This window comes from Bos grunniens, chromosome 21 (assembly GCF_055505025.1).
Source record: "Bos grunniens cultivar Pamir isolate PY7600 chromosome 21, Bosgru_T2T1.0, whole genome shotgun sequence".
Lineage (NCBI taxonomy): Eukaryota > Metazoa > Chordata > Mammalia > Artiodactyla > Bovidae > Bos > Bos grunniens.
In genome coordinates, this window is record NC_141185.1 from 36,271,586 (window position 1) to 36,340,950 (window position 69,365).

At 54.5% G+C, this 69,365-nt stretch overlaps 2 protein-coding genes across 10 annotated transcripts; both read right to left on the minus strand.

Annotated features, from left to right (window-relative positions):
• Nucleotides 1-20,032: 20,032 nt before the first annotated feature.
• Nucleotides 20,033-43,911, minus strand: SEMA7A (semaphorin 7A (JohnMiltonHagen blood group)). Of its 2 annotated transcripts, XM_086365303.1 has the most exons (14): nt 43,686-43,911; nt 30,062-30,213; nt 29,184-29,225; nt 28,755-28,847; nt 28,455-28,539; nt 28,182-28,292; nt 27,437-27,576; nt 26,632-26,816; nt 25,639-25,747; nt 25,356-25,554; nt 22,653-22,780; nt 22,308-22,462; nt 22,056-22,117; nt 20,033-21,728 (listed from the first exon to the last, which is right to left on the minus strand). In XM_086365303.1, the coding sequence occupies exons 1-14, from the start codon at nt 43,855-43,857 to the stop codon at nt 21,367-21,369; spliced, it is 1,995 nt and encodes a 664-aa protein (XP_086221429.1). In that variant the 5' UTR covers nt 43,858-43,911; the 3' UTR covers nt 20,033-21,366. The 2 variants fall into 2 exon arrangements, with proteins under 2 accessions (XP_086221429.1, XP_086221430.1); XM_086365304.1 differs by lacking the exon at nt 22,056-22,117 and having other exon boundaries at nt 21,069-21,728.
• An 11,401-nt stretch (nt 43,912-55,312) lies between these two features.
• On the minus strand, nt 55,313-68,909 carry UBL7 (ubiquitin like 7). 8 transcript variants are annotated; one of them, XR_015150456.1, is made up of 13 exons: nt 68,563-68,706; nt 67,012-67,224; nt 65,317-65,436; nt 61,856-61,938; nt 61,002-61,086; nt 60,444-60,501; nt 59,588-59,721; nt 59,282-59,331; nt 58,878-59,045; nt 58,044-58,166; nt 57,647-57,808; nt 56,250-56,442; nt 55,313-55,562 (listed from the first exon to the last, which is right to left on the minus strand). XR_015150456.1 is itself a non-coding variant. In XM_086365305.1 (11 exons), exons 1-11 carry the CDS (start codon nt 68,600-68,602, stop codon nt 55,425-55,427), a joined length of 1,212 nt encoding a protein of 403 aa, XP_086221431.1. In that variant the 5' UTR covers nt 68,603-68,909; the 3' UTR covers nt 55,313-55,424. The 8 variants fall into 8 exon arrangements, 4 of the variants coding, with proteins under 4 accessions (XP_086221431.1, XP_086221435.1, XP_086221432.1 ...); XR_015150455.1 differs by having other exon boundaries at nt 57,618-57,808; XR_015150454.1 differs by having other exon boundaries at nt 56,250-57,808.
• Between the last annotated feature and the right edge of the window lie 456 nt (nt 68,910-69,365).

Consider the following 69,365-nt stretch of genomic DNA (forward strand, 5'->3'; position numbering starts at 1 on the left):
GCTCAAGATCACCTCCCCGTGAATGTCCGATCCAGAGTGTTCCTGGTCACATACTTGGGAGCAGGATCAGCACAGGCCCCTCCTGGCCACAGCTCAGGGCGTGCATCAGCCTTCCCATAAAATCCTAGGGCCCAGGGCTGGCCTCTCCCCATGGACAAGGTCTCTGAGTTGCTTCTCAATCCCAATGGCAGGGTCTGTCCACCTCACCCTAGGGCAGGAGGGAGAACTACGGTAACGGGAACTGAGAATGGGTCCTGCCCAGCCCAAAGGCAGGTGGCACTGATGGGGAAGGGTGGCAGCCTTGTGGCAGATGCCATGCCCCCGTGAGGGAGGCACCCAGGAGCAGGACAGGCGGCAGGACAGGTGCGAGATCCCTGAGGCCGGACCTGTCACACGGCATCAGGGAAGGAGCTGCCAGGCCCGATGAAGATTAGGAGCCTCAGGGAAGCAGTGGCTTTTCAGCTGAGTGAGCAAGAAACATTGGCTAAAGTAGAGTCAGTGTCCCACTTTCCCAGCACAAGCTAGGGAGGGCTGCCCACTGCCTGCAGGGCCTAGCACCGGGAGTGCAGAGAACCAGAGTAGGCAGGGGAAGGTCAGGGTCCTGGAGAGGTGGGGGCAGCCAGTGGCAGACCCTCTTCCCCCTCTCCCCGCTGCATTTTCCCCACCACTGCAAGAAGAAATTGGGGTGTGTGGGGTAGGAAGGGAGGGGCTGGTGCTGGACAGGAGCCCTGGTGTCTGGGGCACAGGGAGGGCCAGCTCCCCGCATCTCCTCACTCCACTAGGGCTCTGTGTGTGTGTGTTAGTCACTCAATCGTGTCCAACTCTTAGCGACCCCAGGGACTGTAGCCTGCCAGGCTCCTCTGTCCATGGAATTCTCCAGGCAAGAACACTGGAGTGGGTTGCCATTCCTTTCTCCAAGGGATCTTCCTGACCCAGGGATTGAATCTGGGTCTCCTGCATTGCAGACAGATTCTTTAACAACTGAACCACTGGGACTGTAGGATGCTTCACGTCCTGGGATGTAAGCAGGGTGGAGGCATTCTCTCTGGAGCCAGGTCCTGGGAGTACCCCAGGGGCAGCATCAAACTTAGGCCTGGGCAAGAAGGGCCCCTGCCTTGGAGCCTGCATTCCAGAAGAATACACTCTGGCCCTCCTCTGGCCTCACTCCCCAAGAGAAGCGAAGAAAGTCCATGAGCCAAGGGGACTCAACCGATGGCAGGGTCTTGCTCCTCCTCCCAGTGCAGGACCCCGAGTTCCCTGCCCCACAGTCTGCGTGGACATTTCCTCAAGGACAGCTGTTGCCAGGTGTGTGGATGGACCATGGACCAATGGCCCGGGGACGTGACCTGTGAGGCCCAGGTAGGGTGTGGGGCTGGGGCTGGCTCTCCCAGGGCCGCCACATTCCAGCACTGGACTCCACAAGTCCAAGAATTCTGAATGCACCTGGCCTTCCAGGTGATGAGGAAGATGTGTTCACCAGTGTAGGAGGCTGGAGGATATTCCGTTTAGCAGTGTGTCTACTTCATGATGGCTTCTCTGCTGGCTCACTGGTAAAGAATCTGCCTGCAATGCAGAAGTCACAGGAGATGCGTGTTCGATCCCTGGGTTGAGAAGATTCCCTGGAAGAGGTCATGACAACCCACTCCAGTACTCTTGCCTGGAAAATTCCATGGACAGAGGAGCCTGGCGGGCTACATCCATGGGGTCACAGAGCATCAGACCTGACTTAGTGACTCAACAATGAACAACAAAGCTTGATTATAACTTAAATATCTAGACATCTGTTCTCTAGACCTCCATCTGTACTTCTGCCCTGAGCTTCACATATGTCAGGGGTGAGCCTGTCAGGGCGCTTCAGGCAACACATCCTCATTCTCACTCTGAAGCTTGTGGCCTCCTTTCTAAGGGAGGCCCCGAAAGGGAAATGAATTCTAAAACCCAGGGTGAACCCTCAGCTCCCACGAGCAGGGCCAAGTCCTAAAGCTCCACTCCCCATTTCCTGGCACTTAGCAGCCAACAGTGGGGGGTCATCCCAGGAAATTGGGGCCCTGGGGGAAAGGCAACAGGATTTTCTGAGCACCTCCTATGAACCAGGCTCTGGAACTATCTCCCCTAATCCTCACCAACCCTTTGGGGACAGTGTCGTCGTGAGCACCCCTCTATAGCAGGTGAGGAAACGAAGGTCCAGACCAGTCACAGTTCTGGCCCAGGGTCACATGGGTGGCCTCAAGACTTCATCCCTGAGCCCAGAGCCTGCACTCTCTACTCAAGCAGGCCAAGAGAAGTGGGGAGCATTTCTGACTGGGGCATTTGTGGGGCGCTAGGGCTAAGCAGAGAGCAGCTTGCTGTGAGTCACAACTGGGAGTCTGGTCCAGCCTCCATGTGTGGATCCCAAGCTCTGGCCATCAGGGGTCAATGCTGAGTCCCCAGTGGGGTGCCGTGGGAACTGAGGAGTGTCCACAAAGCTGGCCGTGTGCCAAGTACCCCCTCGGAGCCTTTCTCAGGCCCCGAGCACCTTTCACCAGGGTAGAAGGAACTCTCTCATGTCCGTGAGAGCCACAGGAACCCAAGGCATCCGGGAAAACAGCACCCTAGATAGGAGGGGGAGATTAAGAATGTCCGCTGTCACAAGAGAGCGTGTGGCCAGCCACATGCAGACAACGCAGGACAGATAACCCCCTGGCCAGGCCTCTCCACATCACATCAGTGACCTCACCTCTCCCTATGATGCCTGCTTAGCTTAGTCACTGTGTCTCCCCCTCAGCCTCCCCACCTGTTGAGTGGGGAGGACAGTGTCCTCTCTGTGGGGTCTTCACGAATCATCTCCGAGTCTGGCACCTATTCACACAAGGGTGGGAAGTGTGTATGTGTGTGTGTATGGGGAGCCCCGGGTAGGGACTCATTTAAAGGTGGGTTAATACCAACAGAATGCCAAATTCTTCCCTGGTGGCTCAGGTGGTAAAACGTCTGCCTGCAATGCAGGAGACACGGGTTCGATCCCTGGGTGGGGAAGATCTCCTGGAGAAGGAAATGGCAACCCACTCCAGTACTCTTGCTTGGAAAATCCCATGGACAGAGGAGCTTTGTAGGCTACAGTCCATGGGGTCGCAAAGAGTCGGACACGACTGAGTGACTTCACGTCACTTCACTAATACCAACAGTGTTAGTTAATACCAACAGGGTTAGTTCCTATTCCCTGAAGTTAAAGGTAGTTTCAATTTTCAGAAAAGAAGAAGTAGGTGGATTCCTAAGAAACCTTGGGCCAGAGGGGAAATATCCACCCCCGAGCCAATGGGTAGCTCTGAAGATTAAAAGTAGGTGAGGTCCAGGTATGCCCAGAAAGAGAAGAGATGACAAAGCAGCTCTTCCCCTCCCCTCAACCCTCGTCAGCCCCCACCACACCCCCAGACAGCCATTGCCTCCCTGCACTTTTGGCCTGGGCCCTAGAGAGGGCCCCAGTGGCTCAGTTGGTAAAGAATCCGCCTGCAATACAGGAGACCTGAGTTCAATCCCTGCGTCAGGAAGATCTGCTGGAGAAGGAAATGGCAACCCATTCCAGGCAGTATTCGTGCATGGAAAATTCCATGGACAGAGGAGCCTGGTATGGACAGAGGAGCCTGGCGGGCTATAGTCCATGGGGTCGCAAGGGTTGGACATGACTGAGTGGCTAAACCACCACTGGAGAGGGCAGTGAGCCCCTGGAGGCTGCCCCAGGCCGGGGGATACCAGGTAGACCCAGGGCCAGTGGGCATTTCTGGTTGGGTCACACTCAGCAGAGACTCCTGGGCACCACAGGGTCTCGATGCTCTCTCCTGGTCGGCTGGTCTCTGCAGTCAGGCCTCAGCCTCTCTCCCCGGCAGTGCCTCTGGCCCTGCTTCCCAGATGTCACAAGCTCCCCTGCCTCCAGCTCTTGGTTAAGGCTGCCCTCCCACCCCATCCACCCCGCTTCCATCACTGGTTCTGTAGGCTTGCTCCCATTGGAAGCTCTTCTGTTGGGGGAGCCCTCCGAGGTTCACCAGCTTTAGGTGTGAGGTCAGGACAGGCTGGGAGCAGGGCTTGAACCTGCATGTTCAGGAAATCTTCTCAAAAGGCACCCCCACGCCTGCTTCCATGAGGTTTCCTTTATGTTCTTGCTGCTGCTGCTGCTAAGTCGCTTCAGTCGTGTCCGACTCTGTGCGACCCCATAGATGGCAGCCCCTGAGATTCTCTAGGCAAGAACACTGGAGTGGGTTGCCATTTCCTTCTCCAATGCATGAAAGTGAAAAGTGAAAGTGAAGTTGCTCAGTTGTGCCCAACTCTTAGCGACCCCATGGACTGCAGCCCACCAGGCTCCTCCGTCCATGGGATTTTCCAGGCAAGAGTACTGGAGTGGGGTGCCATTGCCTTCTCCACTTTATGTTCTTACCATGGTGGAAACAGCCATCACGTTTTCTGTAAAGGATGTCAACACTTCCCTCTGCTCCTGCCTTTGTTCCTCGCTAGGCTCTGTCCATGTTCCCCTCCCATAACCCCCTCAGATCATGTTCCTCTCCTCCCTCCTCGGGATGGGAACCAGAAGGAAGCAGGAGTGTGGCACGTCAGACCTGTCCCAGACAGGCTCCGGGAACTTGTCGGCCTCCGCCCTGTCTTGCCTGCATCTCAGCCTCCCCCACCTCCTGCTGCTGCCTCTTGGCATCAAACCCACTGCTCGAGTCTTTCCCATCCTACCGGAACCCTCTCTCAATAGCTCCCTCACCCCAACCTCCAGTCTCTGCCTGGCAGCTCTTGAAAGCAAACCACCATCACCAACCACCTCCCACCTCTTAACCTGAGACCTCACTCCCACTCAACACTCCACCAAGGTCACTGGCAACGTCCCGGTTGTTATTTTGTGCCCCATCTCTGCCCACATCTCTCTGTGCTCCTCAGCATTGTTCCATGCTTCTGATCACTCCTCTCTCTCTTGAAACATGGGCCGTCTTGACTCCTGAGACACACACCCAGACCTCCTCCTGCCTCTTTGATCGCTGCCCCTACCGGCCCCTTCTTGGTACTCCCCCCGCTCCTCCCAATGCCACCTTTAAATGGGTCCCCACCCAGGGCTCTGTCCTGGGCCTTTTCCTCTCTCTGCCCCCCTGCCCACCTTGAGGAGACAGGCCTCTTTCACCCTCAGCTTTCCCTCCTGCATCCTTAACACACTGCCCCTCCAGCCCCTCTCAGGAGCTCCAGACCAGATAATGTAAGTGCTGGCGGGACCCTGCCTCCCAGATGCCCCTCAGGCACTCACAGCTGGTCTTCTTCCCCAGACCTTCCCTTTCCTCTTTCACCAGATGCTGAAACCAACAACCACCTTTTACTTTCTCCCTCCTGATCTCCTCCTAACTCAAGACATCAAATGCCAGGTATGCTGTTGACATCCAGACACCCAGAGGCACATCCCACCATCCCCCGTCCATATCTCTGCCCAGTTGCCCACTCCACGCCCCGCTGGAGTCTAACAAACCTTCCAGGTGTTCCCACTCCTGCTCCTCTGCCAGAACGCCCCTCCCCCACGTCTCTGCAAGGCTCACTCCCTCACCCTCTTTCTGTCTTCATTCAAATGTCACCTTCCTGATAAGGCTCACCCTGACCACCCCATTTAAACCTTCAGAAGTCTTCTTGACCAGGACTACCAATCACTCTTAGCATTATTTAATTTTTTCCACAGTTCTACCAGACTCTGTAATTAACATAGCTGTTATATGTACTGTGTATTGTCTGTTTCCACCTAAAGCTAAAAAGAAAGCACTTTAAGAGATCTTTATCTGTATTGGTGGAGGCAAGCCCAGTTCTTGGAACAGTGCCTGGCACCCACAGGGCACTTGATCTTGCTAAGGTGAGTGAATGAATGAATGGGTCTTGGACTCTTCCCCCTCCACAGTAGCCACACCCCACTCACCATCAGATCTTGTTTCCACCCCCTTGAAAGCTTTCAAATCTACACCTGAGTCCCCATCCTCAAAGCTACTACTTTCCCCCCAGGCCCTCTCTGCCCCTTGTCTGGGTTGTTATAACAGCCTCCTGACTCTTCAGGGTACCCCGTTCCAGGCCCCCGTTCTGAGAGTCAGGATAGCAGAGCAATTCAGGTGTGGGTTCAGGAGCCAGACTGCCTGGGTTATTTCTCTGGTTCTGCTGCTGTGCATTTGGGCTAGTTCCCTAAACTCTATGAGTTCCATCCCCTCATTTGTAAAATAAGGATGACGACAGCACTTCCTTCATGGGGCTTGGAGTTGTTGAGAGGTTGAAAGGAGACGATGTGTATAAAGCCCATTATCAGTGGGAATTACTGCTTTACAGTTGCCAGATCTTATTACCAGAAAAAGTCGATCAGCACCTGTTGAAAACTGTCCCTTGGCTCCTGGTGGTTTTCTGTTTCTTCTTTGAGCCTAGGGGCCCTCCCACGCTGGTCTCCATCTCACTCGCCAGAAACTGCCCCTTCATTCCAGGCACACTGAACTCTCATCACGAGCATGAACACATCGTACTGCTTTGGGCCCTTTGGCCTGGGCATGATTTTTCTCTGCACTCCAGTGACTTGTAATTTGCTTTCTGACTTGACAAAAATCCCAGAACTTTTTTGCACATTCATACATTGAAAGCATCCACATTCTTTTTCACGCCTGCGTAGTATTCTGTCATGGGGACATACCGTCGTCTGAGCAAGTCTCACGTTGACGGGTAGAGAGGGTGTTTCCGATCTTTAGCTCTCACAACCGTTGTGGATGATCTTGTGCATACGCTGTGTGTCTACAGGTGTCTCTGGGGGACAAAGTTCCAGAGGTGGGATGGCAGGGTTAAAGGTCACTAGCTAGGCTACCTTTATGTCACTGCTGCGTTCTCACTATCTCACCACCTGGTGTTCACAGCCTGGACATGGACCCAGGACTGGGTGATTCCAAATTCATGCCCTCCCCTCTGTTGCAACCTGCCTGCCCTCAGAAGTAGGACCTGAGCTCATGAAGGGATCGGAGGAGCCAGCCCAGAGGAGCCAGCCTTGGGCCACTCCACAGCTCAGGTGGCTCATGTGGGCAAGCAGTCTCCCACTGGCCCTCAGAGAGGCAGAGCTGAGTCAGCTGCCATCTGCCACTCCAGCTTCGTGCAGGGCCCTCCATGCACAGCTGTGCAAGGAGTCCAGGAGGGTCCCAGCTCTTCCCTGACACTGCTGGCTTCAGGGAAGTTTCCAGTTCCTCGCCTGAGCCCTTGGGGTCCTTTCTGAGCTGTTCTGCTCACCCTCTGCCCTCCAGAGTCCACACACCCGCTCCACTCCCGACAGTCATGTGGAAACGCTTGCAGTTCCCCCAATAGGTCATTCTGCTCGCTACCTCTGTGCCTTTGACCACACAGTTTCCCTGTGCTCCTTCTTTTTTTAGCTGACTCCACTTGTCCACAAAGGCAGGATTCAAGAACCACTTTGACCAGCCTAAGGTAGTACCTCACTAGTTTCCATTCTTTTTTATTAATTTTTACTGGAGTACAGCTGCCTTACGATGTTGCTTTAGTTCCTACCGCACAGCAAAATGAATCAGCTCTACACCTCATTGGTTTTAAATCCTCCACCTGGGTTCACTGCTGTCAGGGCTCTGGCCCCACTGGAGGGCTCACCCCCAAGGCACGATGCCATCCTGCTCTCTGTCCTCACAGGGCCTCAGGCCTGGCTGTGGCAGCCCCAAGGACTAATGCTTCGGCAGCTAAGCTGGCCCAGAGGGAGTTTCAGCCACACTGAGTCCCTGGCGACGCCAAAATCCCCATCCCACATTGCCACAGTAGCAGGGCAGCTCTGAGGAAAAGCCAATCCCTCAGAAGCCCTTTGCTCAAGAGCTGAAAATCGTCCCCGAAGCCCCACGAAAGCTCCGTGATAAGGAAGTGAGGCCTTGAGCAGGCAGGGCGGCAGGAGGCACTTCGAGGATAGTATCTTCTGGACTTCCCCCCACCACTCACATTTCTTCACAGCAGCCACTGGGACAGGCCTGGGGGCTGCCGGGGGACAAGGTCAAGAGATAGTGTCAGCCAGAGTGAGCTGAGCCCCCAGAGAGGAGAAATGAGGTAGGGGAGGGGAACGAGAGGGCAGGTGGGGGGCTTGAGAGACATGTGGTCCCTCCCATCCTTCAGAGCCCCGGCAGGTTGAGGAGCATGAGGGAAAGTCAAGGCAGGTCTGAGGTCTCTCTGCCAGTGCCCAGAGCCCCTGAAGGATGTACCCCAGCCCCGGAGAAACCCGAGAGAACCAAAGACATGGGAACAGATACCTCTCCCACAGAGCCACAAAGTTCCCTGACCAAGCCAAGGCCCCACATGGGGACTGTCTTTAATAAATCTGGGGCGTGAATTTCCCTCATGCTCCTCGACCTGCCGGTTCTGAGGGATGGGAGGGACCACGTGTCTCTCAAGCCCCCCACCTGCCCTCTCGTTCCCCTCCCCTCTCGCTCCCCTCCCCTCCACTCTGAGCTCAGGTCACCATGTGTGCTGTTCTTAGTTGTTCAGTCGTATCTGACTCTTTGCCATCCCAAGGACTGTAGCCCACTAGGCTCCTCTGTCTATGGGGATTCTCCAGGCAAGAATACTAGAGTCGGTTGCCATGCCCTCCTCCAGGTCAGGTCACCATGGGGAGATGCAAAATGTTGTTCCGGGCTCAGGCTGGGCCTGGGACTGCCAGCCCACCCCCTGGGCACCCCAGTCAGGCTGGTCCCAGCTGTCTGCTCCCCATCAGCACCACCGCCACTGGCTTTCCAGTGCCCTGAGTGTGCTGGTGGGGGAACCAGGGCCTCTCCTACTGTCTGAGAGGACAGGGACTGCATTCCACCCTATCCCCGCTCACCCTCAACACCTGGTCCGGCCAGGGACTTACCATGGGGACCGGTGAGTCACTGAGTTTGGAGTAAGGCAGTGAGCGCATTTTGACTTAACCCTGTAAAGTATGAGTTCATTGAGCAAACATCCCCCCAGCATTGTTTTGGGGACAGTCACTAGTTCCTGGAGGCTCCAAATGTGAAAGCGGGAGAGGCCATCAACATGGTCACATTCTCGGTCAGCCAGGCCCCGCCCTAGCTGACCGGCACCCACTGGGGTTGGGCCCAGCCAGGCCTCCTCCCTCAGGCCGTGGGATCTGGCGGGGATAGGAAGGCAGGCTGACGTTCCCTACCCCCACCCCCAAGAAGAAGATGGGCTTGACTAAGAGTTACCCCAATATCATCCAACCCCCCGCCAACCCCAGGGTCTCAGGGGGCAAGTGAAACAACCGAAACTGGGGAGAGGAGAAACTGGTCAGAGCGGGCCCCAGGGACCTCCCCTCTTCACCCCTCACTCACACAAATCTGGTCAGCGTCTTCTCCCCCTAGCCTGGGAAAAATCTTCGAAGCTTGGCTTCCTGCTCCCTGGGCCCCCCTTTCAGGCTTCTGCCAGCTCCTCTTCCCTCCCCCCAGCCTCATGCTATGCCAAGCCTCATCCCAGAAGAGCGAAGAACACGTCAGACTGCGGGTTTGGCAATCTGGGCTCTGGTCTTCCCTCTGCTACTGTCTTCTAGGTGAATCATTTCCCCCAGGCCTCAGTTTCCTCATCTGGCTCGGGCTGCTGACATGGGGCGGCTAAAGATGAGAGCTCAACACAAAGGGACAGGCTCTAGCGGGTGACGCTCGGGCAAGGAGGGGAATCTTCAGATAAGCAGCACCAAGGCACTTGGCACCCGACCATCACGCCTCCCAGGGGCAGGAGGGCTGGGAAGGGGGCCAGGGCAGGGACTGGGGGCCACGGCATAAACGTCACATCTGAAGCCTGCCCTGCTCGTCCCTCGCAGGTCGGGCCCCTGTTACTCCTTCACTCACCACCAGCTGCCACTGTTCCATGTCTGTGTCCCCCTGGCTCTGCCAGAACAGCCCTGGCAGAGGGCCCAGTCCCCCTGCACCCCTTAGCCCAAGCACAGGTCTCGCACCAGCTAGGTGCTCAACAATATATGTGCCGAAAGAATAAAGGCAAAGAAAATAACAAGTGTTGGTGAGGAGGTGGAGAAATTGGAACCACACATAGCTGGTGGGAATGTAAAATGGTATAACTTCTGTGGAAAACAGTTTGGGCAGCTTCTCAGAAGTTAAATATAGAATCACCATATGACTCCACAGTTCCACTCCCAGGTAGGTAGATCCCCAAAAGAATCAAAAACATATGTTCATACAAAAACGTGCACACCAGTATTCATACAGCATTATTCATAACAGCCAAAAAGTGGAGACAACCCAAGCGTCCATGAGCTAATGAGTGGATAAATAAAAGATGGCGTATCCACACCATGGACTCGTATTCGACAATAAAGAAATGTGAAGAGCTGATACACACTACAACATGGATTAATCTTGAAAACATTCCGCCAAGTGAGAGAAAACCAGCCACACAGCCCACACGCACGGCTCCGTTTGTGTGAAATGCTCAGAATGGGTAAATCCGTAAAGACAGAGAGGCGATTAGTGGGGGCAGGAGGAAGGGGAAGTGACTGCTCATAGATATGGAACTTCTTTTGGGGTGACAGCATGTTCTGTAATTAGATAATGATGGTGGTCACAGCGATGTAGATATAGTGGTAAAGAATCCGCCTACCAATGCAGGAGACTCTGGTTCCATCCCTGGGCCAGGAAGATCCCCGGGAGAAGGAAATGGTGACCCACTTCAGTATTCTTGCCTGGAGAATCCCACGGACAGAGGAAGCTGGCGTGTTACAGTACAAAGGGTCACAAAGAGTTGGACATGACAGAAGCAACTTAGCACACACTAGATTGTGTACTTCAAAAGGGTTATTTTATCTCAATAAACAAATAAAGGCAAACAACCTCCCTAGGGACAAGTTGAAAGGCCAAACCCATCTGGTTGGCTTGTTTGCTCATCTCTTTGTGTCTCTCTGAAAACACCATTCCACAGGAGCCATTCTTTGTCCCAGGGCAGACCACACCCTCACACCCTAGCCCTGCCCCCAGACTCAGCCTGCAAGGAGTAGTCAGGAGGAGAAGAGACCCAGAGGGCCTTGTCGGAGGATGAAGCCCTCTCCTTGCATCCCAGCTTCAGGGCAGGTGCCCTCATGACAGAGGGACTAGGGAACTGGCTGCAGTCTGGGCTCTGACACAGGTCCATCTCCTCCTTCAGTTTCCCCATGAGGAGTCTGCCTCCCAGGGTAGGATGGGGTACGACAGAGCCTGAGGCTGGGGCGCTATCCGGAAGTCTTTCCCTTGGCTTGCACTCCCACATTGTATGGACCAGCAGTTGGGAGGCTCTTCCTTTGGTCTGGCTGCAGTATCCGGCTTGGAGACATTAGTAGGCAGAGGTTTCCACTGAGTCAGCCTGATTCAACCTTACTCACCTTTGGGCCTCCATGGAGGTCCTTGCGCTCAAATGCTCTCGGTATGGTGATGAAGCAGGATGTGGGCTCCCTCCAGCCCCCAAAGCAGCTGTTCCCTGAAATGGTCCTGGTGGGAAACAGCAAAAGGAGAAGGCCAATCCCCTCCCCACCTTCCTGTGACAGCCTTCCAGCCAGAGCAGGGAAGCTGGGCCCCCACGCAGCCTGTCTCTGTCCCTCAGAGGATGCACTGGCAGCTGGCCCTCCCCATACTGAGCCTTTTAGAATGAGTGGTCACGTTAGCTTCTTCTGATGTCCAAGCATCGGGTCTGAGCAGATGGCGCGTGAGGAGCCCTGGTCCCTGGGGACTGACCCAGGCCTGACCTCTTTCATTTTGCCAGAGTGATCCCCCACCTACATATACGCTCACCTCTGCTATATATATCCTATGTCACCACAAGCCCAGCAGAGGAGCCTAATACATAACTACACAATGAGTGAATGAGATCAGATAAAACAGCCTGAAACTCTGGTTATTGTAGGGACAGGATTAATCCTTTTTTTTTTTTTTTCCGCTTTGAAGTTTTGGTAAACCACTTACCCTCTCTGTGCTTGAGATCCTTTAACTAATAAAACGGATAATATCAACTTCATAGGGCTGGTTAGGACACTAAAATGATTCATGTAAAACTTCTAGAATAGTCCCAAGCAAATGATGTACAGTCACTCTTATCCAGTCTGTACATTGCCCTCATAATCTTGCCCTTTGAAGACCAGCCAGGGGGTTGGCTGACCAATGCCTTTTGCTGACAAAGAGTGGAGATCAGTGACACCTTTCAGGAGATCTCTGGGCCCCTGCTGGGTCAGCCCCCTGGAGGACCATTAGCTCCTGCCCCAGTGGTGACAGGTACCCCCTCCCAGGTGCCCAGCCCTGGCTCCTCCTGCCCTTCACAAGTCTACTGCATGAAGAGCCTGGACTTAGGTGCTCAGTAAGTGGGCAGCTCTGAACACACAGCCAGTCATGTGCTGAGGTAGGGTAGGCAAAAACAGCTCTGGGGACCACCCTGAGCTCGCACGCAAGGGCAGAGCAGGCCTTCAGTGTGTCCCGGGGCTTCCTGCCTACACAATCCCTCTTTTCCCATGTCATTGCTTCAACCCTGGGAGACCAGGAAGTCTGGGTATTTCAGGAAAGCCCTGGCCCGCCCAGGAAACCAAAGTACCTGGTCTTATCTGGCCCATTGTCCTGAAAGCATGGGAACAGAGGCCTTCTGCACCCATGACCCCACCATGTACTTGCCAGGGACATCCAGCCCTAGCTCTCCATGGGTAGGGTACACATTCAGTTAGCCTTCCTGCCTGCAGTCACCTCATCCTGGGCCTCCTGTGGTGCAGTTCTCCTCTGTTCCCAGTTCCCAGACGGGTCATAGAACATCTCAGCAGGCCGACAGGGAAGGAGCACCAAGAGGGGAGGGTCAGAACACCCTCTGGGCCAAGCATCAGCTCCACATGGCATCTTCCTGTTCCATCTCCTCTGCTCACCTCTCTCTCTTTCTCTCTGTAGGTCTTGTTGGCCCAGTGATCCCCACTAAATTCCCCAAATATCAGTGGGGGGTTCCCAGCCTAGATCTTCAAGCTCCCAGTTGCCAGAGCCAGAGAGGCAGGAACAGCTGAGAAATTAGATGTGGGTCTACCCTGAGGCTGTAGTCACACAAAAAGAGAGCCTCATGACCGCCCCCCCTTATCTGAGTAGGTGGACAGGACCCCAAGGGGGAGGGCTCTATGAATGGGTGTGCATGTGCACAGATGCACATGTCTGCAAGTGTGTACACGTGAGCAGGTAATGTGTGTGGCCCCATGGGCTTGTTATGTGTATACACAAGAGATAAAGAAGCCCGCAGTTCCATCTTGCCAGGTTGCCAGGGCACCTGACTCTTCTCTCATTACATGGACACTCTGCCTGTGTTTCTACCCATGACCTGGGGTAGGAGTGAGGGTGTCTCAGGGGAGGTGAGTAAGCAGCAGGTAGAGTTCAGGAAAAGATGTATCAGGGCTAAGATGTCAGCAATCCCACACCTTCTCACTCACAGAGCCAGTCTGGGTCTTCCCCCAGGTCTGTGGTTTCTTCACATGGGAAATGGGTCTAAGGTCCCCAGGATGCTATCCAGGGCACAGGAGAGTTGCAGCTCTGGATTCCTCAGGTCACTGGGGGAGGAGAGCACCTCTGACAGGCCCCAGAACCAGGAGCAAAAGTCTTAAAACAGTCTTTATACTTTTTGGTGGCCTCTGTGAACGCTGAGTGGGGCTCCCACCTGTTAGGAAATGAGGGCCGTAGGGGGTGAGAAAACCTCAAACATCTTAAATATTTTTTTCAACAACTTCGCCTTGGCCAAGAGAAGCCTCTAGATCACACCCACCTCTGCTTCCTTGGGGGAGGGTGCTGCGAGAGGTACGAGGGGCTGGGGGGACGGCAAGAATCCTGGGTTCTAGGCCAGCTTCTGATGGGCCAGGTAGCTCTGGCTCCCTTCCTCTGGCCTCATCGGTTCGTCTCACTGCTAGGGGAAGGCTATGCCCACACTGGCTAGCTGCCTCTGAGGACTAACGGAAGACGTCAGGCAAGAAAAGTCTTCAGAAATAAGACTCTGGGCACTACATGGAAAGAACTGCTCCGTGACCTGAGCATTTCCCCCAAAATCACTCCCGCAGAAACGGAAAGTGGCTGTGGCATGCGCTGCCCCCACTTCCTGCACCTGGCACCTCGCTTAGCCCAAGTGGGGAAACCGTCATGGACCAGCAGCATCACCTGCGCTCTTACTCTTGCCGCCGGAAAGGCCCTCCCCTTTGTGGGGGCCCACAAACCCCATCCTTTACATGCAGACCAGGATGTGCCCCAGCCTCAGAGTGAGGGCTAGGTCCCAGCTGGGCATCAGGACTCAGAGGTTCCGGTCCCAACTCTGCCAAGTGCTCCAGATGGCCTTGAGTCCCTCCTTCCTCTGGGCCTCAGTGGGGAGCTCCACCTGCCTACTTCCAGCCCTGAGGAGCAGGCAGGGACCCCAGAAGCTCAGATCTGGAAGGCACCAGAGCTTCCCATAGGCCATCAGTATAGAAGGCCCGTACAGGGGAGCAGGTGCCTGGCACTGAACACTCCTCCTGGCAGGGACAGAGGGCAACAGCCCACACAGATGGGCTGCCACATCTAAGAGGTGCAGCTCCCTCCCTGTGGGGCAGGACAGAGATACCTGAAGTACCATGCCTGCGAGGGAGGTAGCTGCCAGAACTGCCCTACCACCTTCCAGCCCCATCTCATTCAACCAGCCCTTCCAAACGGCTCACCCCTTCCCACATGCCATGGTCTCTCACACCACTGGGTTTTACAGGTGCTGGTTGCACTGCCTGGAACACCCTCCCCTCCTCTGTGTCTGGCCAACATCCCCTCAAGAACAGGAGAGTGAACAGAGCACAGAGTTGGGAGGTCCAAGGGTCCAGGGGTCCGGGGTCCCGTCTGCTTAGGAGGGCAGAGCAGTAAGCAAACCCTCATCAGGCCTGACAGTGGGCACGCTGAGCTCAGGGTCCCTAGGGGCCAGGATAGTCCTCGGCCAGGGAGACGGGGGCTGGCGGCTAGGGCAGACAGTCTGGGTTGTGGAGGAGCTGGCGGGCACAGGGCCCAGCTTTGCTCGATTGGCTGTGGAGGAGGCTGGAACTGCAGACTATTTTTAGGCTCCTGATGGATTGGAGAGCTGAGGATGCTACAGCCTTTGCTCGTTGGGAAAATACTAAAGTGGCCCCGGCTCAACCTGGGACTCAAGATCTCCCGAGCTTTCTCTTTTGTCCCTAGAGACCAGAAGCTGGGGCCAGGAAGTGGGCCGGAAGTATGCCCAGTACACCCAGACATGCAAACACCCAGGAAGGATTTCCATATCATTTGCACACTGCTCTGTTTCCTTATCAGAAGGAACAGGAAGTTCCCTTTCAGAGGACCCTTGGTGGAACAGGACATTCACCCAAGTTCATCTCCAGCTGCCCCTCCTGGGTATCAAGAGAGGCTGGAGAGGATGATGAAGCTCTAAAATCAGAAAACACACACAGGAGATTCTAACAGGTTAACAAATACATTCCATCTGATCACTCAGTGGTGGCTCCCTGAAGAGCAATGTTGACAAGGCTTCATTCATTCAATCCACAGATAACCATTTGCATGTCTATTATGTGCCAGACACCATTCTAGAGGATGGAGGGTTAGCTGTGAGCAAAAATGATGAAATGCCCTCACAAAGCAGGTATGCTACCGCAGTGTGGCCCAATAGAAATGTATTTGAGCCACACAGATAATTTCAAATATTCTAATAGCCAAATTAAATAGGAGTTAAAAGGAACAGGGAAGAAAGACTTTTATAATATATTTTATATAACCCAATATATCCAAAACATTTTCACTGCCGCATGTAATCAACATAATAATTTATTAACAAGATAAATTATTTTTTTCATATTACATCTTCAAAATCCAGTATGTCTTTTTATCCTTCCAGCGCATTTCAATTCAGTCGAGTTACATTTCAAGGGCTTGTTCTAGAAGGCAGTTCTAGAGAAAATTGCTCATCTGAGCTCAGGAGAAAGGAAAGCCATGACTGATAGGTGTCTGCTGTGGACCTGGGCAGGACTTCTGAGCTGGATGAAGTTGCAGGCCACGTGTTTGCCTTTGTGTTATCAACCCAACCCCGAGCACGTATGTGTTCATCTCGACCTAGTCCTTCTGAGCCCATTCATCTTCCCCAGCCTGAGAAAACTGCCAGCCTGACCCTGACTTCTGGGATTTTAATCAGGTGTGGGTCTAGCACTTCTGGCATGGGCTGCTGTTGCTGCTGCTAAGTCGCTTCAGTCGTGTCCGACTCTGTGCAACCCCATAGACGGCAGCCCACCAGGCTCCCCTGTCCCTGGGATTCTCCAGGCAAGAACACTGGAGTGGGTTGCCATTTCCTTCTCCAATGCGTGAAAGTGAAAAGTGAAAGTGAAGTGGTGTCTGACTCTTAGTGACCCCATGGCATGGGCATCATCCTACAAAAAGATATCAGAACATCAACAAGAATCTCCTGGGTGTGAGCCTGTGCTTTTTCCTCTCATGTGGGCTGGCTCATGGCCACTGGTGACCCTGAGAATGTGGGTTTTGCTTTTGTTTTATTCCCCAAGGCCTCTTCCTCCCAGAGTTAAATAATATCAACAGAAGAGTGTTTCCTGAGCCTGAATTAGCCATTTCAGGCGCACTCCACCAGCCCACACCCACAGACCTCCTGGCCAGACCCTAGCTGGGAAAACCCATCCCAGACTCTCCACTTGCTTTTCCAGATAGTGAGAAGCTAAAATTGGGCTGTGGAGGCAGCTGGAAATGCCTGAGGATTGGGTGTGTGTTGGGAGGGAGGGGGGTCAGGGGGTGTGTGTCGGGCAGTGGTGAGCTTGGAGTGAGGGAGGCAGGGATACAGTGTGTGAAAAACTGGATCTCAGATCCCCATCATCCTTATCATCATTACCGTCATCACCCACCCACCCCTGCTCAAAACCCTTCAGAGACTCCCTAGAACCGACTGGATAAAGATCTAGGGTCTTGGCCCCAGGAACTGATGGAGTAATTTAACCTCACTTCCAGAACCTTGCCCCTCTTTCATCTTATTCATTCAACTAACAAGAATGTATCACAGGAACTCTTCTAGGTGCTAGAGATGCAGCTGTGACCACAACTGACAATGTCCCTCTGTCTTCCTGGAGCTCACATTACTGCAACGAAGCCTATAACACCCCAAGTTCTTGCACTCCCCCAGGTCTTCGCAGATGCTCTTCCCTCTTCCATTCATCAGTGACCTCTCCACCATCTACTCACCATTAAAGGTGCTCTCTGCACTTTCCCTGACATCTCCCCCAAAATGGGTTGGTTCTCCTCCCACCTTCAGTTCAGTCAGTTCAGCCGCTCAGTCGTGTCCGACTCTGCGACCCCATGAATCGCAGCACGCCAGGCCTCCCTGTCCATCACCAACTCCCGGAGTTCACTCAGACTCACGTCCATCGAGTCAGTGATGCCATTCAGCCATCTCATCCTCTGTCGTCCCCTTCTCCTTCTGCCCCCAATCCCTCCCAGCATCAGAGTCTTTTCCAATGAGTCAACTCTTTGCGTGAGGTGGCCAAAGCACTGGAGTTTCAGCTTTAGCATCATTCCTTTCAGAGAAATCCCAGGGCTGATCTCCTTCAGAATGGATTGGTTGGATCTCCTTGCAGTCCAAGGGACTCTCAAGAGTCTTCTCCAGCACCGCAGTTCAAAAGCATCAATTCTTTGGCGCTCAGCCTTCTTCACAATCCAACTCCCACATCCATACATGACCACAGGAAAAACCATAGCCTTGACTAGATGGACCTTTGTTGGCAAAGTAATGTCTCTGCTTTCGAATATGCTATCTAGGTTGGACATAACTTTCCTTCCAAGGAGTAAGTGTCTTTTAATTTCATGGCTGCAGTCACCATCTGCAGTGATTTAGGAGCCCAAAAAAATAAAGTCTGACACTGTTTCCACTGTTTCCCCATCTATTTCCCATGAAGTAATGGGCCCTCGCATGTACAGTCACCACCCAGCTCCGTATCTGCCTCCCCTACCAGGCTGCAAGGGCTTGAGGGCAGGGCCTGCGCCTCCCCTCGCCAGGACCCCGGGGCCTGATTCCAGGTGCCCTCCCCCTAAAGCTCCTTCTTCCCCCCAGCTCAGGACTGAGCAGTAGAGATATGGAGGCCGAGTGGGGTCTAGGACTCCTGTGAGGTCATTCTGCAACCTCTGCCTGGCCCCTCCTCCTCCTGACATTCTAGGGGAGGCACAGAGAGAAGAAAAGGCACAGACTGTCTCCAGCAGAGGAAGGTGGAGGACCAAGGGGAGATGGGGCTGGAGAAGATCAGGTCGCTTGGGGCTCTGAATGCTGAGAATCGTTAAAGGGTTTCAAGCAGCAGAGAGATGAGAAGGCAGTAGCCTTGACCCATGAGATGGCAGGATACTGGTCACCCAGGGAAAACTTTAGTGGCCCTTAGAATTATGAAGCGGAGGGAGGCATAAGGAGTCCCCCATCCCCTGCCGACTTCTCCGGGAAAGCTGAGCTTTGGTTTTTCGGTCTTGCTGTCTCTTTTGTGCCCCTGGGGCAGGATGCACAAGACAGAAGGCAGAAGGATAGGCCTGGCTCCTGTCCCTGACCTGGCCCCCAAGAGGCTGGTGCTGCTGCCGTGATACTGTGTGGATCTCCATGCTCCCAGGGCCCAACCTTACAGTCCTTCCACCCACCACCCCCAAGGCCCACCGTGTGGCTGGCCAGTCAGGGGAAAACAGGGCAGCAGCCCAGGGCCCGGCCAGCCCCTCCCCACTGTCTCATTTACATGGGATTTACATGCGCTCCTTCCATGCCTTGATGCACATGGCTTCCTGCCCACCTGGTCTCTCCTGGGGTGCCTCCATAGAGACAAAAGAATGTGTTCTGTTCTTCAGGTCCCTTGATGTAGGCCCACAGGGGAGCCAAGAGACTCACCACAGGAAAGAGGGCACTTCCTGGGGTCCAGAGAGAGGGCAGGGACCTCCTAGAGGTTGCCTGGCAATCCAGGTGTGGTCAGGGCTTGAGACCCACTTTCCCCACTAGCCACTCCCAGAACCCACTCCTTCTGCCCTCTCCACCACCATCCAGGGATTGAGGAAAGGTCAGTCTATGCTGCTGCAGCCCAGCTATGACCTGGAAGAACTGACTGACCTAGTCTTGACCCTGAGCTCCTTCCAAAGGCCAAATTAGTCTTAGATCCCCTTATGGTGTGCAAGAAGCAGCCTCTCAGAGGCCCTGTCCAGCCCCATCCTCTTCCATAGGAGGAGAATGAGGCTCGGGAAAGGCCAGGTCTGCCCAGGATCACCAAGGCTGGTGGAGATCCCAGGTCTCTGCCCCCAGCCCAGAGCTCACTGGGGTCGCCCAAACTCCTGGCCTCAGCACCCGGTGCCACCTAGGTCACCCTGGGAAGGCACGTGTGGGAGAGGGAAGAACCAGATTCAGAGAGGGGAACTGTCCCTAGTCTGCCACAGTCCCCTCTCCAGGAGTTACTGCTCAGGAAAATCTCCCAGCAAATCCCAAAAGGCCTGGATCGGACCTCCCTGGCAGTCTAGTGGCTAAGACTCTGCGCTCCCAATGCAGGGAACACGGGTGCGATCCCTGGTGGGGGAAGATCCCACATGCTGCATGGCACAGCCAAAAAGAAATCTCCAAAAGCCTGCACGAGGGGTGGGAGGCGGGAAACCAAGGAGGGGGAGGGAAGAAGGCTCCCACAGGGTCTTATCTGATCAGCTTTATCTCCCAGAATGGGCCCTTTGAAGGCAGAGAGGCCAGAGGCTGTTTCTAGCATGGCCAGGCCTCCCCAGGGAAGTGGTCAGGGGGTGGAGGCTGGGAAGGGGAAACGCTGGCTCCTGAGGTGAGGAAAGGTCAGGTGCAGGAGTGTCTGGGCTCCAGGTCTTTGCCTGACAGGCAGAGCAGTGCTGGAAAGCTGTGGATTTAGATCTCACTCCTGCCTCGCCCTAACCAGGAGCCCTTCAGCTCCAAGGCTCTTGGGAGAAGGGGTGAGGCTTACAGGGGCAGAAGGTGCTGAGTCATGAACAGGAACCCCCATCCTTACCCCCTGACCAGAATGGCGTGGAAGGCAAGGAGCAGGCACAGGTAAATAAATAGCTTGTTTATTAGTAATATGTTACATTATTAAAGTGCATTGAGAAGAGATGCAGGGGCCGAAGCTGGAAGGCCACCAGCCCCAGGCCCTGCCCCAGGCTGGCCAGACACAGCCAGAGAAGGGCCCAGCTCTCTGCTGAAATCCATGGACAGGGCTGGGGGCAGAGCCACCCACCTGGAGAGCTTGGCCCAGGCCGTCCCTACAGGAATTCACAGTTTAGCCTAAGTTATAACATGTCCTGAGCTGAAGGTGGGAGGCTAGGAGCATGGAAGCACAGCCCTTGGGGAAGGGGGCTGAGGGGAGGGGAGGGGACCCCCCCGCCCCCCAACCCCCAATGCCAAGGGCAGAGTCCTAGAAACCTCCCCCTGAGGACCTGGCTCCTCCTTTGAAATGAACACGGTGAACCTAGGGCTCAGTTTTCTCCTTCATTCTCCCCCATCTCCCTCATCCCACCCCCTCCCGCAACCACCCCGACCGGGGGCATGGACAAATGTCCCCTTCAGACTGGGCTCCCAGGGCAGAGCCAGCTCATGCTTCTCTCTTCAAACCCATGCCCATCCCTGGACTCTCATCCCATTCCCAGGAGCTGTAGACCGAGGCCCCCCCCCACCCCCCATGACCCATCCCTCCCCCAGCCCCTCCCTCCCCACCCTACCCCGCATGTAGTTTTGGTATTTCATACGGATGCAGTCAGAAGTAGCTATACATGAAAGAAGCCTAACATAAAAATAGAGCTTTTTCCGTCCTTCCGTCCGGAAAGCAAACATCCTTCAATAAACATGCAACGCAGCTGCCTAGAGAGACCCAGGTCTGGCGAGGAGGTCACAGAGGGCAGCCCTGGGCCTGCAGGAACACTAGCCTCCCCGAGTCCTTGCAGGAGGGAGAACGAGGGGGCGATCTGGGTCTAGCGAGTCCAGAAGGACTCGGGCCTCAGCCCTAAGGTCCAGAGATGGGGTCCCCCATTCATCTTTTTAAACCCCACTCTCTGGTCCACAGGTTCTCAGGCCAAGAGCATCACTGCATTTCATCAGTTTGAGGAGGAGTTTTTGAAAAATAATCTCCAAAAGATAGTCTTGGGTCATCAAGGCCCCAGCTTTAGAGTCACAGCCTGCGTTCTGTGGCCCTCAACACCCTCGCCCCACGGGGGCCCAACAGCCGCCTGCGGCTGGCCATCTGCAGGCCCGGTGTCCCCCGTCAGGTTTACGCAGTCCCCCTGGGAAGAAGTGGTGGACAAGGAGCTCCTGGGCCCAGCCAGTTCTGGGTGTGAGACTTTTCTAGTGCCTCAGGGCTGCAGAAGCCTGCAGCACACCCGGCCCCGTGAGACTCTAATGGACCAGCAGGCCAAGAATGAGCATGGGCAGGACACCCAGCCAGAGGCTGGTGGCCAGGGTGCAGGCGTGGCCCAGCAGTTGTGAGGTCATGGCGCTGTCCTCGCGCAGCAGCTCCCAGTGCTGAGCTTCGCGGAGGTAGGAGTCCTCCTGGGCCTCGCAGTAGTAGTGGCCATAATGGAGGTCCGTGAGGTTCTCGATGAACAGGATGCAGTTGGGGCTCTGGTGGCCGGGCTCACAGCTCTGCTCCACACTGTTCTCGTGGCGCCAGGAGTAGGTGGCATGGCGAGACTCCATGGGGCAGCTCAGGTAGTAGCGGGAGTTCTGGGCCAGGGAAACCTTCTGCAGCGGGGCCTGCTCTGGGGAGCGAGGGGGAGGGAGCCGTGAGGAGCGGCTGAGGGCTCCCAGGGCAGGCTGTGTCCTCCCACACTGATAGGGCTACAAGGCCAAGGCTTCTAAATGAACACGGGGAAACTAGCCCCCCTTCTCCTCCTTACTCTCCCCTGCCTCCCTCACCCGACTCCTTGTAGAACCCCCACACCAAGGGGGCTCCTTCCACAGGACTGTCCTGCCCCATCTGTCTGGAGCCCCCAGGACCAGACTTGGCCTCCCTCGGACAGGGCAATTGGGGCATGAATGTACCACCCGCACTGGACTGCAGCCTCTGAGCTGGGCCAGATAGGTACCTGGCTTCGGGTTGGGGCACCCCTTGTGGGGGTCGACTGGGCTGATGGACTGCAGCACTGGCCTGGAGTTGGAAGGAAGAGAGAGGCTAAGAAAACAGGAGGCCACAGCTCAGCCCCTTCCCTCTTCTCACCCCCGACCAGTAACAGCAGTGTTGCCCACCCGGAGGAGGGTCTGGCCAGAAGGGACGCCGCCCATCAAGCACCACTGCTGTGTCCACTTTCTCCTAGGAGCAGGGGGCCCAGCCAACATACTCTTGGGAGCTGTAGATGGAGACACAGCGGTCCTGGTACCAGCCGCAGTAGGGGTCGCGGGCCATGAGGCAGCCATGACAGCCCCCGGTGTAGAGTTCACACAGGTCCAGGGGTACCTGGCTCACCTCCCACTGGGAGTTCACATACAGTTTCCGCTGGAAGGAAAAAAATGACCACTCAGGTCAGGGACCCCAACTGAGTTCTAAGCCCCCAGGCTGAGGTCCAGCTGCCTGGCAAGCCCAGGGGCCCAGAGACCCTGAAAAGGACATGCGAGTCACACACAGAAGGGCTCTGTCCTCAGGTCACATTGGCCCCACAGGGCGGGTTGAGGGTGGGGAGGCTCACCCGGTCAGCGTCCAGTGACATGGCCTGGATAGCAGCCGCGCGGCGGAAGGGCTGGATCTCCAGGATGTTGAAGACAAGGCCGTGCTCCCGCTCCCCCGGCTCCAGCACCTTGTGGATGGTGCCCTTGTCTGTGGGTGAAGACCAGAGGGTCAGCAGGCGGGAGCCCCACCGCAGAGCCAGGCAGCCTCCCCCTGGGCTGAGCTGACCAGGAAAGACACAGGTGGGCAGAGCTATTTAAGTCAAGGTGAGAGTCAGAGGACTGGGGTGGGGTGGGGAGAGGACAGCATGACTGGGGAGGGTCTTAAGGGCCCAAAGATATCACAGGAAGTTTCCAAGACTGGGCCAGGGAGGCCATCCCAGGAGGCTCTGGGCTCCCCAAGGCTGCAAGGGGAAGCCGGAGCACGAAGAAGGGAAACAGCAGCCCCACGTGCCCAAGCACTGCCAAGCCTCCAGCTATACGCATCAGTTACAGTACTTCACTTAACCCCCCACTCCCCTGGGAGGCAGGTATCACCATCCCCACTTCAAAGGAAGGGAAATGAGGTCACAAAGACCAAGCAACTTGCTCAAGGTCACGCAACTGGTGACTGGAACCCAGAGCAGGCAGAACCAGACCCTTCCAACCTCTTCTGTTTCCTGGACTTTTTCATACGTGCTTTCTTTAAAATAAACCTTTTATTTTGGAATAATTTCAGATGTACTGAAAAGTCACAAAGACAGTCCAGAGTTCCCATATACCCTTCGCCCAGTCTCCCCGAAGGTTAGCATCTTGTATGACTGTGGGGTTTGTCACAGCCGAGCAGTTGACACTGGTTTGTTATGATTAAGTCGACTACAGACTTTATTGGGATTTCACGGGTTTTTCCGCTAATGTCCTTTGTCTGTTTCAGGATCCATTCCAGGATTCCATACTGCATATGCAGTCTTAGGGGATTTTTTTATTTTTCTAAAATCTTAGACTTGAAAAGGACCTTAGGTTCCACATAGGGGATCCCAAGGTCATCTACTAGGCTGCCTGCCTCAGAGCCCAGAGCTCTCTCCATTCATTCCTGTCGGGGACTAACGGGCATCCTGACCCCTGAGTCCTCCCAATCCTACCTCCCCGGCTGTCCCAGTTTCTATAATAGCCTACCTCCCTTTCCCTCCCTCCCAATTTCCCAGGGCATCACTTGCCCCAAAAAAGCAGTCAGATGATCAGATGACTGCCTGCCGGGGACATTACCTCTAAGTGTCCACGATCCCCCCTCTGCGGGTTCTGGGATGTGGTCCCTGGCTCCCTTGGCCTGACAGACTTCCAGCCCACGCACTACCTTCACACCCACACTGCCCTTCACCTCCTCCACAGCCCGGTGACAACCTCCCATAGCTTCTTCCAGCTGTAAGAGCCTCCCATTCTCTGCAGAAGGCTCAGAAAGTCCTATCTCCCATCCAGCCCCAAGCCTTCATGCTGCAAACTCCAAAACGGTATCTCTCTGATGGCCCTAAGGGAGAACCGAGACAAATGCCCTCATCACTCAAGTGCATCGGCTTCCAGGTCTGCAGAAAGGGAGCCTACAGCTGCCTCAGCCCAGGACCAGCCTGCCTTGTCCTGGCTCCTGCTCCCAGTCTTACAATGTCACCCCGCCTACACCCCAGTGCTCTATCCTGCTGGCGGGTCACAATAGTTGGGCCATCCGCTGCTAGAGCAGAGCAAGGACAGGGCTCAGTGGGTGGAGCTAGGATGAATGGAGGAGTCAAGGGGTGGTGGATCTCACAACTCAGAAGCCAAGCCTGTGAACGGGAAATTACTCTCCCCAAGACTCCTAAGAGTCAAAACACCAATGAGAACACCATGACCCTGAGAAAACCCCAAGGTGAAGCAACAGCTGGAAGTCACATGGGGCGGTATGTGCAATTGAGGGGGCTGCCTGAGGCCTAGACTACATGACCCCAGAGGTGTTAGGCACTGCGGGAGACACTGCTTTTCTGATGGCACCACTACCCAGTCCCAAGGAAGGCCTATTGCTCCCAGGGCATCTTTGCCCACAGTCTGGGACCAGGAAGTTGCTCTAAAGCCACCTCAGGGCTGTTTTCTTTACGGCCAATGATCTTCTGGGATGCAGGCTCATCTTTCAGAACGTTCTATTCTGCTTCTGGGGCCAACCAGACCCCACTCCCAGAGGGAGCCCCTCTAGGGAAGAGGAGGTGGCCCAGCAGTCCTCCGCAAGACCCTGCAAAGGCGCTGCCGTCAGGAGGCCCTTCCTCACATCTCACGAAACGCTTTGCATCCCACAGCAGATGGTTCCTCTTACTTGCATAATCTCAAAGACAGCAAGAGGAGCCAATTTCCTCACTCTGCCTAGCAGAGGCCCATAGGACACCTGGGACCAGGCCCTCCCACCTGACTTTCCACATCTCTTCCTACCATCCTCAGGAGTCAGGGTGCTGGACCAAGCTACACCCAGCTTTGCTCACACTCACCACATTTCTGCCTCTGAATCCGAGTACCTTCCAGCCTTCGATGCCCTCCTCCCTCTGCCCCACCTCCTCCAGGAAGCCCTCACTGATTGACTCTTTCACAGCTACACATATTAACTCCTGACAGCTCTTAGCCACTCAGTTCTCCCTTCCAGGTATAACTATCCAACCAGATGTTAATGACATTACTCTTTATACTCATTTTAACCAAGCAGACTGGAGAGGGGGTCCCGGGTAGCCCCTTACCTGTGGTTAGGTAAAGCACGTGGAAGGTCTCCCCATTGCTGGCGTGCATGCGGTGGACAACCACTTTCTGGTAGTGGTACTTAGAGTGGAACAGTGGTGCCTTCAGAGGCCCCATGGGCTCCACCCTCTGCACCACCTCAGGGTGACTGTCGGCCACCTGGAAGGTCTCTGTGGGTATCGGCTGCCGGTCTGGGAGGCACTGGGCAAGGAGAACAGGTCCAGATCAGTGGGGTGGCTGGGAGATGGGGTCGCGGCCTGGGCCATGGCGGGTGCCACTGCTCACCTTGCCAGGCCGTGGGTTGGGGAGGCTCGAGTGGTAGCCCTTGAGTGAGGAAGTGCAGAAGACCTTGTCAATGTCACCAAGGGAGTACACGCAGACAGCCGAGTAGTTCCTGGGGGGACATAGAGACCACCTCAGTGGGAGGCCCAGGACCGCCCACCTCCACTCACTCAGGCCAGCCCCGCACCAGATGGAGTATAACTATAGCCTTGCGACCAAGCCACCTGGCCTTCGAGCTCTGTGACAGCAGGGACTTTCCTGGAGGCCAAGGCCAGTGCCTGAGTGTTAGCAAATACCACTGAAGGAAGGAGAGAGGCAGGACAGAAAGAGGGAGGGACGGAAGTTCAGCCTAATTTCTCTCTTTTGCAATATAAAACCACAACCTGTATTCTGTCACGGAATCACTGAGTTCAGAGGTCAAGCCCAGGGCAGGAGAAATCCCAACACGCGCATCCTTGGGATGCTAATGGCCACAGAGGCCAGAACCCCGTCCTCCTCCCAGCCCGCTGGGTCCATGCACACGGGAGCCCCAGAACAGGGTCTTGGTTTCCCTACCCTGCCCCCATCCTCCCAACACACACCCTGCACTTAGGCCTGTCTTGTTTTCAATCAATGAGAGTGATTAAGAGGTGTGAATTATCAGGCACAGGCAATGCCTGAGCAGGTGTGATAGCACCCAGCACCCTGAGAGGCCTCAGGAGCCTTTTCCCAGGGCCCAGCAGCCACTCTGCGTACACAGCTGGAGGACACACAAGCCCAGTAGCCATGAGCATGCATACGGCACGTGTGCACACAGCCATCTATACAGACTCACAAACGCACCAGCATACACATCCCCCTGAGCGCTGCGTCCGCCCAACCCAGGCCCAGCAACAGCCTCGTCCCTTGAGCCTGGAATCCCTGCGCTTGCCACATCAGCCATCCCCTTGGCAGGCCCCAAGTGCTGTGACCCCCACTGGACACTCACCAGCCTAGCCCCAGGACAAGGCCACTCACCAGGGGTTGGAGAAGACGCCGTAGACCCTAGTGTCCTTCCACTGGCCGTTAGGGTCGGGGAGCAGGAAGACGTCCTGGAGCCGGTTGAAGTTCTTATTGGTGGTGGCGTCACTGCACACCAGCATGGCTTTCAGGAAGGTGTTCCACTTGGAGACTGACAGTGAACTCTCACCACCCTGGTCCCCCTGGAAGGGAGGAGAGGAGGGGGAGGTCCCTCAGCACCTGCCTGGGCTACCCCATACACCCGGGGCACCTGATGCCAGGAAGACCAGCACCCAGGCTTCTGAGGAGGAAAAGAGGCCCTGCAAGGGGCCAGGACCTGCCAAGGGGCAAGGCTGGGCCGCCCCACAACTCAGGCCAGGCTCCAGGTGGCGGGCCTGGCTGACCCAGGGCACAGGGCCCACAGTGGGGACCTGCAGGGTGCGGGGGTCAGGTCCCCACCGAGCACACTAGCTCAGACACACGTCTGCCCACTCTTACACATTCACACTCACACACATGGCACAGTCCTACACAACTCAGCATCTTCACACAGGTGACACACACAACGTCAACACACTCTTGTTCCCATGCATATGCCCGTACACACTCTCCATGAATACACACCTGTGCACACCCTCACACATGCACATGATCCCAACCATCACTACCCATTCACAGATGCACCGACCCGCCTGTGCACACCCTCTTCCTCCCACAGTCCCACAGACTCCCTCGCACACTTGCACACACACAGGGACTCACACACTCACTCACTCCTGTTCAGGCACAGACACACTCGCTTGCCGACCCTGCTCTGGCTCACCCTGCACAGCTGGGCCACTCGGGACACGTTGAGCGGAGCCTCGGGATTCTTGTCAGGGTTGTCCTCTCGGAAGAAGTAGTAGATCTTGTCATCATAGGCCTGGTCTTGGTGCACGATGGTGGCCTTGATGAACTGTGGGTCTGCCGGGGACAGACATGAACGGGTTTGAGGCCGGGAGCCTCTCAGAGGACCCAGCCTCCGAGTCTGCATAAACAAACCCACATCCAATCACAGCAGGAATAAACTTCAGAATGCCAGGTCCAACACCCCAAGGGGGCCGAGACTCTGCACCCCCACCCCTCACCTGTTTTGCCCTCTCCTACAAAGATGTCATTGGCCCAGGAGCAATGACTTCATGCCTAGGGACTGGGAGGAGTCCCTGAGGCCCTTTATGTCACCTCTGCCTAATTGGCAGAAGAGGGAGTGGGTGTGGCTCCACATGAGCTCAGCAGAAGGACACGCTGTGGCTCCCGGGGACCCCGCACTGGGTCTGGGGCTTCCTCTGATTTGTCTCCAGAGGGTGTCAGGCCCATTCTGCCCCCACATCTTCACCTCTGCTATCCCCTGCTCCTGGCCAGGCCCACCTCCTTGGCTCTCTTGTCTCAGGGCTGCACCCCAGCTCCCACTTTCCTGATGGCCTGTGGCCCCAGTGGCCCTCAGGGAGCCTCCCGAGAAGCATGAGGACCCCTGAGCGTTCACACACCCTCGTCGGCCCGCCCAGCCAGCCCAGTGGGATCTGACTCACTCTGCATGACGGTGTCACTGGTGTACAGCTCGATCTCACCCTTGATGCGGCGGAACCTAGGGATCTTCCCATTATACTCCTGCTTCCGGATGGTAGAGTACACCTCGTCCCCTGGGCACAGTGGAGGGCCACAGATAAGTGCACGCAGCTCTTGGAAGCCCCTCCACGGGGCCTGGACCAGGCACAGAGCTGACCACCCTCCCCCAGCCCAGCACAGCTGCCCTCAGGGCACCCGCATGCTCCAGCCTCGGCCCTACCGTCAAATGGCCCTACCATCAAACAGAACCAGGGAGTTCTCATCCGGGCTGAAGGGTGCATAACCTTTCCTCTCCCCAAGAAACTCCACAGAGTCATTCACCTGAGGGAGACCAAGAGGGTCAGAATGCCACGTGGTCCCATGGTCATTGCCTTCCATGGGTGCCAGCTGCTCAGCCAGGGTCCCCATCCTCCCAGGAACTCTGTACAAGACGAGACCAGCCTCAGAGCGCTCCCCCTCCTCCTCCCACCTTGAGGGGCAGAAGCCCACCCAGACAAGGGTGAGCTGACCAGGCACACAGGGAGGGGCCTCCTCACCAGGATCCAGCAGCTGGGGTGCCGAGCATTGGTGCCACAGGCCAGCAGCCCTTCGTTCTGCTTCTCCAGGAGTGTGATGTAGTTCCCACAGTCCTGCCAGGAAAGGCAGAAGGCAAGAAGTTGGTCGGAGGCCCTGGCAGGCCTAGCACTAGGACCCTCAGTCTTGGGAAAGAAGGCTTCAGAAATCTAAGCCCAGGAAGTATCTCTAAGGAGAGCCCGAGTGGGTGCAGTTGACTCCCACCCCTCTAAAAACAGAGGACAGGTTTAGGGAAGGAGTGTCTCCTGCTCAGGCCAGGAACCCTAGGACAGGGCTGCCTCTCTCCTCTCGGACTGCGGCTCCCAAGACAGAGCCAGGCCTCCTTCCTCAGACTCTTAGGGACTTTTCCAAGGGGCCCAGCCTGCTCTCTGCACTCCCTTTTCCACACTCACCTGCTTGTCCCGGCAGGACCCCTTGGTGGAGCCAATGTTCACCTGGGGAAACAGGGAGGGGGGATGTGAGTCCACCTGCCAGGGGCAAGATGCCCCCAACTGCTTTCCATGCATCCTCAGGATGGGCTCGTTTGACAGATGAGCAATTAAGGCTTCAAGAAGGGGAGTGATTTACCCAAGAACACACAGGCTACTCAGCCTGATACCCAGAGCCAAAGCCCAGAGCTCACGGGCCAGCCCAGAAATCTCACAAGACAGGGTCACAGGGTTTGGGAGGCCGGCTTCCTGCTAGGCCTCCCTAGTCAGCGCTCCCCACCTGGCCAGGCCTGTTAGTTCCATGCCTGTCTCTACATCACTCCAGCACCCAGGCCAGTCAGGACCACTTTCACGGAGCCTTTCCCCAGACACCACTTATGGCGGTAAGCACTTATGTGCTTATAGGGGGCTGACCAGTTCTAGAAGACATGCCAGCTCCCCCGGATTCCCTGAGGCCTCTCACCAAGGCCAGAGAGGAGATAAGATGGGGAAAGGGACTTCCTGGTGGTTCAGCGGTTAAGAATCCACAGGCCAATGCAGGGGACACAGGTTCAATCTCTGGTCTGGGAAGACCCCACATGCCACAGAGCAACTAATTTTGTGTGCCCGTGTGTCACAACTACCGAGCCCATGCCCTAGAGCCCGTGCTCCAAAACAAGGGAAGCCGCTGCAAGGAGAAGCCCGCGTTCCGCCACAAAGAGCAGCTCCCACTTGCCTCAACGAGAGAAACCCTGCACGCAGCAAGGAAAACCCAGCTCAGCCAAAACAATCAACCAGTCAGTCAATCAAAAGAAGATGGGGAAGGAAGAAAGAGAAGCGGGCAGGAGAGGGTCTAGGCTCACCGTGCGCACGGAGGCGTTCCTGCCCTTGGAGAAGTCAAAGACATAGACTCTGTTGCGTCCGCCCACCCACACGGAGGAGCTGCCTGGCTCGTGGAAAAGCACCGTGTGTGGCTCAGTTGAGCCGAAGTCCACATGGTCCTGCCCTGCATGGCCTAAGGAAAAGACAATAGGCAGAAAATGTTGAGGCTGGAAGATCCCGGCCCGCCCTCCACGCACACCGCATCCACCGAGCTGCGAGGGCTTGGAGCTGGCTATGGAGACACTGGACTCAGAGCTGTGAGCAAGAAATGAGAGGAGCCCTCTGGTAGGGGCTGGCAACCAGCTGACCTCACCCCAAAGCCAAGGCCCCTACCCTACAATATGTGTGACCTCAGAGTCAGAACAGAATTTAAGGACCCCTGGGGAGAACCAACCCCCCCCACCCCCCCCCACACACACACTCTGCTGCTCCCAAGAGGGCTGGGCTTGGAAAGGAGGTCCCCCAACTCTGCTCTGAGGCTCTCTGCTGCCTAGGACAGAGCAAGCAGTCACCTCCACCTCCCTCAGGTAGTAAGGCCTCTAAGAACCCCATGGACAGTTCAGGCTCGCAGGAATCACTTTGCTCAGAACCCTCTCCCCTCCTTCAGGAGGCCCTCTCTGACCCTTTCCAACCTACCCTATCCCCTGAGTGAGCAGGTCAGTAAGGATCAAGAGCCAGAAAGGAATCTTAATGTCCAGTTCCTCCCATTTTAGAGATGGAAATACAAAGGTCCAGAGAGGGGCAGCCCAAACTCACATGGGCAGTAGCAGGCCAGGGACCAGAGCTTCTGCCCCAAAGCTGGACTCTGCCCTGGACTGCCCTGGCCTGGTTTCACAAGGATGCCAGCTCACTCCCGGGGGGATGACCAGCCCCTACTTCCCCGCAACTCTGGGATGGGGGCCCTTCACGGAGCATAGCCTGGGCCTTTAAGTAGAAGGGCTGATTGGGACAGTTTTGCCCAAAAAAGAAACCTTCTGCAGCCACTGCCTCCGGGGAGAAGATGTCTCATCTCCGGTGACATCGCTGAGGTCGTCCTGGTTGCAGGGCTAAATTACAGGAATGGGACAGCCTGTGGCGGCGCCCCCAGCAATCAGCCATAACTAGCATCATCCCACCTCCGACCAGCCCGTGCCCTCAGCCTGATCACTGTTTATTCAGCTGCAGCAAACTCAAGGGCAGCAGGCAGTGACACCCAAGCAGGACACCCTCAGCCCAGACAGAAAAGAACTGCCCTGTCCTTGACTTTGCCCCCAGTCCCTCTTGAGCCATTCCTCCTGATTCTGCATTCAGCAGGGACAGAGCGCCCTATCCACCCTGCAACGCCCACCCTCTCCATTCTCACTCCCTTTCCTTAAGATACATTCTTGCATGGCCAGGTCACAGGGGCAAGAGGGCTATTCTCAGACTCCACCTCAGCTGTGGCCCAGCTCACTGTATAGAGGCCAGAACCAAGGGCCTTCAGGGACACTCTAGCTCAAGGTCGCATTGGAGGCAGGAGATTCTGGCTCATTCAGACTGAGTGTCGGTAGACAGGAACGTTCACGAAGACGCCAGCACTGCGGGCCACAGAGAAACGCTGAGCTCACGGCCCTTGGGTTCACCTGGTGAGGGCTCACCCAGGGCTGGCAGGCTCCCCTTCCCCAGCAGCTGGGATAAAATTAGAGTGTTAGAGGGCTGGGGAGAGACACAAGGTTTTCCTGACTCAGCACCCTGGCTCCGGCTCCCCTTTCTCCCGCAGCCTGAGCAGCCACCACCAGCCCTGCAGCCTAACCCGGAATCGAGACAGTCTGTAGCCCCGGCTCCCCACCTACTCCCCGAGACGGCCAGGCGGCCAGAAAAAGCTACCTGTCTGGGCCTGAAGGCACAGGACTGGAACCTGAGATCTGAGGCCTTCCAGAGGCCAAAAGGGAGGAGCCCCAGGCTCAGGTCACACTGGCCACCTCCAAACAGTCACCTCAGCTCACGGCCTCAGAGGAGGGGTCTGCACAGCCAATGCTCAGCCCTAGTCGTGGAGGAAGGGGCACAGGAGGGGCCCCGAGGGAGCCTGTGTCTGGGGTCACAGGGCCATGCAAGTGAGGAAGAGACTAGTCTGATGGGAAACAGCCTGGGCGGTCTAGTCTGATGGGAGAGCCGTGGCCTGGCCCTGGAGAGCAAGCTCTGCAGGGAGGCCCCGCCCTACCCTGGAACCCAGGTGGAGGGGTGAAACAGCCACACCAAAGCAAGTCTCCATGGCGCTCAAGCAAAACTGGTACAGACCCCGGGCTGCTCACAAGGTATCGCTGAGAACACACAGGGAGGGTGAGGGCTGCATGGAGGCTGAGGGGCTGCTGGATGTGTATGGGGGTGCTGCTGGGTATAGCATGACAGGACAGCCCTGCACAGATCTGCAAGCGTGAGCCCCGCTGCGCTCAAATCCTGGCTGTGGCTGTCGGGGTCGGGAGTGAGAGGGAGGCAGGAACTGCTTACCTCATCTTAGGGAAGAAACAGGAGCCCAGGAGCATTGCCTCCCTTGACCCCGAGGCCCCTGCCCCTCCCAGCTCTGCGCCTGGTGATGTGTATGGGGGAGATGGCACCAGCTCGGCCCCAGGACGAGGCCTTGGCTCTTTCCCTACCCAGCCCGGCTCCCGCACTGCCTGAGGCCCTCAAAGGGCCTGATTGTGCAGGGGAAGTGTCTGAGCGGCAGCAGCTCGATGAATACATGAAAGGAAGCTTTGTTCAGGTCACAGGAGCGGGGGCTGGGGGGCTCAGGGGCAGGAGGGCTGCCTGGAAGTGAAGGCAGCACCAAGTCTTGGAGGCCAGGATCTGTGGCCCCTTGGCACCAAGAGGGGAGGGGGTGGCATTCAAGGCTCCACTCCAGCAGGGGTTGAGCAAGGCCGGGGCCTGCTCCTAAAGAGATTCAGTTTTGCATCCCTAAATATGTCTTCTTGCTTCCTTAGGAATCCAAAAGGATGGAGAAGGCAGACAGACCTATGCTAGATGGGTCAGAAACAGGCAGCAAGAGAATTCTAGGCAGTGGAAACAGCCTGAGCAAAGGTGGGGAAGCTGTGTGGTGGGTAGAGAGACTAAAGAGAGGAGAATGGGAAGGGGGGCTGAGGCCCCCAGGTGGTGATGGGGAAGGGCAAGGCAGGGGACCAAGGCTACACCAACCCGCGCCCTTCAGTCTCCGGAGCTGCCTTCTCTTTCCAATGAGCAGGGCCAGGATCCAAAGAGCCTCCTCTCCTCCAGCGTCCCCCCCACCCCAGGTCGCCCTGTCTGACCAGCACCACGCCCCCCCTCCCCACTTCCTATCCTGGAAGTCTAAAAGGAGCACCGTCTGGCACCGTGTCTCCCCCCTCACTCCCCAGCCTGACGCATTAGTGGCTGACTAAGTGGTAGCTAAAAGCTCCCAGAATAACCAGGGGTTCAGGCAGGGGAGAGGGCTAGGGACACACGGGATAGGCATGGCCCCAGAGGCAAGCCAGGCACAAGCCCCCTACCCCCATGTGATTCTTTGCCAATCCTGGCTCCTTCTGGACCAAGAAAGGGCACACTCAGGCTGCCCTGTACCCAGCTAGACTCCGTGGCCCCCTGAGCCCCCACCTTCCTCACTAGGCCCAGCACCAGATAGAAATGAGGGTCAAGAAGATGGCCGGGTGTCAGGGGGGCAGCCCTCCCCCATCAGGCCCCCAGCCAGGCCATCCCTGGGGCTCAGATCCTGTGGGAACCAATCAGACCTGACCCCTCTGGTGGCCCCCACCCTCCCAGCACAATACCAGCAACCGACTGTCTGGGACAAGTGTGACCTTCTGTGGAGGGGGTTTTCCTAAAGCGGGGCTGCCTGCTGGAGCATCATTCTTCCTCATCAGCCCTGGGTGCTGTCACCCTCTGGTCCTCACCGTCCCCGCATCCTCACTGCCCGTGAAAGAGGGCTGCTCAGGGGAGGGGGAGTGGTCGCTAGGACGGGGGGCAGTGGCATTATCTGCGAAGGGAGGAGCAACAGGGGAAGGGCCCACAGTCGGTCTGGACAAGGACAGCCTTCCAAGCTGACCTACTGACCCGACAGGCCTTGAATGCTAACCTCAAGGAGCCCTTTGAGAGAAGGCATGGGGCGGGCTCCGAGAATGGCAGGAATGCAGTATCCAGCAGGGAGTGCCTTCAGCAGGCAGCCAGGGAGGCCCGGGCACAGGGCAGGAGCCAGTCCACCCTCCGACTGGAGGCCCAACCACAGCTGTCAGGAGCCTCCTCCCATAGTCGGGCCCCACCCTGGATCACCAGACCCACCTCATACCCTCGCCAGAGGAAGAAGAGGGAAGGCCCACACAGGGCCCAGGAATTAGCCCTCAGGCTTGCCATCCTGTGGAAGCCCACAGGTCAAGGAGAAGGGAAGGGAACAGTGGCTGAGCTGAGGGGCCCGGGGGCCAGAGAGACGGTGCCACTGGCCCAGGACACAGAACAAGGGGGACAGAGCAGGGCCAGGCAGCCGCTCAGGTTTCCGGAGCTCATCGCCCTGCTCCAGCCCAGGACCACAGCCTGGACTTCGTGAGAGCATCCTGATCTTCAAAAGCCGTCCATCCCCTTCTCTCGGCTGCCCTGTGTCATCTCCTGCTCTCTACCCAACATTCCCTTGCTGGCCAAGGGAAAAGTCACTGACCTGGTAACTAGAGGGATCGCCCACCCACCATCCTTTCAGGTAGGACTCTGAATGACAGAAACCTTTCCACTGAAAGAGGTGAGGGGCAAAGGAACAAATGTCTCATCATCGTTGCCTCTCGCAGAGTGGCAGGGAAGAGGGCCCGGGAAGCCACTCCTTGTATCCAGAAGCCCAGTTTATGGGATGGCATGGGCCTGTGCTAAGGAAGGGTTGTGCTGTTGGGGTGCTGCCGACACTCAGCAAGGCAGGGCTCCAGACAGCTGCCACAGAGTTGGTGTGCTGGGGCAGGTGGCACCCCTGAGGCGGTACTCAGGGTCATGGGAGGGGTGCCTCACTTTATCAACCATGGGAACAGTGAGTTGTGTGCTGAGCCACAGGGGAGGGTCTTCCCACCCACCAAGGTCAGCCGTGGGTGGCAGGGAAGCATACCTCACGTACGGACTCAGCCCAGGTTCTCTCTGTGCTCCCTGTGGCAGCCAGGTGGCTGGGTGGCCGTGACCTGACCAGGGACTGGGCCTTCCTGAGTGTGGCTTCCTCCTCAGTGGATTGGAGGGGCTGGTACTCGCTAAGGTCTAGGCTTTATGACCCACCGTGACTTAGCAGCAGCAGCAGCAGCAGTGACTCTTGGAACAAAACACTCGGGGTTAAGCTTGGGGGCATTTAGGGGAAAGCGTGGGGTTGTGAGTACTGGATAAGTCAGAGACGGCTTTCTGAAGGCGCAGGCAGCAATGAAACCACATCCTCATCTACCTCCACCAACTAGCTCACCAAATCCCCCCAATCACCCTGCAAAGAAGGCAGGAGAGCACCTGCATGCCCATTTTACAGACAGGAAAACTAAGGGCCTTCCACGCCACCAAGGGCCGTGTGCTCTCTGCACTGCACCACTGTTCTCGAAGGACCAGAAGGCTTGGCCTGCTGGAGAGACCAGCTTGGGCAAAGACTTGAAGGTAAGGAGCAGTGTGGAGAATACACTGAGTGTGTGCTGGGGGCAGGGCTGAACCAAGATAGATTTGGGGGCTCAGGGAAGGCTAGCACAGAGGCCCAGCCAGACAGGGGAGGAGGCTCCAAGCCCAGGGAAGGCGGGAAGCCACGTCCTGTCCAGATTCTGCCTGGATTCCACCGGTTCTTCAGCTCAACAGGTTCTAAAAGCCCCAGAGTGAAGCTGAAGTCAGGTGGTGGCTCTTTCAAAGGAGAAGATAGGCAGAGGCCCTGGGCCTGCCCTTGGGCCCAGGGCCAGAGTAGGGATCAGGGAGAGGGCAAAGGATGGCTAAACCACCCCAAATGGGAGGAGGCAGGCAGGACAGGGGGCCTTGAGAAACAGAAGGTTCCTTAGCTCAGCCTAAGCCTGGGCCAGAGGGGAAGGAGGGAGGGGTCAGAGAGCAAGGGCAGCCAGCCAGCATGGGCAGTTAGGGAGAGCTGGCAGGGGCCAGGCTGCCAGGGCTGCATTCATCAGCAATCAGAAATGCCAAAGGGGGAGATGACACAGACAACAATGATACCCCCACCTAACTGTTTCACAAAATTTACTAAGTGCCGGGCAGTACTCGAGTGTCAGATGTATTAACTCATTCAATCATCACTGACCTCTTCGAAGGCAGTTTCTTTTATTATGCCCTGTACGTTCTACAGATGAGGGCAGCCAGACACAGAGAAGTTGAGTAACTTGTCCAAGATCACCCAGCTCACTGGTGGTGTGGAGGCTGACACTCAGGCAGACTGAGTCTGAAATCTGTGTTTATAACACTGGGCTCCATAGGTGAGCCCTTGGAAGCTTCTAGGTCAGCCTCTCTCATACAAATGAGGAGACTGAGGACCAGAGAGGGTGGAACCGGGTCAGAGGCTACTTGCCCGATGAATGCCTGACCTCTCTCCACGATGCCCTAAAGAGAGTGTGTGTAAGCGAGCGTGGGTGTGCAGGCCTGAGGGAGGCAGGGACTAGGGACCTGGGCGTGTGTGCCGCACTGCATGCTGACCAGTACACAAGCATCCCATGATCTCTGCCCAGAATAGCACAGTGCAGTGTGGGCAGGCTATAGCGAAGGGAGGGTGTGCTCAGAGACCCTTCTTTACCATCCAACCAGCCAGGCTCCCGCCCAAACTGCACTGGTTAAAAAAACAAAACAAAACAAAACACTGCTTCTACCTCCCAACTCAAGAACCCACCACGGGTCCCAACTGCCTGTTGCGGCAGGGCCCAACTCCTCTGCTGGGCAGTCAAGGCCCACCCGTCTCTGCTCCTCTCCGCCTCCCACTTCTATCCCTTCGCTTGTGCTCTCCCTTCCCGACCGCCTTTCCCCTTCTCCCTGTGCTCACGGTCTTACCTGGGCTTGAAGATCTAGCCTCAATCCCCGTCTCCCACCCGCTGGCTTCAGGAAGTGTCCCAGACTGCTCCAGGCCTCACAGTTCCGTCCTGCCTCTGACCTTGTGCTATACACCATCTGGCACACACCATCTTCTCTCAGATCACACTGTTTGGTGGAATTTCACCTGGACTGTGGGGTCCTGAAGGTGAAGCCCAGTCCCCGGGGCCAATCCAAGGTCAGGACGGGCAAGTGTGGGCAGCTGAGGACGTTAAAAAGCAGCAGGACTAGGGTAGGCCAAACCCCAAGGTCAGACTCGGAGACACCTTAGGACAGGCTCCTGGGCCATCGACAGGGTACCTTACTCCCTCACTAGGCTGGCAAAGAGCCCCGGGCCCAGAAGACAAGGATACAAGCAGCAATCTATGCCACATTCTGCTCCACTCCACGTCCCTGCTTCTCTGTCTAGCCTGGCTCTTCCTCCTCCACCAGGCAGTCGTCCCTGGTTGCACCACCCCACACTGACCCTTCCTGCTCTCACTTCCTGTCCCCAGTCCTTGGCTGCACCAGGCTCCTGACCTCCCCAGGTGCCCTCTCTAGTCACAGGCTGCAGGCCCACCTCTCCAGGTACCAGCAGGCCCTCCAAGGACAAACCCAGAACCTCTCCTCTGCCCTCACCGGAAAAGAGACGGAACACAGACCTAGGCACAGAGCGGGGACTAGCTGCCCCCCTTCGTGCAGGCCGCCCCCAGGGGTGCTGGGTTAGAGCCCCACCCCTGACTGACAGAAGGGGTGCGGACATGCGGCAGCCTCAGCCTAATCCCCGGCTGCCGTGACGGTTAAACCCCGATTAGTCCATACCGTGACACAGATCAACCTGCTCCCAGGACCTGAGGCCCAGCTGCCCCGAGGAAAAGACCAGAAGAGTGCGTGGAGCTGGCCCAAATCCAAGGTCCTGAAGGGAGGAGGTCAAGCTGCTAAGGCTCCCAGGAGCAGATAGCCCTGGGGCAGGGAGAGTCTGGGTCCAGCTGAACTGGAAATGGGGTTGGGGAGCCATAGCATGAAGACAGACAGACAAGTGGAAGGAGGCCAAGAGCTGAGGCCAAGGACAGTCTTGGGAGGAAGACACTGCCCTGGTCCCGGCTCTGCCCATCTCACTGGGTGATGCTGGGCCAGTCCTGGCTTCTCTGGCCTCAGTTTCCCCATCTGTGGAATGAGTGGTTAGCCCAGTTGACCTCTGACGTTTGTTTTCTGACATCAGGCTGCATGAGTTAGTCATCCAAGAAGGCTCCTTGGAGGAAGTGAGATCGAACCAACAGAAAGAAGGAGGGGGTTGAGTTGGGAGCTTGGAGGAATGACCAGCAGGGCAACAAGCAGCAGGGCAATGGCCTTGAGGCAGGAGAGCATGGGGAGTGGGGAATGCTGAGGGAAGATCTGTGGCCAAGGTGGGGTTGGGGTGCAATAAAGGGCTTGGAGGCTGACTGACCATCGGGAACAAGAAAGGGATGGATGAAACAGTCCCTCACAGCCTGGGCTGGCTAGGAAAGGGAGAAGCCCAAGTCCTCTGACATCTGGGGACCACAGTCCCTGCTCCAGGAGGACCCCCTTCCTCCCCCACCCTTGGAGAGAGGTGGCTTCCGGGGCAGCCAGGACTGGCCAAAAAAGGAAACCAAGAAAGGAGGAACCAGAGCTGTCAACTAGAGCAGAGGAAGTGCTGTCAGCCCCTTGTGACAGCTAGACTGCCCGGCAGTGGCACCGGGGGTGGAGGATAGGACGTCAGCTGGGGTCTGCTCTGAAAACTCGGGGGCCACCCACTCTACCACTGCCCCTTGAGGGCCACTGGGTCCCACCCCGGAGGCTGAGCCTCGGCTTCCCACCTGCACATCAGGGGTCCTGACCCAGCCTTCCTCAAAGAAGGGCGTCCTGCTCTCCCTGCTTCTCCCACGCGCCCAGCCTGGGTAGTGATCCACCCCCGAGAAGGAGGTGAAGGTTCCTGGAAGTGGAAGCTGGGCAGAGGAAGGCCATCTGCACCTCCCACACCAGCAGGGCCTGGCTGACGCTGGGCGAGCCCCTCAGCCCGTGAAGCATCTCTGCTGAGGACTGGGCCTCCTCACCCGGAAAGCACCTGTGGTCAGGAGCCAGCAGGAAAGCTCTGGGGTCCCTGGACCCTGCCCCAGCTTCCCATCAGGGAGCTACGACACAGGGAGGTCTTCTCTGCCCACCATGGTCCTTTCTTCCTACTGCTGGGCTAGCTGTGGAAGGCCAAATGGCCTAGCTCAGACATCCCCCTCCTACAAGAAACCCTCCTGGAGCCCCTAGGCCAGGCTGACTCAATGTTCCTCCACACAGCTCCTTGCCTCTCCTTCATCCTAGTTGCAAGTTCTGGGGTCTGAAATCCTGTCATACCTGGGTACTTCCTCCTGTCCCTCCCCTCTCAAGCTGGCTCCTATTCCACGTACCATCCTGAGCTATCACCTCTTCCAGGAAGCCTTCTCTGATTGTGCAGACTGGATTAGGTACCTCCTTGACCCCCACAGCTGTCCTCTGTGACAGGCCCTGACACGCTGCATTGTAACTGCAGCTTGACTTGCCTATTTGTCTCCTCATCTACACAGAGAAGCCTATGCACTCATCTAGTTTCTCATCCCTGGTTCCCTAGGCCCAGGACCTGCACAAGGTTGGCCCCAGCAAATGATAAATGCCAAAAATACTGAATTACTATGCTCACCCCAGGAGTTACAAACCAAATGAGCCATTTCCTCCAGCTGATCAGCCATCAACTTATGAGAGAAAATGATAGGAAAGAACAGAAAACTAAAGGAGTTCCCCTGACTTCCCAGGTTTTGGTTTCTCCTCACTGCTTGGGTTTGAAGAAACCACTACAGCCTCCACCTGCCCCAGAAAGGCAAGGGATTAGTGTTCTGACAAGGATGTGCTCAGTCGCTTCAGTCATATCCAACTCTTTGCAACTCTATGGACTGTAGCCCGCCAGGCTCTCTGCCATGGGATTTTCCAGCCAAGAGTATTGGGTGGGTTGCCATGCCCTCCCCCAGGAGATCTTCCATGACCCAGGGATTGAACCTTCATCTCCTGCATTGCAGGTGGATTCTTTTATCACTGAACCACCAGCTCCTTCCTACATCTGCTTTGGGCTTCCCTGATGGCTCAGCGGTAAAGAATCCACCTGCAATGCAGGAGATGCAGGTTCAATCCCTGAGTCATGGAAGATCCCCTGGAGGAGGGTACGGCAACCCACTCCAGTATTCTTGCTTGGGAAATCCCACGGACAGAGCAGCCTGGCGGGTTACAGATCACAGGGTCGCTAAAGAGTCAGACACGATTTAGCGACTAAACAATACCTGCTTTGGAAATTTGAGGAAACTGAAGCTCAGAAAAAGTCAAGCACTTGCCCAGAGACACACAGAAAATCATCAGAGCTGGGTCCAAAACCAGGCTTCCAACTTCCCATCTCTTTCTCCCTCATCATGGTCATCTTGGGCCAGTGCCAGATCTCTTACATCCCAGCCTACTCTTAGAATCTTCATTATTCAAGAAAGGGGGACCACAGAGCTAGCAGGAAACTCCCGGTGACATCACCAAGCATTTCTCCCAGCTTAGAAACTCCCCTTCCTCCTGGGACTTGTCCACCCTACCCCAGCCCTGTTCTGCAAGGGGAGTTCACCTTGAAGGTGATGAATACATCTGAGTCCCCAAGGGGGCAAGGATTTCCACTGGAAATGGTGATGCTTGGGGAGCCCCAGCTGTGACCTCATCCCCTAAAGGAGGTGACAAACAACCCCCCACCCTGGGGAGTGGCCCCATAATGGCTCCCCCAGCAGCTGCCAAGTCAACAATAACATCCTGTTTTTTAACTGGACAAGGGAGATGGCAGAACCAGCTGGATAAGTGGAGACTGCGCTCTGTTTCTTGCTGTGGACGAGCTGGCTCACCTCTGACCTTGGAGATCAGGGTCTTCTGGGTCTTCTCCATCTCCTTCAACCAGGGATGGAATAGGAGAGGGGTACACAAGCATGCCCACCTCCTGCCTTCACCTGCAAACCACTCCCCACCAGCTCCTGCTGCAGGGAGGTCAGGTCCACAAAGTCACACCCTTGACTGGCCCCTGTCTCAGTGACAGCTCTAGGGGGAAAAACTCCAGAGCCCTGACAAGCTCTGAGGGTCAGAGACAAGTACAGAGCTCAAGGGCAACTGGCAGGTCAGTACTAGCACATCCCTTGCTCTGTCCAGAGCTGCTCTGGGCCAACCTTTATCAGACTGGAGAGGCATCAACCCCCCTGACAAGAGCTGGCCGGGACCTTCCCAGAACTCCCGTATCTAATCATCCCCTAGGACTGGGAGGTTCAAGTGGCAGAAAATAAATGACAGAGAAAGATCCCTCTATATTCATTCCAGTCCTCACACTTGTCCTGGCTTATAATTAAAACCCCAGTTTAGGCCTCACGGAAAAGCAGCTCCAGAACCACCATTATCCTTGGTCTAGTCATTCCTGGAGGCCGCCGTCCCCATTCCTTCACCCCACTGGTATACAGGGACCTAGGCCTCCAGCAAGGCTGGGAGGGTCCTCCTCTCACCCTACTCCTGGGTTCGCCCTGCCCAAGCCCATTCCTGTCCGACTGCCATGTGTCACTCCATGGGAAATAGGAGGCAGCTGTCAGCCAGGCATACCATTACCAGCTGGTGGTCCTGGGGGACAGGTGGATGGCAGGGTTTGTCTGGCCTGTGGGGTGCCTGGCACCAGCGAAGAAGACCACAGATTGCCCTTGGCCATGAAAGGTGAGGGGCTGGCAGACCCAAGTTGGGGGTCAACAGTGCATTACCCAAAAGAGGGCATGGCCATTGTGGCTACAATAGTGAACTGCATGCAGCGGAGAGAGCACTTTGGAAAGTGGGTAAGAGGACAGAAATCAGTTTTAAATAGCCTCAGGGTGGGAACTAAGTGCCCGACGAGAAGGGAAGGCAGCATTAAGTGCTAAAAGGTGGGTGTGCATTAAGTATGTGTGTGAAAGGGTATCTTGGGAAGACTGGGGGATGGGGAAAAGCGAACCAAAGGCAAGGGGTTTGGCACAAGGGGAGATTTCAGAACACTCTGGCAGGGGGAGATTTTAGAACACTCACACGTGGCCATCATCCCCTTCAAAGCGCACAAATGCCGTGCTGTCCAAGACAGCTAAGCAGACTGAGGAAAGACAAGGATGCTGAGAAGGAAGAGAGAGCCCAGGATGGAGCTGGTATGACTGAGGGGCATGTTGGTGTCCACCTTAAGTGGACAGTCAGGGGTCCAGATGCCCCACTCCACTTGCACCAGGAATATCTTTGTCTGGGTAGCAGAGCTGGCCCCCAGAGTACCCACTTCATGGCCAAGAAACAGCCTAAATCTTTCTCCACTTCCTAACTCAGAACAGGCTCTGGTCCCTGCCAGATCAGAGCCCCCTTTCTGCAATGTGAGCTCACACAATGCACAGTGACCTTGGGCGAGTCACATTCCATCCACTGCAGCAGCAGTTCAGGCCACTTGCTTTTGGAGTGGGTTTTTCTTTTTTCTCTCTCTCTCTGCTAAGAATACCTGCCCCAGATAATGCTCAGGCTCTGGCAATCCCTGCAAACCGCCTCAGGCATCAAAGAGCTCCCGGAGGGGCCAAATCTACCAGCCCCCCAACCCCCACTGCCGGTCCACCACCACCGCAGGGGGGCCGCGCCGACGCCGAACATGGGGACAGAGCCCAGTGGTAGGGGGGTGGGGAAGCATTTTTGTGCATTGCAGAGGAGGGGAGCTCAGCCCCTCGAGGCAGAAAACCCCTCAAACCACCCAGCTGGTTTTCCGACCCACGTACAGTGGTCTAAACTGAGGCGCCACTGGGGGAGACTCCGGTCCCCCAAGTTCACATAATCAGGAGGGCCTAAAAGCTGCACTCCTCCTCCAGATCCTCTACCTGGGGGTCCCAATGGCCGCGCCCCACCCATCGGGCACTGCCCCCACGCTGGCGCCGAGCCCTGTGACAACTGCCACGTGCGGACAAGGGGGGAGCGGCTGGTCCCAGCACTGCAGAGGCAGCGCCCGGGTGCCCAAAGCCTCCGCACCGCACCTCGTCCGGGCTCTCCACAGGGTGCCCACCCCTTTACCCGGCCCGCGCTTGGGGCCGGGGCGGGGGGCGGGGGCAGGCAGCGGGGTCTTTGTTCCCGCAGCCCGAGCGCAGCGGCGGCGGCAAAGGGTCCGCGCCCCCTTGCCGGCCCCACTGGCTCCCCCGCACGCAGCTAGAGCCCGCAGCTCTGGAAGATAGAGCCGGGTGGGGGCCCGGCGGGAGAAAGGATCCCCCGCACAGAGGCCCGGGCGCTGGAGGACTGGAAGTGCCTAGGGCCGAGAAGAGGGCCCTCTCGTCCCCCTGCACCCGGCCGCTGCAGCTCCCGGCTGCGGGCGGACTTGGAGCGACTTAGCTGGGCTCCGGCCCCCGCCGCTCGCTCGCCGCAGCGTTACAGCCAGCTCCGGTGTGGCCGCGCGCACATTCACACACTCACCCGGACCCACACGCTACCGGCGGGGACAGCCCGGGACCCACAGAGCCGCGCGCACGCACTCCCTCCGGTGCCGCACACTCCGCACCCGCCCCGCGCGGCACTGGATCCTGCGCCCGCAGCTCAAGCGGCGCCACCTACCTTTCCAGACAGCGGAGATGCGGGGTCCGCTCTTCGAGTGGCCTTGGGAGGCAGCGGCCGTCCAGACCAGCTGCAGCAGCAGCCACAGCGGGAACCTGGACCGAGCCAGAGAGCTGGAAACGCGGGCTCGCGGGGCGCCGAGGGCGGTGCATCTGGACGGAGGCGGTGTCATCCCCGGAGCGGAGCGACGGCGGAGAGCAGCCAGACTGAGCCAGCGCCCGAGCGAGAGCTGAAGCCAGTGCGAGGAGGCGGAGTCAAACGCCTGACCCCACCCCGCCCCTCCCCCGCCCCTCGTCTCTAGGCTAGCCAAGGGGGGGATGCAAGTGCCCCCCTCCCCACCACGCCCCAGGGAAACCTACACCACCTCTTTCTGGGCAACTCCACCTGCAGGCAGAACCCGGGTGGGCAGCGAGCAAGACAGACTTATGGTCTTCTGTGATGAGCTCCAGGTTCTGTCCCCTCTCTGGGCCTTAGAGTCGCTCCCCCAACACCATAAAGGGATTGGCCTAGCCTAGAAGTCAGGGAGGACCTCTCCTGAGGGCTCAGACAACCTCACTAATGGTCAGCTAAGTGTTTGGACCTTGAAAGCTGTGGTTCTTAGAGGACGGGCTGGCCAGTGTGGACACAGCTCCTCTGAGCCTATGAACAGAAGCAAGAAGCTTTTCCTTAAGCAAGGGTTTTGTGCAGAGGGTCAATAATCTGTGGGGAGCACTCAGAGCCCCATCCTTGCTCTGCTGTGAGAACACGGAATTTTCATCTTGGCCTGGCTCCCTCCCCTCCCCTCTCCTCCCTTCCCCAGCCAGCAGCCTTCTGGGCTGCCTCCCCCCCAGCCAGCTGGTGTATGCTCAGAAAATCCAAACTCATTTCCATGTGAGTGGAGGGGTATATAATTAAGAAGGCCCCTTCCCCAAGTAGAAAGAGAGGGAAGCATCTTGCATGCCCAGGACTCACTGCTGGGGAAACAAAGTCAGGTCAGCTTTAAGGGATCTCTGTCCACAGGATGCACAGGGCTCAGCTGAGCAGGCTGTCTGATAACCCAGTGGTGACCCCCTGCAGGTCTGACCACATCCCTCTGCAGTCATCTGAACTGCCCAGGCAGCTCTGCCATCAGCTCATCTTTTCCGAGCCACACGTCTGCCCTTTGTAAAGGAGTCTCCTCTCCCTCAAGCCAGTCAGGACCCTGACCCTCCACCTCTACTTCAGCCCAATCTACCCATGGATGGGAAATCCACTTACCCAGTGCTTGTGCTGTGCTCCACTGTGCTACGTCGCTTCAGTCGTGTCCGACTCTTTGCAACCCTATGGACTGTAGCCCACCAGGCCCCTCTGTCCATGGAGATTCTCCAGGCCAGAATACTGGAGTGGGTTGCCATGCTGTCCTCCAGGGGATCTTCCTGACTTAAGGATCAAACCTGAGTCTCTTATGTCTCCTGCATTGACAGGCGGGTTCTTTTACCACTAGCGCCACCTGGGAAGCCCCACCTACTGCTTACTGACCGGCTGTCCTCAGGTGGACTGCCTGCAGAGAAGACAGGTTGAGGAGGAAGTAGCAGAGGTGCCCTGGGGCCCCCAAGACCCACACACCTAGCTGGACTTGTTTCACACACTACAGGCACCACCAAAGACAGGGAACAGGCTGCCCTGGCCCAGCCCCAGCTCCAACCCTCTGCCCAGCCTACAGCCCCAGGAAAAGGTTATCACCAGGAAGTTCCACCTTACCGTTCCATATTTTGTTTCCAGTTATCCTCTCCTTCTTCCCTAAGTGCCCCTAAGACACCCCAACAGGCCAAAAGATGAAATCAAGATGCCTCCAGGGATAGTGCAGAACTAGGCTCCTGGCCCACTGGGAAGGGCCAACAGATTCATGATGCCCAGAGGTACACAGCCCCAAAGAGAGGGAGGCCATGGACAGCTGAACAGCCCACCCATCCCAGTCCTATACTCAAGCCTGTGGCCCTGAAGCCAGCAGCATGTCCTGGCCCAGGCTGACCTCCAACACTGACACTCTGTTTCCAGCCCAGGGCCCCATCAGCTGAGCTGCATGGCCCCAGTGTCTGCCCTTTCTGCAAAGATAAGCAAATTAAGAAATTGCCTACCCTGCCTTTAAGAACTGAGAATTCAGAATTGATGATAACACTGCCCACATGCACAGCAACTCACAACACAACCCACTTCCACCTACATTCTCCCAGCCAGTCCTACATTCTCTGCTCTCTCCCTTAGTGAGAGAGAGAACACAACCCTATATTAGAGAAGGAAACTGAGGCACAGGGGGGGAGAGGGATCTGCCCAAACTCAGCTGATGGAGCCAAGCTAGTGACCGAGGTAGTCTGACTCCAATGGCAATAGCTCATGCTGAGGTTACCATGTTCCGTGCGTGTTTCATAGCCTCATTTGAATTCAGGCCTGGCATCCTGCGATTCATGGGGTCGCAAAGAGTCGGACACGACTGAGCGACTGATCTGATCTGATCTGATTATTATCGGGCTCCTTTTGCAAACATGGAAACCAGGGTACAGAGAGCAGAAGAGGTGTGCCCAAGGTCACACAGCTCATTAGAGGAGGGCTGGGATGGCAGCTCAGGCAGTCTCTCTGGGACCCATACCCCTACCTTCTCTATCATAATGCTCTCAGTGCAGTCCACCCTTCTGCAGCTGCCTCTGGTGTGTGGCTGGACCCAAACAGTCCTCAGAAGGACCCGGACAGGGCCCAGGTTACCGGGTGCTCAAGAGGAGGGCAGGTCAGGGGCTGGGCTCAGCCTCCCAAGCAATACGGCAGCAGATGGAAACTGGGGCAGGTGCCAGGGAATTTCTTTCCAGGCTGGGGTGGGGGTGATGGGGTAGTGCTGAAGACTGTCCCACCTCCTGTCAAAGGGGGAGCCCTCTGGCTAGGCTCCTCCGTGCTCATCTCAGCACCTGCTTCACCACCAATGGACACCCAGGGCCAACCAACCTAGGGGCAAAGGGCCAGCACCAGATGGCAGCCCACAACTGGTTGGCAACAGGCAGCCAGGGGAGGTGAGAACTGAGCCCATACAAGTGATTTGGGGCAGTAACTCTAGCGGGAGAGTGCAGCTAGACTCTGGGCATGAAGGGGAAGAGGTACCCAGGGTGGGGAAAGCAGAGCGCCAGGGTCTGGCATGGTAATGAAGGGAAGTCAAATCAGAATGGTCCAGGTGACAGGAGCCTGCCTTCCTCACTGGGGCCCAAGGCTGGCTTTTGGGCCTGGACCAAGGAAGGTCACAGCCATGGGATGTGATGATGGGAAATGGACCAGCAGAGGAAGCAACAGATGTGGATGCTGACATGTCTGAGGCAGAGGCACATTCCTCCTGCCTTCCATCTCCCTGCAGCTCCTCCTGGGGGGAGTCAGGGGAGGAGGCTGGGAGAAAGAAATGAGGAAGGCTTCTGTCTAGGAGGAAACTACCTTGAAGCAGTTCTCCCTGTGGAGCCAGTGCCAAATCCAAGAAGACCCCGTGCAGAATCAGAGAAATGGACACACACAGACGTGAGGTTCAGAGCTCCAAAGCCGCAAGAGGCCCTGGAAGCCTTCCGAGCAAGACCTTTCAGGGCCTTACTCAGAGCATTCCTCACACTCCAAGCTTCCTCTGACCCCTCCCCAACCCTGAGTCCATGACTATACCTGGTCTTCAAAGAAATGACCCACCCCTAACAAGAGGTCGGTGGGAGGTATGAGGATGGCGGGATAAGGAGCCCAAGCCCACAACAGCCCCTTCAAGAGGCTCAGAGCTTGGTGCCCAGCCAGGACCTACAGCTACTAGTAATAGCAACCCTTCCCGTCCCCCCATCACCACCAGCACCCGTTGCAGGGGCTGAGAGACCAGGGTGATCTGTCTACAGGGCAGCTGCTACTCAGCTTGAGCCCTGAGGCCACAGGAAAGTACACTCAGTGAAACGGGCAGCTAGTTTTCAAGAGAAACTAAAAATGAGTTTTTGTTGAAACTCCCGGTTTTAAAATAATTCACAAGTCAGATATTTATAGTCATGTAAGCCACGGTTGGGAATTCCAACTTACTGTGTGCTCATGATGTATAGACCCATGACTGTAGGCATGGTCACAACAGCCTCAGCCATCACTTGACTTGGCCTAGCTCTTGGGAGCCCATGTCAGGGCTCAGGGCTGGACAAGGCAAGGCAGAGGAAGCCCTCCTCGGCTCATGTAGACTCTGATGCCACACCTCATGCTTCCCTCAGTGGTCTGCCCACCCCTACCCCTCTGATTGGATGTTCCCCTCAAATGCCTAGCCCTCTCCTCCTATCCAGGGCTGCCTCTTCCTTCTAGGCCAGCTCAGAATCACCCTAAATGTAGAAGTTCTCAGAATTTCCACCACCTTTCTTAGTCCTGAGAGTCAACCCTTCCCAGCAGCATTCCATTCTTGCATCTCTGTTCCCTGTTCCTAATCATTCTTGATGCATTTTTATATGACTGGTCCTACCTTAAACTGCTCAAATCAGAGTCTGGCCAGCCAAGTTGAGAGACAAAAATTAAAAAACCACAGGCGGGACATTCAGCAATAAATAAGAGTGGCAGAGAAGATGACAACTTTTCTCCTTCTATCACGGCACTTGTGCTAAGTCATGTCCAACTCTTTGTGACCCTATGGACTGTAGCCTGCTAGGCTCCTCTGTCCTTGGGATTTCCCAGGCAAGAACACTAGAGTGGCTTGACATTTCCTTCTCCAAGGGATCTTCCCAACCCAGGGATCAAACCCACGTCTCCTGCATTGCAGGAAGGTTCTTTACCACTGAGCCACCAGGGAAGCCCCGTCAGGGCACTCAGGTCACCTCAAAACATGATAGGTGCCCCCCATGGCTTCCAGGGGCAGCCCAGCATTCCTAGCCCCCAAACTCTGCCCATATGGCATTGGGCTTGTGGTGAGAGTGCCACCTGGTGGCCATTTCAGAACAGAGCGGACTGTTGCAGCTGCTGCTGCTAAGTTGCTTCAGTCGCCTCCGACTCTGTGCGACCCCATAGACGGCAGCCCACCAAGCTCCCCCGTCCCTGGGATTCTCCAGGCAAGAACACTGGAGTGGGTTGCCATTTCCTTGTCCAATGCATGAAAGTGAAAAGTGAAAGTGAAGTCGCTCAGTCCTGTCTGACTCTTAGCGACCCCATGGACTACAGGCTACCAGGCTCCTCCATCCACGGGATTTTCCAGGCAAAAGTACTGGAGTGGGGTGCCATTGCCTTCTCCAAGGGGACTGTTAGCAGAGACTAAATGTTGACCCTTGAACAACATGGGTTGGAACTGCATGGGTCCATTCACACGTGGATTTTTTGAATAGAAAATGCTAAAGTGCTACACAGTCCAATCCCCAGTTGGTTAAATCCTCACATGCAGAAGAGCAGAGTCAGAGGGCGGACCTTAAGTCATACATGGATTTTCAGCTGCACAGTGGGTCAACACCACTAACCCCATTTGTTTAAGGGGCAACTCTACATGTTCCCAAGCCTTCCTGGAGACAAACTCCTCCCTCTGCTCCACCCTACTTCTCCCCTCCCCTCCCTTCCCCTCAGATCCATCTCCGAGACTTCATTCTCCGTGTCCAAGGCCTGAGGCAGAGCAGGATCTTGTGGGAGTCATGTGGAACCCGTGAAGACTAACATAGTCTCCTGACCCGATATGGCTGGGAGGCCAATGATCAAGTCCCAGCTTGGCCACTGACTCACATTAAGTAAGACCCTATCCCAGGCCAGGCCTCTATTTCTTTGTTTACAAAATGAGAAAGAGAGGTTAAACCAGCAGCTCTTCTGGTCTATCTGATCTAGACCAGAGTAGACAAAGCCTCCTCATTCTATCTTCTGCATTTGCTTCTTGTTTGTAGGCTGAAATAAACCTGCTTTTAAATCTCTGGAGGATAGGAGGCGTTCCAGGACCCTTCCAGTTCTGATGTGATCCTTGGGCCTGCTAGGGCCACCTGAGTGAGGAAACGAAATTTTTGCAAACATGTAATTTCCCACATTCACTTTCTTTCCTGGATACCCCAATTCTTGGGGTCAGAAGTAACCCTCAGAGGCCGTTCAGTCCCACCTGGAGCCCCTACAACTGCCCTTATGGATGTCATGTGGCATCTGCTCACATCCAGTGAGGATGCGCTTACCCCCAAGGCAGCCTCGCCCATCTCCTTAGCTCTGACAAACAAAGGCTTCTTCCCCAGTGGAAGACTCCTACCCAGTGGTCTCAAATCTGTCCTCTAAGGCCTCTGTCCTCACAGACCACATCTAATCACTCTTCTTGGAATAGAGCCCTGCAGAGATTTCAACACAGAGGTCATGTCCCCTGAAATCTTTTATTTTTTCAGGGTAAATAACTCCATTTCCAACTCGGTCCCACGTGGGGCTTTGCTTGGTCTCTTTAATCCTGGTTGGTCCCTAGGATATCATCAACCAGTCATTTAACAAACATCTACTGAGATCACCCTAGGCAGTCTGGTTTGTGACCATCTCCTTCCAAGACTGGGGTGTAGATCAGATACAGCACCTAGAAGAGAGAGGAGTCAAGGACTGGAAAGACTTCTCCGCTCCTATTACAGCCCCTCCAGAGGTACTGCCTTGTTGGGCTGAGACACTGGGTTGCTAAATCTTGTTGATTTTAGCTTAGGGTGGTCCTTGAACCAATTCCCATCCATCAGCAATGGCTTTCTGAGAGACTGTTTGAGAAAGATTGAGTCTGGATCTGGGCCCACGAAGGGAAGACAGGAGACCCCATCATGCAGAAGAGCAAGTGGTTTTCTGGTTTCCTCCCACAGGACCTCAGAGTGTCCCTGTTTCTGTCCCTCCTGTCAGGGGTGCCTCATTGTCAGGATCTTGACTCCATCGGTCATCTAGAACATTCACCAGTCCAGCTCTGAGTGCCTTGGCATCTCTGGTATACATGTTGTCAATGTCCACTTACATGTGTTGAGGGAAAATGTCAAACAGGACACAACTGAGACTCCAAGAGGTTAGGCTCTCCATGGAAAAGAGACCTACACTTCAGTCAGTCTGACTTAGAAGCCTGATTTCCCTCCAGGACTCAGGCTTCCACTTCCAGGAAGGATAAGTAGTGAGCAGACCCTTCAGGCCCTTTGAGTGGCTTCCGGCCTGCCAGGGAGGCCCCAGGTGCGTGCACTGATGGAATCGCGTGGACACAATCCTGCCCAAGTTCTAGCTCGGCCCGTTTCCTGGCACAGTCACGTCCGGTTAACGGGAAGCACTCGTCTGTAAATGGGGATAATAAGGTCTACTTTTCAGGGTTGTTGTGAGGATCAACTGAGATGGCATATGTGAGTGCCTAGCTCAGTGACTGGCACAGAGAGTGTGCTTGATAAATGAATACTGTTGCCCTGCATTGCTGTGAGCTGCTTTTGCCAAGGTGGGTAGGGCAGTGTCCGGGCCTCCGCAAAAGGCATTTCAGGCATACAGGAGGCAGAATTCTGTTACCAGCAACTGCAGTCTATAAGAGCCAAAATATGGCCGGCCCCAGGGGAGCCAGGGGCACAGCCAAGCTGATCCAACCTCAACCCAGGGCCAGAGCGGGTTTGGAGAGGCTGGATAAGCAGATAGAGGGAGGCCTAAATACCACCCCCCAACCCCCCCTTCCTCAACACACGTTCACTGCCAAAGGCTGTTGCAGAGGCTACGAGAGGCTACCTCAGGGTAGGACTCAGAGCTTGGTCGGGGGCCCAGGCCATATGGGGCTGAGGCAAGGAGCAGAACTGGGGCCCATGTGCCCAGCAAGCTGTGCCAGCCCAGCCCCATGCCAGCCCAGCCAAATTTGAGTTATATCAGGAGAAGGGATCTGTTCAGAAAACTCACCCATCTCTGCATATTTGCATATTCTATTTTGGGGTCGCTTCCTTTTTTTTCCCCTTCGCTTCCTAGAAAAGTTCTTGTGATCAATTCCAACTTCACCTCTGCTGAACTGCAAACACTCACTCTCTATCCTATCTTCCCTCCAACCACCCTCTCCCTGGTCAGGTACTCCAGGGTTCTCTGTCCTCCCTGCCTCCGCTGCCCCCACCTAGTCAGGCCTCAACCCCTGCAACTGGGCTCTGTGCCAAGGTCACCATAGCTCAAGCAGTCAAGTCCAATATCAGCCCCTGGGTCACCAAACTTCTCAGTGGTACTTCATACCACCTGACCATGCCCCTTTTGTCCAGTTCTTTCCAGCTTCTTTCTGTCCAGCTCTGATGACTCCTGCTCTAGCCTTCCCAGAAGCAGCCCATCATCTCCTTCCGGGTCCCATGTCCAACAGTCACTATTTGTTATAAAGTCTAACTCCTTAGTGGATGTCCCTTTTCCTGCCTTTCCTTGAAAAGCTGAATGCCCTTCTCTCTTGACACAGGCCTATTCAATTTAAAACTTCCTGATCATTATCTCCAGCCTAGAAACCTCCAGCTGTCTCCCAGACACCCCCAACTGGTGTCTCATGGCCCCTCCAGCTCAGTATATCCCAACTGGTCTTGTACGCCAAATCCCAAGCCCAATACCTCACTCCTGCCGCACCACCCTCTACCCACTCACATCCTGCCTGCCCCCCAGATCTGGTCTTTCACATCTCACATCCCTCTCCTCCTGCCAGCCCCCTGCTGCACTCTAGTCGAGGCCCCCACCGTGTCCCATCTGCAGGCAGTGAGCCTCCTAGCTGGCTTCCCACTCCCAGTCTCACTTCCCACAAATCCAGCCTCCACGCAGCTGTCAGATTCTCTCACACGAGTCTGGTCCTCCACTGCCCTGCCTAGAGTCATCCACGGGCTGCTCTCTGCCTTCAGGATGAAGCCTTAGCTCCTCAGCCTGATGAGACCCCCCCACCCCACCTCCCACTTCTCTCAGAAGCCATGGGCAGCAGTGGGAAGGTTGCCAGCTTTGGAGTAAGTGGACCTGAGCTTCCAAGGCTGATCTGCCCACTGCACCACCATGGCACTGGGGACAGGTAACCTCTCAACCTTGGTGCCCCCATCTGATAAATGGAGTTAATCATAATACTCACCTTTGCCAAGATGAGCCGTCAATGCTGACTCAAGTCTCCCGCCCCACCCACGCTTCTCCACACCTGCCATACTGCCCATCACATTGTCGGTTCTAAGTGGATCACAGCTTCCTCACTGGTCTCCCCTGCCCAAGCTCGCCCCACTCCCCATCTCTTCAAACACAGCAACCAGCGGCCTTTCTAAAATGTAAACCCAGCTCTCCCCTCGATGCAGATTCTCCTGTGACTTCCACTGCCCCTAGGATAAGTCCTAACTCCTTACAAGGCTGAGAGCGCTCCAGCCTCTGCCTACCTTGAAGTCCACCCTCACACCCAGGGCTCCAAGAGCCGTGTCCTGTCCGCTCCCGGCCCACTCTGAATGTACACCTTCTGGCCCAATTCCTCCTCACCTGCGGCAGGCCTCACGTCAGATGCCACCTTCTCCAGGCAGCTGTCCCTCACACACACACACACCCTACCCTAACCCAACCAACTGAGCTCCATTTCCTATGAGCCCAAGCCCACAGGACCGGCCTGGCCTATTCTCATCAGGCTTAGTGTAAACACGCTTGTCTGTTTTACCAACGGCACGGCTCTGTGAGAGCAAGGCCCTCGTCATGTTTAACTGGCACAGAGTAGAGACTGAATGAATGTTTGTTGAAAGGATAAAGGGGACAATAGTGAGGAAGGAGTCCTTAGCCCTTGGAAAGCCCCAGGCTCAGTGGGGGCACTTATCAGACCCAAAATTTACTATTTAAAACATGGTTACAGGAAGCAAAGCCAACATACCCAGACCCTGGAGGAAAGAGCTGACAAAGAAGGGAAAGGGAAACTGTGGGGACAGTTCAATTCTGGGAAGCAGTATACTGGTATTTGGGAGTCAGTTCCAGGGACAGGGCAAGGCGACCCACGTGTTCCACAGCATAATGGGCCGGGGGTGTCAAGGAGACCTAGCACAGTCCCTGGGGGCCGGGGGCAAGTTGCCACAGGACGGAAACCAGCTCAAGGCGGGCTGTATCATGGAGACGGGAAGGGCTGTGTCAGCCCCATTTGACCAGACAAGTCTGTGAGGATGGAACTGGCCTTTGTTTCCATCACAAACAAGCCAGACACATCAGGTTCGGAGACAGAGCTTCCTGGTCTTTGCTCCCGACCACAAAGAGGCAGTTGGGTTCCAGGCAGACCAGTGAGGCACAAAGAGGCCTGGCGAGCTCTGCGTCCTTTCAGCCAATGCAAACACCCCTCAACATTAGCTCTCGGGAAATGTGGAGACTTCCCATTTTCTGGAAGGAACAAACAATGTTCAGACCACATGTGGAACAGTGGAGCCTCCCAAGGACTTCTCTGTAAAGTGTCACCGAGACTGGAGGCCATCTGGAAAGAGGAACAGGACTTGCGAGGGGCCAAATCCAGGAGGACATGTCCAAGGGCAAGTGAATTCCTTGTGTGTGCTCATTCTCTCAATTGTGTCCGACTCTTTGTGACCTCATGAACTGTAGGCCACCAGGCTCCTCTCTGCTCATGAAATTCTCCAGGCAAGAATACTTGAATGGGTTGCCATTTCCTACTCCAGGAGATCTTCCCAACCCAGGGATCAAACCCGCTTCTCGTGCACTGACGGGCAGATTCTTTACCACCGCACCAGCTGGGAAGCCCATCTCTCCTGAACTGAAGCCCAGCTCACAGAACAGAGGGAGCAGGCTTGCTCTGTATGGTCCCTTAAGACAGAAAGGGAGCTAAGAGGTAAATGTTCTGAGGAAGCAAGGACAGAGCAGGCAGTCCTAATCAGGGGTAAATCTTCTGTCCCACGAGGTGACAAGCAGAAGATGAATGACATAAGCATGGAGGCTGCAGATGAAATCTCTGCCAAAGGCACATGGCAGGAGCAGCCCTCTGAGCAACTTCCCACCGAAACAGCAGCTGAAGGGAAGGGTTCTTTCCTGACAGAGTATTCAAAGCACATGAAACCCACTCGCTCAACTTGGACATGTCTGCGACGCACCAGGGAATGCTGTGCCAAGGGGAACGAGAGCTCAGGCAGATGGAGCAGCAGCTTGGGAGTTGGTGCCCTCTCTGCAACACGAAAGCTGGGCCCTGTTGGTGTTGGTGTTGTTGTTTAGTATTGTTATTTAACTGCTCTTGTATTTATGCCTTCAGGACAGAGACATGGGCCCTGCCTCCTGGCACGGCTCTAAGGCCTGGATCCTGGCATTATTACAGAGCGGGCATCAGAGTGCATGGTGAGACTGGCCAGGGGAGGGACAAGGAATCTTTCACAAGCCTTTGGGAGAGGGAGCAATGGCGGGGGATGAGGGGGTGAGCTTCCACTCGGCCATTCCTCAGACTGGTCATCCCAGGAGCACAAGGCTCTTCTGGCCACAGCCGTAACACAGCAGCCACCCTGGAGACTGGGCAGCAGTCCCTGGGCACATTCAGAGGAGGCCACACCCAGAGCACCAAAGGGCCTGGAGGCTATCACTGGAAACTTCTGCCAAAACACCAGTGTGGGCATTACGCGGCATCTCGGGACACAGATCTCAGCTTCTCCACCCGGGGCCCAGCTGATGCCATGGCACCAGAACCCACACACATGCTTGCCCCACCACCACCTCTACCCACTCACATCAGTCAGAAAGGCCACACAATGAACAAAACAGAAGGTCGACCATCAGGTGTATTGGGGCGAGTAGAGACGGGGCACCTTCAAGAGTGCTTCCCATGGGCAGCCGCCTTAGCAGTTTGCTGGGGGTTCAGGAGGAGCAGGGAGTTCACGGGGCTCCTCCGGCAAAGATGAGCTCCAGGGCCGCCTGGATGTCCCCCCCGGTGGCCTGCAGGGCCCGCAGGCTCAGCTCATCGTCCTGGATGCCCATGTCCCTTAGCTGCTGCAGCTGGGGCTGCCACTGGCTCTGCAGAAAGACAGGACAGGGAGGAGAGGTCAGTAAGGATCCAACAGAGACTTGTTCACCGCTAGCAGAAGGTGTGTTCCTCCAGGAAAGCTGCTGACATGAGGTTCCATACAACACAGCACATCAAGGTCTGTGGACTGTGGAAGAGGTCTATGGAAAGGCCTGAGGGTTTAGGGAACAAATTAAAAGTTTTTCCAAAAAAAAAGGGGAAAATGTATCATAAAGATCAAAAAGAAAAAGCATAAAGTATACAATGTCTAAATTTCAAAAGATTACTTTCTTTCTCTGCTGTATCTATACACACACACACACACACACACACACTTCTAAATTACTTTGTTGTTTTAGTATGATACACAGTGCCTGGTGGCTCAGTTGGTAAAGAATCCACCTGCACTACAGGAGGCTGCCTGCAATGCAGGAGACCCGGGTTCGATTCCTGGGTCAGGAAGATCCTCTGGAGAAGGAAATGGCAACTCATTCCAGTATTCTTGCCTGGGATATCCCATGGACAGAGGAGCCTGGTGGGCTACACCCCGTAGGGTTGCAAGAGTCGGACACAAGTGAGCGACTAAACCACCAACACCACACTGTGAAAAGTCTCACACTCATCTACTCGTCTCCCCCATTCCTGATAACCTACTTTATTTTCTTTGAGGAAATATAAATACACATTCCTATACTTACCCTTTTCTTATATCGCTCCTTTTTTCCTATCATATTAAGGTATCATAGAAAACGCTTGTGGATGTCCTGAAATGTACCACAGGAGGGCAGCTTCTAGTCTTTGCCGTTATAGAAACGCTGCGGTGACTGGTTCTGTACAAATGTCACCCTCTGCATGCACATACATCTCCGGGATAAATTCCGAGCAATGGGACTGCAAAGAATTACAGGCCATCTGTACTTCCTTTTTGGTGAACAGTCTGTTACTATCCTTTGCCTGCTTTTCTACAGAGCTGTTGGTCCTAAATCACTAGAACTTCAATTCAGGGAGGTTTTGCCCTTTGTCTGGTCTGCGTTACAGATTTCTTTCTGGTTTGTGATCAGCTTTCAGACTTCGCTTGTTCTTTTTGTATGTTGGTTTGCTTTGCTTTGCAGAAATTTTCATATTTATGAACTCAAAATATATGTTGCTCTTTATACAATGGTTCCTTGATTTTTTGACTTTCAGCTATGAATGACCTTCTATATGGATTTAAAGAAATTTAGTATTTTCAGTATCTCTGACTCATGAAAGAGGAAGTACGCACCTTAGGGAAAAGGATGTGTTCACACTGTGGGAAGGAGAAGGCAGTGATGATGAAATGCAAATTCAAAGAAGCAGGCAAGCAAGGGTGAGGATGTGGAGGAGTTTTAGAAAACCACAGAAACCGCCTCAAGTTTCGTTTACAGGCCAGGTGGAGACATAAAGATTTCTGAGCTGAAGAGCAGAGTGAACAAGCATCAGGCTGCAGATGATGAAGGAACCAAAAAGACCAACTGTCTCCAGGTCCTGCTCCTGCTCCCCTCACTGTCCACCGAGCCACGTGGGGCAGTGAGAACCACATGGGCCAGACCCTGTCCCTGTCATTTAATGACCTGGACCAGTTCATGACCGTGGACCAGTTCCAGAAATGACGTTCATGCCCCATGCTTAGGAGCAAACAAAAGAGAGTAAAGCAAACAGCTTGTGCACAGAGGCGTGCAATAAAATGTGAACCCCTGGGTCACACACGTAGCTGCTAGCTAAGCTTCTGTGTTCCACGAGGCAGGGGGGATGGTATCGCTCCCTGGTGACCGCCGTACAGGCCTCATCTCCTTACGCAGGCACTCAAGGCCCTCACACTCAGGCTTCTGCTCTGCTTTACTCTGGCCCCATCTCAGGATCTTTCATCGTGGATATTGCCTCTGCTCTTGCCAATTTGTCATGTGTACCTCCACATTCGCTCACACAGGTAGCTGCCTCTGCCGGGACACCACATCCCCTCAACCAAACATCCCCTTCTCTGCCTGGCTAACCTTAAATAATTCTTTGACAGTAGGTACAAAACCACTTTCTCAGAAAAGTTTTACCTGACCTCAAGCCTGGGCCAGCTTCTCACCCTGTTGTTCCTCAGTTCAGTGACTGTCTGGCGCCCCTCCATGGCGGGAATGAGGACTGGCTCATCACTATCCCAGGAGCTGGACCAAGCTTGGACCAGACAGGCTCAAGGCTCAGTCAATGCTCACAGGATGGACGAGTGACTCCTCAACTGAAACAGCCACTGAAATACCCAAGCCAGGCGGTCAGTGGAGCCAGGCCATGGGCACTGGGTGCAGGAGTGGAAGCTGCGGGGACACCCGCCCTTGCTGGGAGCACCCTCTCCTGTCACGCTGCCACGCCCCAGCTGTTCCTGCAGCAAAGCAGGCCAAGTGGAACGGGCCTCCGGAGGGCAGAGAAAAGCTCAGCGTCCAAAATACCAAAGAAGCCGTGTGAACATCAGAAGGGGGAAGACTGACCTGAAGGCTGGGCTGCCCCGAGGCCTGCAGGGCATGCTGCAGGGCTTGGCTGAAGAGATCGTTGGTGATGGGCGTCCCTGACTGGACGCTGGAGGACATTGGGGAGGTCCCTGAGGAGTGGCCCTAGAGACAGACCATGGTCAGTGCCACCCTCAGAGCCACCCCAGTCTCCCAGCACACACCCACTGCCGTCACATCACCCCACGGTGCCCTGCGTGCCTCACCACTGCCTCCCAGCAGGGGCCAGCAGGAGACAGCCACAGAGCCACCTTAAAGCTCTCTATGTGCGCAGGAAGGGTTCTGTACTCTCTTGCTCCAGGGAGATGGAATGGGACCCCTGACCGAGCCTAGGACCCATACTGGCAGAGGAAAGACGGCTTTGCCGGCTGAAGTGACTATCACCAGGAATGCTTAAGCCTGTGATGTATGCCTGGCCACTTTCAGGAATAAGTAAGGAACCATTATGCGACATGAGGTTCTTCCAGCTGTTGAGAAGAGTCAGTCAGGCCTAGGATGAGCCCCAGACTTCTGAGCCTAAAGGCAGGTGAGGGGAGGTCACCTGAGCTGCAGTGGGAAACCCACTGGGGCTCCAGGTAGAGCTCAGATCAAAGCAGATGGAGCACAAGGATCAGCAAAGGTAAACCCACTCTACCACTGGGCCCTTCTCCCTGGGGGCCCAGCCTGGACCTTCCCACCCCCTCTCTCCATACCTGGGGGCTCGGCCTGGACTTCCCACCCCCTCTCTCCATACCTGGGGGCTCGGCCTGGACTTCCCACCCCCTCTCTCCATACCTGGGGGCTTGGCCTGGACCTTCCCACCCTCTCTCTCCATACCTGGGTACCAGGAGTCGGCGTGTGAGAGCTGCTCTCCGGAGTGCTGGCCAGGGCCAGGGCAGTGGCCAGCTCGCTCTGGGTGATGGGCCGGGGCCCAGCAGCTCCACTGTACCCCAGGGAAGCTGGGCGGGAGCTGGGGGTGCTGCTTGAGGGCGTGGACCTGGCACTCTGGACAAGGGAGGTGCCCAGATCAGGGCGGAAGCCCTGAGTGGTTTTCAGAACCCCACCCCTGCTCCAAGAACAGTTCTTGGGGAGACTCCCCAGGCTGCCAGGGTCACAGCAATAGTGTGGCACACCTGGGCCCCCACAGGGCCTCTGACCACCCCCTGCTGGGCGTGCCAGGTCCTGAGGAGGGCGCCTCCCCAGCACCATCTCCCCCAAATGGCGGGCAGCCCGTCACTTACTGGGTGAAAGTCATCCTCATCATCAGAGAGCCCTTCAAACAGGAAGCCACCTGGAGAAGGAAGGACAGATTTCAGGAGGAGGAACAGGAAGGCACAGGCGCTGCTCCAGCGTCTCGGCACTAGTTACTCCAAATTCATGTTCTCATCTCTCCCCTGGAAAATTACAGGACAGATGCTCTCCCTGACTCAAACCCAGAGTTCCCAAGGAGCACCCTCTGCCAGCACTATACATAGCTGCGAGTAAAGCAAAGCCCTGGGCCACCGCCCATTCCCCAGGGGCCTGCGTCCCGCAGTCCAGAGGCTCACCTGGCATGTCCCGGTAGGCGCTGGAGGGCATGCCCCGGGAAGAGGAGTCGGCCCCTGGCATTGGGGTGCTGCCTGCCACCGAGTGCAGGACCAGGACAATGGCATTGACCAGGGCAGGGTGAGCAGGCACCAACCTGAGATGGAGCAGGAAGAAACTCAAGGGTGACTAAGAAGGAAAGAGCATCCTTGGGCTTGACAGGCATTCTGGGAGCCCCTCCTAACAGTCAAGTCACCCCTGCTTGTCCTTAAATTTCCCAGTCTTCAGCACCTCCCTCCAGGCGGCATGTCTTCCTGCTGCTCTGCCTTACCCTGGGGCCCCCGCAGATGCTTCACTCTCCTCTCTGGCAATGCATGATGGGACACACACAGCCCAGAGGCTCAGGGGTAGTCTCCTGTCTTGACTCCAACACCACTTCACTGGGAAGTCTTTGAGTGGTCCCTCCTCTCCCGAGGGTTTGGCTGTTTTCTTCACTTGAAGATAAAGGGACATAACCTCGACTTTCCCTTCCAACTCTAAAATTTTGGGACGTATGCACCTGTTTCTTTCCCAGCTTAAAATCCTTCACAGGCTCCCTAATATCTACTGAATGAGATCTAAACTGAGCCTGGCCTGCAAAGCCACCTCCCTTAGGATGCTGCTTCACCCCCACCTCTGTCTGCCCCTGCCCTTGGGCTTTGTCCTCACCTCCCCCCACCTCCACCCCCTCCTCCAGCCCTGGCTCCTCCCTACCTCCTGACACATTCAGAAGACAGATTTGGGGGATGGGCTCCAAGAGCAGAATCCAGGGCGACCATTAGGCTTCTGGCCCGACCATGAGGAGAGAAAAAGTGCCCTTAGTAAGATGGGTATACTTACGTATCAAGCATGTTGGGGTCAGCAAAGACAGAGAAGAGGTCCTTGTCCTGGAGAACCCCTGAAGGAAAACAGGACATCTAGCCAGATCCAGTGGGGAGGCCTTGAGGCAACCAGCTTAACAGGGGTACGCATGGAAAGGGGGGCAACAACGTGCCAGCAGCACAACCCACGTGCTCTCCATGTTGCTCCCCAGGCCCCTGCACGGAGGCTACATGCTGTGCACAGCACCCCAGCCTCTTTCCCCATGTCTCTAGGCTCTCCCCTTGTCCATCAAGGTGCGCAGGAAGGCTTCCCTGACTGCTGTGGTTTGGGCTAACTGCTGCCCTCACATGTCTTCCTCACAGTCTCACTTCTGGTGTTACTTAGGCCACGATTTCTCTGTGGGGCTGCAGTTCTTGGAGGGTTGGGTATATGGAACACATCTGGATTACTCCGCCTCCTGCCACAAGACCAGCGAATCTTCACATGAAGTGTCAAAGCTTCTTTAAGGTAACTGCCTCCTCCTGGCTTCTCCTTCTTCAACAGTTCCTATTTCCTTCAGTTCAGCCTTGCACTTACCAAGAGCAATGGGGTCACTGCTGAGGCCTGGGGTGGCCACAATGATCTGATCCAGAGATTCCTTATTGCTGAGCATCTTAAAGACCTGCAGGAGAAATGGGGAGGGGGGGCGCTGAGCACTCCCACTAGCTCGGTGCACTCAGAAATACCCACACACAGCTGAAGTACTTCCTTCCTCTAAGTGCTTCCACACACACCACCATACTGGAACAATAGCCCCAGGGAAGAGATGAACCTCTTTTTTTCTCTGAGATCATGGCTTACTGGAGGGGAAACAGCATAAAAGCAAGATCACAATAAGCCTTCAATCTATGGTCCTTACCCCCATTTCTAGTTCTATTGCTTTCACAACAAAAGCTCTTATTATAAGCCCAATAACAAAGGTTTCTCTAGATTTCAAAAGTCCTTTTCAATCTCCAAACAACTATCATTTTTCATTTATATATATTGGGAGTTTGCAGCTGTCTTCATCTTGCTTATCAACTCTCCTATGGAAAGTCAACAGTGCATTTTCCCAGCGAGGGGATCCTGGGAAGGAGCGGTGGGCAAGCAGTTCAGTCCAAGCCAAAGAATGAGGCCCAGCAGAAACAGCATACGGATCCTTTGACTGTAACTATATTCATTCCATGAGGCCAATATCAGGAGAGGCTGTATCATTATCATCAGAGGGAATAAACAATGCCTAGCTGAGAGCCTCTTTGGGGGAAGACAGGGTTCGACTGGGACCCACAGACATGGCGAAACCTCCCCAATAACTCTGAGGAGACATGGCAACCAGCTTCCGGCTCCCTCTCTGCATCACCCCTCTCCAGCAGGCCTGCCAGGAGTCTCACAGAGGGTCAGCACACACTCACCGCCTCCCTGTAGGAGGAGCTGCTGTGCAGGGCAGTGTGCAGCACTCGGAACTCCCTCAGGGCAGCCACTTTGTCCACAGGTTCTGGGGATGAGACACTCAGTTACCCTATGACCAGGGCCTCACCCCTGCCACAGACACAGAGCATGGCTTCAGCCAGAGTCCAGGCACAGGTTCTCTTCCCTCCTCACCCCACTAAGAATGGGCATCTGATCAAAAAAAGCTACACCACACACATGAAAACTGCACTCTCTTTTTAAGCCTCTTTGGTAGATAAACAAATTCAAGTTCTAGCAGAGGAGACCCTTACCTTAGGAAAAAGACTGTTCTGATCAACATCCCACTGCAGGAATTCTAGACTTTTCACACTTGGAAAGGAGGAGGGTATAATGAACTCAGTAGACTTTTGTGCAGTGATTTAAAATAAGTGCTGCAAGCCATCTGAACAATATGGAGCCATGTTGACACAATATGTTAAGAGAAAGAAATAGAACATAAAGTTGTATGGGTGTTCTCTAGTAAAACTTTATGAGATGTCAGTGTGCGTGTGGGCCAAGGCTGGACGGGAACAAGCCAAGGTGACAGGATCGGGAGGGTAACTGGTTTCTCCTGGGTATTTTCTTTCAGGCCTCTGTAATATTATTTTGATTAAAAAAAAAAAAAAAAACAAATAACAAGAAGGACCAAGACAACATTGTACCTCTAGGCTTCTGAACAAACTTTCATCACACGTCCAAAAACAAGCATGTCACTAGAACTCAAAGTTCCTTTTTGATCTTTGGACGTTATGACTCATACAAATGGGAAAGTCTAGCAGTTTTCTTAGTTTTAGTTGGTCACTTTACTATTTAGGACATCCGCCCATTTCATAGATAATTTAGGACATCCGCCCATTTCATAGAAATTCCGGTAAAACAAGGGGGAGTAGGCAGGAAGTCCACCCTGGATCACACTTTTAAAAGTGTGGTGACCCTCACCCAAGAAGGCTACTTGTGATTATGTGGCCTTGCACTGCTCAACTCCAAAGGCATGATTTCCAAAGCAAAAAGAGAATGGCACCCCTGGGGTTCTGTGTGGCAACCACACCCTTACCTATTGTTCTAATCATGAGGGTTGTCTCTTGAAAAATATTCACCTGAAGTAAGTTACCTGGCTTATTCGTTAAACAAATTTGTGCTAAGCATTTACTCCACGCTTTTGGAGTGAATCTTGTTTTGTGCAAGGCACAGGAATGTAAAAAGTAAGAGTCCCTGCCATCAGGGAACTCTTAAAAACAGTAGGAGAAATGAGACAGACTCAAAGACACATACACACAATTACCAAATACCATGCTGAGGGCTTCCACAACAGAGACATGGACCACAGTGAGGGCATTAGGCACATGGAGGCCCACAGCCCCCGGAGAGAACGTTTGAGAGGAGTATTGAAGGTAGAACAGACAGTGACCGGGGGAAGAGGTGCTGTAGGCCTAAACGAGAACAAGTGCAAAGGCTTGGGAGAATACAAGCATGAGGTGCTTCAAAGAACACTAAGCTGTTTCTATGCTGGAGCCCAGGGTACACACCCCTGCTCAAACAGCAGGCCTACGTGAGATCCTAAAGGGATGTGCAACCTTCTGCAGAGAACCACCAAAGGGATCCAGGTGGGAAGGAAGCAACTGACACTTTTCTCCTCCTACAGGATCTAATCTGGTGGAAGATAAAGAAATGTGCTTCCTTTTGAAAGGACACTCAAGGATAAAATATCTAAAATGCCACCACAAAAATTTCTTTGCAAATCTAAAAGTTTATTTTCACCTCCAAGTAAAAAGTCCGTTTGTTTCAAAAATAAATTTCCAGGGGATAAAAAGGACTTGAAATCTTAAGCTCATAATCAGCTAAGAGTTACAGGTTGTCTCTTAATGTCTCTGAGCTAATCTCATCCTTTGGAAGTGGGAGGCAGCCAGCCCAGTGGAAAGAATACTCTTGAGCCAGGAAAATCTGGATTCACATCCCAGCTTTTGCATTCATTTTTCTAAGCAGATGACCTTGAATGAATATCTTTCTAACTCTCTTTTTCTTCATGTATAAAATGCTAATACTGTTACCTGACCTGCTGAGCCACTTGATTAAATGAGATATCAAACAGCAACAATCTGGCTGGAAGAAGCAACAAATGCTCCTTTCCGTCTGTCAATCCCCTCCAGCCAAAGACCAGAGGGGCACACCTGCAGCTGTGCAAGGTGTGTTACTGCTCTTACAGAGGGGACGCGCACCACCAGAACCACGGGGCATCTCAACAAGAGCACGCTAGAAGGGACTCAGAGGATGTGGGCTTTAGTTAGGGGACTCGGTGGGGGAAGTTTAAGGAAGCAGGGTTTTGTTGTGGATTGGAGGCTGTCAAGAAGTGGGGGTGATTTTATGATTAGGTATCTTAATAATTCTTATCTAGAAGGAAGGAAAACTAGAGCAAGATGAAAGCTGAAATTGGTGAAGAAACAGCAGTCACTCCTAATAGGCAGGATAGAGGGTTATTTGGTCATTTCTGTGGTTGGTCAATGTGCAGGTTTATGGCTCTGTTCAGAAATGAAAAGAAATCTTGTTTTTATCTGGATCCGTTACAGCCCCAGAGCAGCCTTGTAGATGCTAGTGACCTGTGAAATTGTTCACGATTCAAGGCCTAGCTGAAGCCCAGGCCAGCCCCTGGATACCAGAGACTGCCTTTCTCTTTCTCACTTCCCATCAGGGTACAAAAGAAGATCTTTTTGTCCTTTATGTTTAGAATTGAAAAGAGGGAGAATTTCAAGCTGATAACCAGTCACAGCAATTGTGAAGATTATTAAAATATGCCAAACTGCCCGCTTTTAACAAAGCTAATCTCCTACACAGCTTAGCTTTATCCTCAGGGAGGCTTTTAAAACACAGATGTGAAATTTAAATTATGAATTCCAAGCAGCACCTTTTATCAGTAAGTCAGAAAGGCCTGAGAGGCTTTGTATGTTTCCTCCAAGAGCTACTTTCATACTATTTGAATATTCTCAAACTCCGGGAAGATAAATTAGCAGGAGTGAGGTGACTGAACAAACCACCCGCCTGAGGCAGTTTGTGGGAAGATTTGCGCACATGAGAACACACCATAACATTTAAAGGGCAAGGAGTTTTCAGCTTCTTTCTAATGACAACAAAAATAACCAAAAAATACAAGGTTCGCTGAGAAACAAACTGTTGCCCTAAAGGAATTTAAATAGATACATACTCTCCATCCCACTAACAGAAGGCACTGTTAGTGGCCACTGCCAGCAAGAAAATCAAAATTACACTGTTCATCAATGTGTCTAATCCAACAAATGATAAAGATATCCTTTATTATCATCTCAGTAGATCTCCCCTATATTCCCCCCAGGCCCTTGCCTCAAGGACACACAGACCCTCCTTCCCTTGCAGATATTTCAGAAGCTCTGCCTGTCTAAGAGCCAACACTCACCTGGTTTCTGGTCAGGCTCAGGCCAGGACTTGCGCAAGACATGGACTGTGGATCCAGGTTGAATGCCATAAAAGTCAAGGGTCTGATCATCTTTTAGCTTCCGGCCACAGTATATCAGATCTGGGCGGGGGGAAGAACCATTCATTTATATTTTACTCTTCATAACAATTTAAATGACTTTTGTCCCCTAAGAACCTTATCTTGATTGGACGGATAGCTAGAGAATGATAATATGCTTTAAACGGTACTCTTACTTAATAAATACATTTTGCCAGCCTGGATGGGAGTGGGCCCTGGGGAAAATGGATACATGTATATATATATGTGCGGCTGACTCCCTTCACTGTTCACCTGAAACTACCACAACAATGTTAATGGACTAGACCCCAATACAAAATAAATAAAGTTTGAAAATAAATAAATACATTTTAATAACAATTGTTACAAGCGCAAATTGATAAAATACAGAATCTATGCACAGGAAAACTCTAGAGCTTAACATCATGGAGACTGCACCATTTAAATGAATGGGAAGATGTAACAATAAAAAAGAATGAACCCCATGTTTTTAGGACTAAAAACACTTTTTTGCCAGCTTATACCATTTTGCCCGTTCATATGCCATTGCATTAATAATATACGGCTTCCCAGGTAGCACTAGTGGTAAAGAACCCGCCTGCCAGTGCGGAAGACTTAAGAGACGTGAGTTCGGTCCCTGGATTAGGAAGATCCTCTGGAGGAAGACACTGAAACCCGCTCCAGCTGGGTTGGAGAGTCCCATGGAGAGAGGAGCCTGGTGGGCTACAGTCCATGGGGTCGCAAAGAGTTGGACACAACTGAAAAGACTTAGCATGCATGACTGAAAATAAACTTTTTGCCAGTTTATACCATTTTTCTAGTTTATATGCCATTGCATTAATAATATAATTTAATTATATTCACTTTCTGAAAGTGATGCTGGAGTCCAGGGTTTGATCCCTGGTCAGGCAACAAAGATTCTGCATGCCACACAGCATAGTCAAAAATAAAAAAGAGAAAGAAATTATATTTAAATTCCTTCTTCCTCCACTAGAATGCCCTTGCCATCTCTCCTTTTTCACTGCCTTCCCTCTAACCAACCAACCAACCAAAAATCCCTCTAACCGTCCCTTAAGACCTACCTCAAATGCTATATACTAAGGGCCTTTCCCTCGCCAGCACCTCCTTCCAACCCAAGTTCTTGCTCTTTCAAAGAATGTCATAGTTAAGGAATGTTGTGATGAAGTAGTTCAGTATATTGTACAACTAAAATGGCAGCCAACAGTTTTATTATATGATTTGTTTCTATTCACCTAACAACAATCACTTTCAAGCAGTGTTAACATTTGTTTTCATTTAGTCTCTAAGTCGTTTCCGACTCTTTTGCGACCCCATGGACTGTAGCCCATCAGGCTCCCCCTCCCATGGCATCTCCCAGGCAAGGATACTGGATTGGGTTGTCATTTCGTTCTTCAGGGGATCTTTGCCACCCAGGGATTGAACCCTCATCTCCTGCATAGGTAGGCAGATTCTTTACCACTGATCCACCAGGGCAGCCCGGTGTTTACATTATAAGACAACAAATCCCAAACTCTTAGTTTACCCTTGTGATTCCAGAATGATTCTCCCCCAAAAGAAATCAGAGCAGAAGCCCATCCCCAGTCCACAGAGACTCACCAATCAGCTCAGGGTCTGGAACAGACTCCTGGAGTTTGCCAGCAATAAGCTGCTTCAGAAATGAAATACTATATCCCCCCAGAGAGTATTCTCCGAGCTCTGTCTCTGGCAACCGAAGAATAGATTTGGGGGCAAGTGGCTGGTCAGCCAGCTTCACCGCCAGGTGCCAATCTGAGAGAGACATCCTCTCTCTTTCGCGCTCTCTCTTTCTCCCTGTAAAGCAACAAAGCCTTAGTGGTTAAAGGACAGACCTACACCACCCCCACCCCACCAAGGGGTTGAAGGAAAATTCTCTGTGACTGTTGGAAAAGCTCAGGATGCAGCATCAGGAGGCCTGAACTAGAATCTGAGGTCCTCTTTTCACTCATTCTATGGCAGCAGGAAACTTCAGCTCTCTAAGCCTCTTTGGCTTTACAGTGGACATAAAAATGCCATCCCACCTAACAGGAGCGTTGTGAGGTTCAAATGAGATCATTCAACCCTCTCCTTTATATACACTCCGTGTTTCTTCATCAACTTTTGCTTTAACCAAAACAACTTTACCAGAAGCTCCCTGCCTCCTGCTTCTCCCTGTTAAATATCCATGCTGCCACTCATCATTTTAAAATGCAGATATGATCAATACACTCCTCTGTTTAGAAATCAAATTACTTCTGTGAATAAGTCTAAACACCACAGCCTGTCAAAAACATTCACATCTGTTCTCTCTACCAGCCTTCCCCTCTCAAGAGTTCTGGGCTGCCCCACCCTTCCCAACACTTAAGTCCACCCCCACCCAGCCTGGATTCAAAACAAAGCTCTCCCCCACTCTGCTCAACTGCTAACTCTGCATGTAACTCCTCTTCCCTCTTCCCTCTCTAAGCAAACTCCGATCAAGAGCAACTCAGACACAACCTCCTCTGTTCTCTCTCTCTCTCTCCCCCCTCTGTTGTTGTCACATTCCCTCATGACAAAGGGTTACAAATATCTATACTATTTACTTCTCAATCGTCTCTGCATCTCATTCTTAGAGGCTTGAAAGCAAAGACTAGAATTTTTTGTCTTTATTGACTCAATGCCCGGTATTTATGGGTACCAAGAAAATGAATCAGAAACCCGGCAGTTGGGAGAAATAAGACAAGACAAGCCCTTGTTAGAATCATTATTGCTTCCAAAGTGGCTTCTTCGGAAGAGGAAAGAAAAGGCTTTGAGGCTGTGCAGCAGATCCTAAGGCACCCTCAAACCTTCCATCTCCAGGTTGATGGCAGGGAAGGAAATGGATCTTTTAATATACTATATATCATTTAATCCTCACAACTGTTCTGAGACAGGCATTATCATCTACATATTACAGCCGAAGAAACCGAGATCTAGAAAGGTGAAGTCAGCGGCCCAAGGTCACTGATAGTTAATATTGCGACAGGGACACTATCTCTTGGGTGACGACCCCACCACTCCCACAGAACCAGCTAACTAGTCACCACAGGTCGATCCCGCGCGGCCCGGGACCCAGCGCCCTCACCCGTCCCGCGGAAGGAACCCGGCCGCAGGGCCGCCGGTGTAAACACTCACTCAGGTCCTCTCGCCGGAAACCGGAAGCTCCGCGCTGCATTCTGGGAGTTGCAGTTCCTGAGGCGGCTCCCCACCACCCACCCCCCGCCCCTTTATAAATAGCTGGCCGGCAAGGGAAAGCTAGTTGTAAAGCTTCCGGTTTCCGGGGGTGTGGCTACTCCGCAGTTTGAAAATGGGGGCGCGAGGGTGTCTCCGCGCTTTCGCGTGATAGCGTTATGTATCACTCAGTCTTCCAAGGCGCAGGTCACCGGAACGGGGTCTGACGTGAGGTTTGTGTGCGCGCGTGCTAAGTGGCTTCGGTCCTGTCCGACTCTTTGCGACCCCACGCACTGCAGCCCGCCAGACCCCTCTGTCCATGAAATTCTCCAGGCAAGAATACTGGAGTGGGTTGCCACGCCCTCCTCTAGGGGATCTTCCCGATCGAACCGGCGTCTCTTTTGTCTCCTGCATTGACAGGTGGGTTCCAGGTATGATGTTTACAGCCCCGCGATTCCCGCAATGTCCTGGCACCCATGCAGAGTCCGCAGGTTACGCCAGGAGTAAGTCAAGGCTGTATGTTGTCACCCTGCTTATTTAATGTATATGCAGAGTACATCATGTGAAATGCCGGGCTGGATGAAGCACAAGCTGGAATCAAGATTGCTGGGAGAAATATCAATAACCTCAGATAGGTAGATGACACCACCCTGATGGCAGAAAGTGAAGAAGAACTAAAGAGCCTCTTGATGAAAATGAAAGAGGAAAGTGAAAAAACTGGCTTAAAACTCAGCATTCAAAATTCTTAGTGATGGGAATACCAAACC

Excerpts from the sequence above, each read along its gene's own strand:
- SEMA7A (XM_086365303.1), bottom strand. The coding sequence starts at position 43,857 with ATGACACCGCCTCCGTCCAGATGCACCGCCCTCGGCGCCCCGCGAGCC. Across the intron at positions 28,540-28,754 it reads ACCCCAGCTGCTGGATCCTG|GTGAATGACTCTGTGGAGTT; the intron begins GTGAGGAGGCCC and ends GGTCTCCCTCAG. Across the intron at positions 26,817-27,436 it reads GAGTGGCCCAGCTGTGCAGG|GGGGACCAGGGTGGTGAGAG; the intron begins GTGAGCCAGAGC and ends CCTCCCTTCCAG.
- UBL7 (XM_086365309.1), bottom strand. The coding sequence starts at position 68,602 with ATGCAGCGCGGAGCTTCCGGTTTCCGGCGAGAGGACCTGAGTGAGTGT. Across the intron at positions 67,221-68,474 it reads GGGCCGCGCGGGATCGACCT|AAAGAGAGAGCGCGAAAGAG; the intron begins GTGGTGACTAGT and ends CTTTACAGGGAG. Across the intron at positions 65,437-67,011 it reads TCCAGACCCTGAGCTGATTG|ATCTGATATACTGTGGCCGG; the intron begins GTGAGTCTCTGT and ends CCCCCCGCCCAG.